Source organism: Pelodiscus sinensis, chromosome 30 (assembly GCF_052426305.1).
Source record: "Pelodiscus sinensis isolate ZL-2025 chromosome 30, ASM5242630v1, whole genome shotgun sequence".
NCBI lineage: Eukaryota > Metazoa > Chordata > Testudines > Trionychidae > Pelodiscus > Pelodiscus sinensis.
Window position 1 is genome coordinate 3,022,667 of NC_143081.1, and position 68,923 is coordinate 3,091,589.

General features: G+C 56.5%; 3 protein-coding genes and 1 long non-coding RNA gene across 5 annotated transcripts; all 4 read left to right on the forward strand.

Annotated features, from left to right (window-relative positions):
* Positions 1-7,167: 7,167 nt before the first annotated feature.
* LOC112547190 (uncharacterized) lies at positions 7,168-21,904 on the forward strand. Its single transcript, XM_089774174.1, has 8 exons — positions 7,168-7,305; positions 7,557-7,692; positions 8,853-9,125; positions 9,428-9,579; positions 18,776-18,910; positions 19,663-19,808; positions 20,545-20,939; positions 21,140-21,904. Exons 1-8 carry the CDS (start codon positions 7,208-7,210, stop codon positions 21,287-21,289), a joined length of 1,485 nt encoding a protein of 494 aa, XP_089630300.1. The 5' UTR covers positions 7,168-7,207; the 3' UTR covers positions 21,290-21,904.
* Positions 21,905-23,159: 1,255 nt separating this feature from the next.
* On the forward strand, positions 23,160-29,635 carry LOC142821352 (uncharacterized). The gene is made up of 8 exons (XM_089774175.1): positions 23,160-23,191; positions 24,717-24,817; positions 25,818-25,946; positions 26,146-26,191; positions 26,800-26,931; positions 27,682-27,817; positions 28,472-28,717; positions 28,917-29,635. The coding sequence occupies exons 1-8, from the start codon at positions 23,160-23,162 to the stop codon at positions 29,550-29,552; spliced, it is 1,458 nt and encodes a 485-aa protein (XP_089630301.1). The 3' UTR covers positions 29,553-29,635.
* A 4,095-nt stretch (positions 29,636-33,730) lies between these two features.
* Positions 33,731-40,244, forward strand: LOC149521002 (uncharacterized). 2 transcript variants are annotated; one of them, XR_016348100.1, is made up of 3 exons: positions 33,731-33,914; positions 36,270-36,413; positions 37,109-38,474. It is a non-coding gene; the product is annotated as an uncharacterized LOC149521002 (long non-coding RNA). The 2 variants fall into 2 exon arrangements; XR_016348099.1 differs by lacking the exon at positions 37,109-38,474 and adding an exon at positions 40,067-40,244 and having other exon boundaries at positions 33,733-33,914.
* Positions 40,245-44,311: 4,067 nt separating this feature from the next.
* On the forward strand, positions 44,312-47,460 carry LOC149521003 (mast cell protease 3-like). The gene is made up of 4 exons (XM_089774176.1): positions 44,312-44,412; positions 45,156-45,291; positions 46,285-46,530; positions 46,697-47,460. The coding sequence occupies exons 1-4, from the start codon at positions 44,312-44,314 to the stop codon at positions 46,844-46,846; spliced, it is 633 nt and encodes a 210-aa protein (XP_089630302.1). The 3' UTR covers positions 46,847-47,460.
* The last annotated feature ends 21,463 nt before the right edge of the window (positions 47,461-68,923 follow it).

Here is a 68,923-nt window from a genome sequence, read left to right on the forward strand (position 1 = left end):
ACAGCCTGCAGAAGAGCTGGGGGTTGTTTTTAGCATCTTGCAGGTTGCAGGGCTGAGCTGTGTTAGCCACATTCCCTGCCGGGCCTGGCGTGCAAACATCAAGTCCCCACCCCCCGTCGTGCAGGTGTGACCAGAGGCTTCCCCATGGGCTGTCTCTGCTCCTGGCCCCCTCGGGGGGGAGCGGGGAAGGAGCGGTGCTGGGTGGGTGTCGACATGCCTCTGTAGTTTGCAGGCCTGGCCCCTGCCATGGCCTCCCCCACATGGTCACAACCGGCTTGAGCCCTGGCAGAGCTGGAAGAGGCTCCAGATAAAGTGTATCTGGTGCCGTTTGACAGTCACACTGGGAATCGGGGGGGGGGTGTCCCCCACTCTGAGCCATCCCGGCACAGGGCAGAAAGCCAAATGCACCCGTCCCCGCCCAGCCGGGCACAGGGACCCGGCGTGGGAGGTGAGCACAGGGGATGATCTCCAGACACCTCAGCATCTAGCCAGGAAATGGGGTTGGTGCGTCCGGCCCTAGCGGGAGGGAAACTCACACCCAGCTGAGCAGCCTGGTCTCAAGTGATGAGTTTGTCAGTTCTTAGCCAGCGGCCGGGACCTGCCAGGGACCCACCTCCTCTTCCACCCCCAGCTGGCCAGGGAGCGCGGAGAGATTCCCCTCCGGGAATGGGCCGGCCTCGAGCCGAGAGATTTCTTGGGTGGTAATTCCAGGTAGAGACGCTGTAGAGACGTTCTCCCTGAACCAGCTCCTGCACTCGCCTCTCACAAGGAGCATGTGGCTTAAGGAGATCTCAGCTTCCAATGGAGCCCTCCCACCCCCATCCGGCAAGGCTGAACCCCAGGGCAGCGGGGCCTTGGGTGCGGTGAGCTTGTCGGGGCTGAGACCGGAGAGGCTCAAGAAGCACAGGGAGTATCTTACCATTTGGCACAAATTATTCCTAGCGCTGGAAGGGCAGCAGGAGCGGTTCCTAGTGGTTAAAGCAGGATGGTGGCTGGGAGCCAGAATTCCTGGGCTCTCTCCTCAGTTCTGGGAAGGGAGTGGGGACTAATGGTTAGAGCAGGGAGCCTGGGAGCCAGGACTCCTGGCCTTTCCCCCCAGCCCTGGGAAGGGAGTGAGGTCCAATTATAAGAAAAAACACCCCCCAAAAAGTTACTTGAGTAAAAGTCCTGAGACTTTGAAATCAATGTAAGTAAGTAAAAGTCCAAGGATCCTTCTGGAAAAGTACAAAAGTATCCCAGTGTGCAGGAGACGTACACAGTGTTTCTCAACCAGTGGTACGAGTCCCCTCAAGGGTACTCAAAATACATCAGAGAGTAGGTACATAAACACAATGGAAATTTGGAGAAAACTGGATTTTTGTTTTAGGTTTTACAGCTCTTCAGTGTTTTGGTGCTTTTTACACCCCAACATTTCATCACATTTGTGTGTCCGAAAACTGTAGGCAGTGGGGGGGGGGGACTTATGTATTATTATTTTTTGAAAAAAGGGGTACTTTATAAAAAAAAAGTTGAGAAACTGTACTTAAATATCCCAAAGGAGAAAGTAGCATCCTATGGATATCTAGGATTAACTACCCAAAGTATTATAGGGCACCTGAATTATCCTTTGGGTCGAGGGCCACTGATCTACAGAAAAATGGGTCACGGGCCACATAAGTGAGGGTCAACCTCCACAAAACCCTCCCACAAAACTCTCACTGATGTGACCAGCACCAAGTTGGGGAGGAGGGATAAAGGAGACGGGAGACCAAGCTTCCGGGCAGATTTACTCGTTTGGGGTCCCAGGGCTAGCAGATTTTGTGAGCCCCCCGCAGGCTCTGGGGTGAGGCCAAAATGAGGGGTCCAGTGTGCAGGAGATGGTTTCCAGGAAGGGGGATTGGGATGGGGGTCTGGTGGGAGGTAGGTGGGAAGGGGCAGGAACAGACTGGGGCTGGGAGAGTTGGGCAGGAGAGAGGGCACGGGGGGAATATAGTGGGATGGGGTCTGGCCATGAGGAAGGAGGGGGTCACTTAGTTAGCTCCTCACACCCTGCCACTCCCTGCTGCTCCCATTGGCCAAAATATGGCCAATGGGAGCAGCAGGCAAACCCTCCTATGAGCTCTGCTTTACCCAATCAGAGTGCGGGCTTGCCCCACTATTAGTGGGGTGCAGAAAGTCACGAGTCACTCAGAGCGTCCGGAGATGGGAGTAAAGTAAAGTCCAAGATCCTCTAAAAAAAGCTTCTTGAGTCAAAGTGGAAGTATCACCCTCACAAGTGACTGGAGTCACGTGCAAATGCCAAACAGATGTCCCTGAGTCATGTACCCAGGTATTTCTACTTCGTTACTTCCACCTCTGGTGTGGTCTAGTGGTTAGAGAGGGGGCGACATGGAGGAGACCTGCAGGCCGGGACTCTCAGACATCTACGCTGCAGCTTTTGCACAAAAACTCTCCGAGTGTCCACCCTACAAACGTGATTTTGCGCCAGAGGAACAGTCGATTTGCAAAAAAGCCCTCTCTTCTGACAGAGTTAGTTCTCTGTCTAAGAGCTCTTGCACAGAAAGATCCGTGTGGATGGACAACAGAGGTTACTTGCACAAGAGCATCCATGCAGTATGGACACTCTCTTGTGCAAATGCACACAGCAGTGTGGATGCGTTCTTGTGCAAGAAGCCTGCATTGGAGATGTAGCCCTGGGTCTACATTTGTCTCCTTGCTGTGTCATTTCCCCTCTGCACAGTGACAGCTCCCAGGTGTGTAGGTTGTCACAGAAATAGCCACATCCCCTGCATGTGGTCACAGACTCCCTAGGGGGTTCTCAGAAAACCTCCCCCTGCGGTCGCTGGGATGGGGGCTGATGCCTGTTCTGCCCAGCAGCTGCCAGCCGAGATCTGGCCCCACCCTGAGAGAGATCAAAAAGCCCCGTACCCACCCTCCACCGAGATCAGACACTGCCCCTCCCAGTCCCCCCGCAGAGACACTGGCAGGGAGCTGAGCGGGGATAGGGACAGCTGAGTACAACCTCTGGTGCCGTGAGTCAGCACCTGGATCAGCCCTGGACCCTCCTAGACAGGGCCCCACCGGGGTCTTCTCCATCCCATGGTGCATCATCCAGCCGGCTGTGCAGGGACCAAGCTACTGGGCTGACGTGTGGCCTGTTTTTTTCCCCAGCCTGTGTGGTCAGCTGTGGTTGGAAACTGCATTTCGATGAGTCTGCAGGTGACATTGAGGTTTCCTGCCCCCTTGAATCCCTCCCCCGAAACTTAGTCTATAAACCCTATAGGTCTGTGGCAGAGGCACCGTCCCTGCACTGACTGCAGACATGCAGGTTCACTTTTTGTTTCTGCTCCCCATGGCCTTTCTCCTGCCCTTTGGGACTTGGGCTGGTGAGTACAGTTGGTTTTGGGGGAACCCTGGGACTTTGGGGAGCGTGGGGTTTTTCAAGGATTGAGTTCTGTGGGTGCTACCTTAGGGCTTGTGACATGTTGATCTCTTTTGTTCATTACTTATGATAAATTTTAGTCCAAATGTGCCTTGTGAAGGATCATCTGAAAACTCATAATTTCCTGACCATTATTGTTCTGATAAATATCGGTGGCAGGTAAAGTGATGAGATTATACTGCAGGGTTTTTTCTCAGACATGGTTCAAGTGTGTGGAGCCACCACAAACGGGTTCCCCAGAGGCAAAAGACTAGCCCATGCCTCAGCCAGGTGTCAATGAAATAAAATGGCCCTTCACCTGGTTAAATTGGCCATTCTGAGGCAGGAAGTAGGACCTGGGTGAAAAATGTCCCTCATGATGAACTAAGAGCTTGGGGTTCCCTCCTGCCTTTTGTCTCCTAAACCCCAGCAGGAGGTGACTCGCAAAGAACAGAAACAGTTACAAAAGGGGGAGCAGAGCCGTCAGACAATCATCCCCCGTCTTTCTACCCCCTGGCTTTCACAACTCCAGATGCACAAAGGCAAGGGAGGGATCTCGAGAGAAGGCAAATTCAGCTCAAAAGTTTGCAGGGAGGTGGTGGGAAAGATCTCCCCAGGCAGAGATGAAAACGTGTCGCTGTCCTGTTCAGCGGTGATGTCTGTGACAGAGGATGTGGGGGTTTTGTCTCACCAAATGCCGATAACCTCGGTGTCAGCCGCTGTGCAGGGAAGGAAGAACCGGAGAAAAGAAAAAAATGATCCCCTCGGTCAGTGACAGTGGCTCCAAGCTACACCCAGATGGGAAGACCCCGAGTCCCATTTCCCACCCCTGGAAGCAGCTCGGGTTCGACCTTGGCCACCAACGCCATTGCAGCAAGTCTGCGCGGTGACTGACCCACTGCTGGTGCATCTGGAACCAGTTCCTGCATCAGAGAAATCAGAGCTTTTGGTTCCCCCTCCAGTTCCATGGAGGGCCCGTGTGGGGCAGAGCAGAGCGGGGAGCAGCATCCAGGGACAGGGAGCCCCCAGGATGGAGGGTGGGGGGGTCATGGGAGTTAGGCTGGGGCTGCGGAGGCTCTAGGGCCCCTGTTTCTATTCGAGACCCATTCCCCCACCCTTCCAGTTCTGGATCCACCCATCACTTGGACTCTGCTCATTGCTCCAGTAGGGGTCACTGGCCTGACCCTGAGGCAGCAAGGGGGTTGGCTGGTTCCTCCCACATAGACATGTTTGGACCAGGGATGCTCCCAGCTCTGGGTGGAGATGACACCTCCCCCACTGGCCAGTGACCCCTCGACAGGGGATGGGGCTGAGCCCCACTGAAGGCTGATAAATTATATGGGGGCAGCAGAAGTGTCTCCCCTAGACATCTGTGTGTGTGTGGAGGGGTCACATATGCCTGATCTGAAGTGGGAGGCTGGTAATGGGGAGATCACAAGCACTCACCACAAGTTTACAGAGGGGCCAGGGTGTGGTTTCTCACTCAGTGCTGATGCTGAGCCAGGCTGTGCACAGCCCATGGAAATAGGGTGGTGAAGAGCAAAACCAGGAGCAGGGACAGTCTCACAGAGATGCCCTTGGGCAGGGGTGGGCAAAGGTTTTGGCCTGAGGGTCGCATCTGGGCCTGGACATGGTATGGCGGCACGAATGGGGATGTTACCGCCATGGGGGAGAAAGTGTCTCTGGGGCACAGTTGGGGAGGGGCTGTAAGAGGGAGGTTACTCAGGTGAGGGTAGGAAGGTTCAGGGGGTGTGGTGGGGTGATACTGGCCCTCCCTGCCCTGTGCCACCCAGTGCCCCCGACTGGCAGTGTTAGTCACACCGCTGTGTAGAAGGGACAGATGGGGAGGGGCTGGGGGCCAGCCCCAGGTGGGAGATCCGGGGTGCTACAGAAGGGTCTGATATGGTCCGTGGGCCGAACTTTTCTCCCTCTGCCCTAGAGGGAAAAGGCCCCCGGGTCTCCTGCTGCCAGCAAGCGGGTCTGGCCTCTGGAGTGAGCAGAGGGGCAGGAATTGTCCCTCCTGGACCTCCCCACCAAAATCTTGGGTCTGAGGGATGTCGCTGGAGAACGGCCCTGGAGTGTTTCTGAGACTGGTGGTTGGGGAGGGGCCATGTTAGCCACATACTCAGAGAGGGCCAAGGTGTGAGCAGGCGTGTTAGCCACATCCTCAGGCAGATGGACGGGCAGGGGCCCCGTTGGCCATGGCGCCAGGCCAGGGACCGGAGCAGAGAGGAAACCTCCTGCTAGGTGGGCGCGGCCGTGACCTGAGAATTGCCCAGTGGGTGTCTCCCTCCCAGCCCCTGTGGCCCGTCTCCAGTGGGTGTTCCCGGGCAAGAGTGTACATGGGGCCCTGTGATTGGCTGGCCCTGCCCCTGTTCTGCCCCACCTGGTCCATAAAAGTCTTAGGCCGGAGGGAGCAGCTCCGTGCCTGGCCTGGGATGGCTCTGATGATGCAGCACTTGGTGCTGGGGCTGCTCCCCTGGGCCTTCCTCCTGCCCCCTGGGGGCTGGGCTGGTGAGTGGGGGAAGGGCGCTGGGGGTGTGTGGAGAGGGGCCCATGCAGGGTGGGGGCTGTGGGGTGAGGGTCTTCCCCTGACCCGCCTGGGGCCGAGGGGTTATTGGGACCCCTGCAGCCTCCCCTCAGTATCTCTGGGGCTCTTTGCCTGTGTGGGTGGGTAGATCAGCCCCCAGTGGGCTTCTGTGGGACCCACTGTCAAGCTGTGCACCTTGCAATGGGCCCAGGCAGGGTGGATGGAGAGACGAAAGGAGCAGCTGGTGGAGCGGGGCAAGAGCAGGGAGCTCAGGGGAAGGGCTCGGACCTAAGAAACTTGGGATCCTTTCCCAGCTCAGCCCAGGATCCCGGAGGGAAATTAAACTTGTCTGTGGGGCTCTTATTTCCTTGAATTGCTGACAGAAATCAGGTACCTAACCCCTTAGGAACATGCCCCCGGGGCCTCCAATTCCCCTTTTAAGAATGAAAACGATTCGGCGTCTCTTTGAATTGGACACTGCTCGGGGAAGGGGTTGAGGGTCCACGCGGTGACGAGCACAATGCGATCCCGGACCTGGGTCTAGCTCCCGCAGTGAAGCCAATCACTGCCATTCCTTAAAGGGGAGATTTTCCAACACTCCCGCCCGCCCGCCTGGCACCTGCTCCCAAGCAGATCCCAGAGGGTTGGTCGTTTTCCCGAGGAAAATAGTTTTTCAGCCCCAAAACTATTGTTTTTCAGCCACCAAACCCTGAAAATTATCCCTTAATTATTTCCCAGCGGAGGAGGGGAAGAAGCAGGTGCAGAGGACAGAAATGCAGGCATCTTTGAGAAAAGAAAGGGCACCCTGGGGTCGGATTCATTCAGTCAAAGCCACTTCCCCTGGCACCGGTATTTCGGTGAGTCGGGCGAGGAGCAGCCCGGCCTGGTCCCTGCCGGCGGGTGGAGAAGCAGCCATAGAAGCCACCTCTGTGCCCTGCCGGGGACGGGCTGGACCAGCCTGGGATGACGTTGGCCCACAGAGCAGTGAACACGATGACAATTGCTGCCCCACAACTGCTGTGTTGGGCACCGATTCCCCACCCAGCCACTTCAGAACTCTAGATGGACCCTCCAGCTTCTTAGGGGGCCCAGTGTGGGGCAGAGCAGGGGGCAGGGATCAGGCATCAAGGGGGTGGGATGAGACTGTGCGAGTCCCCCTTTGAAATGGGGAGCTCAGTCCCTGTCCAAGGAGGTGCTGGGATCCTTCGAATGGAGCTGATGTCCCCCCAGGTGAGATCATCGGGGGACGGGAAGCCCAGCCGCACTCCAGGCCCTACATGGCCTATCTGTATATACGAGGGGCAAATGAGAAAATCTGCGGCGGGTTCCTGGTGGCGGAGGATTTTGTGCTGACGGCCGCTCACTGCCAGGGAGAGTAAGTGCCTCTGGGCTGGGATGTGCGCGTGGGTGGTTATAGAGAAGCCAGGAGCTCCGGTGCCGGTGAGGGGCTCAGGGAAGGGTCGGGGGTGGCCAGGCTGTGGGAGCAGAGCCCAGGGGTCTGACCTGCTCAAGGGGCGTTGGTGAGTTTCAAGGACCTGACATCACTGGGCAGGGTACTGGCTGGCACCACCTGCAGGCAAAACACGCTGACCCAAATACTCCACGTGTTACCGTCGACTTTTACAGAGAGGTCACTGTGTACCTGGGAGCCCACAACGTCCACCAGCCAGAGGACACAAGACAAGAAATCACTGTGCAGCTCCAGACACCCCATGAAAATTACAACAAGGCTAACCTACACAATGACATCATGTTGCTCCAGGTACCACTCCCATCCCCCACCCCCAGTGACCTCACACTGCTGCAGGTACCTCCCCCATCCCCTCCCCCACCCCCAGTGACCTCACACTGCTGCAGGTACCACCCCATCCCATCCCCCACCCCCAGTAACCTCACACTGCTGCAGGTACCGCCCCCATCCCATCCCCCGCCCCCAGTGACCTCACACTGCTGCAGGTACCGCCCCCATCCCATCCCCCACCCCCAGTGACCTCACACTGCTGCAGGTACCACCCCATCCCATCCCTCACCCCCAGTGACCTCACACTGCTGCAGGTACCGCCCCCATCCCATCCCCCACCCCCAGTGATCTCACACTGCTGCAGGTACCACCCCCATCCCATCCCCCACCCCCAGTGACCTCACACTGCTGCAGGTACCGCCCCCATCCCATCCCCCACCCCCAGTGATCTCACACTGCTGCAGGTACCACCCCCATCCCATCCCCCACCCCCAGTGACCTCACACTGCTGCAGGTACCACCCCCATCCCATCCCCCACCCCCAGTGATCTCACACTGCTGCAGGTACCACCCCCATCCCATCCCCCACCCCCAGTGACCTCACGCTGCTGCAGGTACCACCCCCATCCCATCCCTCACCCCCAGTGACCTCACACTGCTGCAGGTACCGCCCCCATCCCATCCCCCGCCCCCAGTGACCTCACACTGCTGCAGGTACCACCCCCATCCCATCCCCCGCCCCCAGTGACCTCACACTGCTGCAGGTACTGTCCCATCCCATCCCCCACCTCCAGTGACCTCACACTGCTGCAGGTACCACCCCCATCTCATCCCCCACCCCCAGTGACCTCACACTGCTGCAGGTACCGCCCCCATGGCATCCCCCACCCCCAGTGACCTCACACTGCTGCAGGTACCGCCCCCATGGCATCCCCCACCTCCAGTGACCTCACACTGCTGCAGGTACCACCCCCATCCCATCCCCCACCCCCAGTGACCTCACACTGCTGCAGGTACCGCCCCATCCCATCCCCCACCCCCAGTGACCTCACACTGCTGCAGGTACCGCCCCATCCCATTATCCCACCCCCAGTGACCTCACATTGCTGCAACCATTGATCTTATTGCATGCCCGTGGCCCGTCTGACTCTGACATTCCAATCTTCCTTGTGCTCTCTCAGCTGAAGTCCAATGCGGAGCTGAACAGCTGGGTTGAGATAGTGAAGCTGCCGAATGTGAAAGAGAAAGTGCAGCCTTACACCGTGTGCAGCATCGCTGGCTGGGGCTTCACCAGCACAGAGAGTTCCTTCTACCCAGACACGCTCCAGGAGGTGGAGGTGCAGGTGATGCCGGATGCCGCATGTCCGAGGAAACCTGTTTGGCTCTATGGTCACTACAACCCCAAGACCATGATGTGTGTGGGGAACCCCTCCTACTGCAGGGACTCTGCCCAGGTAAGTCCCCTGCCTGCTTCTGGGTGTCTTCATGAATCTGTGTGATGAGTGAGGTGTTGGTAGGTGGCAGGTCGAGTGGTGACCAGGCCGTGCCCGGTGCTGGAGAGGTGAAGGGGAACACGTCTACTCTTCTTTTGGGGAGCTGCAGGAACCAGCTTGACCGGGAACGGGGTGAGTTGCTGAGCCTGGGACTCGAGGTGTAAGCAGAGCCAGGGAAGACATCAGGGGTGTCACGGGGCCGGGTATCAGCGGGGACTGACTCCTGGGGCTATTTTCCATCTGTGGCTTGTTCTGTTTCACAGGGCGACTCCGGGGGGCCCCTGGTGTGTGATGACACAGCCCAGGGCATCGTCTCCTGGGGGCCTTGCAAAGCTCCCGGCGTCTACACGAAAATCTCCGCCTTCCTCCCCTGGATAAACGACACAATGAGGAGGCTGCGGGACAGACCCCGGCTGTGAATTCCTGCCTAGGCTGGAGCTGCGCCGCTTGTTTGCTTTGGAAGTGCCCGGATGTGGGGCAGCATTCCAGGGGGCTGAGTCCACTCCCCTAAGCTGACCGATCTCCCCCCGTCATTGGTCCACTCAGGCAGCCCTCAGCCTATGAGCATCCAGGCAGGAGCTGAGGGGGTTTAGGAGCCCAGTTCCTGTTGGGAAATCCCAATTCTTTGCTTGCCTTTTCACAGGAACACAGCCGGTCCATGGCCCCTGGGGGACTGCTCACCAGCCTGGCCCTGGAGTAGACCCGCCGGATCAGGGCTCTCCCCCATCTCAGCCGGTTGATGAGATTTCTGGCTGATCCTCGCCATCCCCGGCCCTGCTGGGCCACATTAAACCTGCCACCACTGTGCTCACTGGGCCTTCTAGAGCAATTCCTGCGTCCGAACCGCTCCTGCCTAGCTGCTCCCAGCCTGCTGCATTTCATTTCCTGCTTTGTAAGCAGCCTGAATAAAAATGAAGTTACAATCTAGGACTGAGCGATTTACCCAATCTGCAAAATCCAGACCAGCTGCTCCCCGGCTGGGGGAGACGCCTTTTCACATCCCCATCAAGCCATCTATTTCCCGCTATCCCCATCGATCTACTCTGTGCCCAGTGAGCTACATCTCCAGATGAGTGGTTCTCATGGGGTGGTCCCTGGACTACCAGTGGCCTGCGGCTCGAGCTAATCCCCCTGCCCCCTGTGCTATGATGGACTTCCCCTGCTGCTCCCATTGGCTGGCATTGCAACCAATGGGAGCAGCAAGAGTCCATACTGGGATTCACGAGGTTACAGCGCCAGGTAGCGCCAGCCAAGTTCAGACTCTGCACCCCAAACCCCCCTCACTACTCCCACCCTGCCAAATCCCATGTCCCCAGCTTGCTCCTGCTCCAGGGCTGGCAAAAGATCACAAGAGCCTCAGCTGGATCTCTGTCTGCCTTGCCCTGCTCAGCACTGAGTGAAGCCACCCTAAAATACACTCAATCACAAGGAATGGGGAATACCATGACTGCTTCCTGTCTGCGATCATTTGGAGAAATAACAGGCTGGGTTGTGGGAACCTGGGGGAGGCAGGTGGGGAGAGCACAAAGTTTCCTCCCATCACCAGAGGCACTGGCACCTAGAGGGACCCATCAGCTGTTCAGAACATCTGGTGGTTCTCTCTGGGAAGGGCGGGGGGCAAAGATGCTCCCCATCCCCAGACCAATCAACGTCTGTGAGGAGGGAATTATAGACAGGTCCTGACTCCGCCCCTTCCCCCTGAGGCCCCACCTCTTCCAGAGCAGCCCAGGGCAACTTCAAAAATGTCTAAACATTTCTAAAGTGGCTTCCAATCAAAAATGATTGCCCACCTCTGCCCTGACCCATGAGTGTCAAGGCAGAGAACCTAGGGGAGTTAGGAGCTGGGTTGCACCCTAGCTTCCGTTGGGAAATTCCAATCCTTTGGCTGCCTCATTGCTAGGGAAACTGCTGGATCATGTCCCAGAGGCTACTGGACACGAGCCCATCAGACCCGGCGGCGTGCGGCTGTCTCCCAAGTCAGTCGACTAAGTGACGTTTATGGCAGATCCTCACCATTCCTGCCCTGTTGGGCCACTTTAAACCCACCTCCTGCTCTGTGCTCGCTGGGCCGTTCTCACGGTTAGTTCCTGGAGGGGGCGGGCAGCACCCGATCCACACAGCCCTGTGTCCAGTGCCAGCCAGGCCATCTGACAGTGACCTGAACAACAGCCATGGTGAGCAATTGCAGATCCATCCCCGGGGCTGATCCTACATAGAATCATAGAGGTGGCAGAGACGTCAGGAGTCATCAAAGTCCCGCCCCTTGTCCACAGCAGGACCAACCCAACTCAATCGACTCAGCCAGGGATTGGTCAAGCTGGGACTTGAAAACCTCAAGGGATTTCATCACTTCCCTAGGGAACCCAGTCCAGCGCTTCCCCATCTGCCTGGTGAAATAGTTTTTCCTGATATCCAACCTAGATCTCCCAGTATAACCTGAGCCCATTGCTCTTTCTTCTGCCATCCGCCCCCACTGAGAACAGCCTCTCTCCAGCCTCTGTGGAACCCCCCCTTCTGGAAGTTGCATGTGACTGAGGAGGGTGTGAAGGCTATGACTAATATAGGCTTAAAAGAGAACTAGATCAATTCATGGAGGTTAAGTTCATTGATGGCTATTAGCCAGGATGGGTAAGGAATGGGGTCCCTGGACTCTGTTTATCTGAGGCTGCAGATGGATGACAGGGGAGAGATATCTGGATGACTTCTGGTTCTGTTTCCTCCCTCTGTGGCATCTGGCATTTGCCCCTGTCAGCAGAGAGGATACTGGTTTGGATGGACCTTTCGTCTGACCTCGTCTGGCCGCTCTCATGTTGGGTCCAAAGTCCAGTGCACCAGCTTTGACTCATTAACTCCCAGCTCCATGTCACCTGGTTTTAACAAGCGTGATTTCAGCCTGGTCCTTAGATTATATCAAAGTCTTTTTTTAGATCAGACTAATCTAATGTCTGTGTCGGGTTCCTTGATTCTTTCACATGATAAGAAAGCCGAGGAGCTTCCAACTAAATTCCTTTACGCTAAACCAAAACTGAAACTCACTCCTGTTAAGTGGCTGTAAGATATTTAGGAACAAACCAGCTTTTTTCATTCCCTTGGCTGTATGCCCAGCAGAGGTAAAGATCCAAAAACTCCCTCCCTTCTATTATTCATACCGTTAAACTTAAGGAGCTACACAAAGCAAAACTGAAGCTCACGGCTGTTCTGCTGAGATCCCAGAAACCATCCACGAAGGGGAATTCTCTGTCTGTGTTCTAACGTGGGGAACAAGGAGCAGGAGTTTATTGAATCTTTATTGGGCTAATCCTGCCCCACAGAAGAAGGGATTTTCCTTTACTGAACTTTGTGTGTGGTGAGACACAGCAGCCTGGGGAGCACCCCCCAGAGGGTGACCTGGGGTGAGTACTGGGGAGCACGGGGAGCAGTGGGGTGAGGCTGGGAATGGGGCTGGATTGTGGAGCAGGGGCTCCGCGAGGAGGTCTGCCCCCTCGGAGGCCACAACGGACCTGCAGAGACCCAGTGCAGTCCTGGCCAAAAGAACTCCAAAGCTGCCCTCTGGAGCTTGGCTAGGACCTCCGGGGCCGGGCGCAGGGTGTTGAGCCGGTGCCAGAGCATGGACAGGACCAGCTGATTTAGCACCAGCGCTCTCCCGCGAAGGGAGAGACACCGGAGCAGTCCCGTCCATCTCCGCAGCCGCTCACCCACCCTGGCCTCCAAACCTTGCCAGTTTTCCCCCAGGGTGCATACACCGCCCACTCCAAACACACCCAGTCCTGGACGCAGCCAGGCCAGCGGGAGGGGAACTCCAGGATGGGTGCACTAATCTGCTGCCAATCAAACATCAGTTCTGATCCTCCCCTGCCCCAGTCGCCAACCCCGCTGCATTTCGCTCAGCTCCCCTGCCCTTCTGCCTGCCCCATTGCTAGCCAGTAATAGTCAAGTTGCAAAAGATTTGCGTATTGACGTATCCACCCAGAGCTTTCCCCTCCAGAGCAGTATCTAGACCTGCCCAGGACAGGAGGGGACGGATCTTGTGGTCTGGGTTCAGTGATGTCATGCACAGTGAGGATCTGGGGGTGCGGGTGGCACCTGAACTCCAGGAGGCGGGAGGTTTCCCTGGGGCTGGGATGGGAACAATGGTTACGCAGAGGAGAAAAGCAACTTGTGCCATGACTTGTCCTGACTCCTGAGGCCGCTACATCTGGAAAACTGGGGAGGGGTTTGAAGCAATTCTAGCTGTAATCAGATCTAAGCTTCCAATTCGCATCCACCCATCCGGGCATGCATCCGTCCATCCCTGTACCTCTATCTATCCTATCCCACAAAGGATGCTTCTCAGAGTTCATGCAGGCTGTGACTGAAAACCAGGGCCAGTTCATGGACATCTAAGTGGGGTGATCAGGGAAGGTGTGTGACACAGGTGTGTTCTGTAACTCGCACGTGTTTCAGAAGCTGCACCCAGGGACTTTCCTCCTGACTGCACCAGCAAGGTGGGGGCCATGGACATGCCCAATGCCGGGTGGAGGAAGCAGCCCATCCCCTACAGCCATGGCTCGTGAAGCCCTAACCGGCCACTTCAACCCCTCTCAAGCGGTATTGAATGCCAGGCTGAACCGGCCCCAAATAGTTGTTGAGGGCACCTTTGGCTGCCTGACAGTGCGGTTCAGAGGCTTCCTCACTTGCCTGGACTTCAGGGAGCACAACCTCCCATGTGTGATGGCTACGTGCTGGGTCCTGCACAACATGTGTGAATGGAAGGGGGAGGCCTTCCTGCTTGGGTAGAGTCTGAGCACAAAGGCAGGGCCTATGAGCAGCTGCACACAACGGCCATCGGGCAGGCCCATCAGGGGGCCAGGCGCATCCAGGAGGCCCTGAGGGAGAGCTTCTCCCCGGGGGACCAGTGACACTCTCCAATGTCCTCTCGGGGCTTCTGCTTCACCCCTCACTGCCGTCCCTCCCCTTACGCCTCCCTTGCCCCTGCCCCCCTTTTCTGAAGAAAAAAGAAAAGGCACTTTTGTTCTGAAAACATTTTTGCTACGGGGTTAAAGAAACTGGGGTGAGGCTGGGGAAAGAACGCGAGAGAGGGGAGTAGAGAGGGTGGAAGAACGAGGGTGTTGAGAACCATGCAGGAAGGAGCTGGAAGGGAGAGGAAGGGGGAGGAGAGGCTCTGGGTTGGGGCTGGGAGGGATGCCGGGCTCTATGGATCCCACCACCATGCGTGCGGGGGCCTCGGCGGGACGGGGAGGGGGTGGAGGGAGAAGCAGGAGAGGGAGAGGTAACGGGAGGAGGAACAACAACTGGTGCAGTGCTCAGAGTACCCCCAGGTGCTGTCGCTGGGACTCGGCCACAGAGGTGAAGGCCATTGATGGCTATTAGCCAGGCTGGGTAAGAAATAGGGTCCCTAGACTGTTTGTCAGAGTGTGGAGATGGATGACAGGAGAGGGATCACGTGATGATTTCCTGCTCTGTTCACTCCCTCTGGGGCAACTGGCGTTCGTGTGTCAGAAGCCCCCTGAGAGGGACCCGTCTGACCTTTCAGCCTGTCTCCTTGGACACCCCAAAGTCACAACCCACCCAGTGACTCCTGCCTCCACCACGGCCCCAGGTCCCCTGGTCCCCTGGCTCCGTGTTCCATCTCTTCAACTTAGTCCCAAATGGACTTTTGCTAAGTTTAGCTTCTGGCTGTTGGGTCTCGTCCTGCCTTAGCCCATGAGGGTGAAGAGACACCTGCCCTCAGAAAGTCCCTCCCCCTGGAGGTCCCTACAGGCCAGTGCTGAGCCCCGGTTTTGCCCACAGTCATCTCGGGAGTTGTCCAACATACATCATGCCTAACATGCTAGTAACAACTCGGTCAATTCCGGTACTGGACAGTGAATTTGAAAGCATCTGTCTGAACACCCCCCCCTGGATTCTTTCGCATTTTCCCACAAAATCCCTTTCTTGGATGGCAACATTGGGTAGAAGGTCCCAAGTTTCATTTATATTAAAATTTACTATTTGGTCCACAAATTAGGTCGAACGTTCAAAGCACCAGTTTTGCCTCATTAACTGCCAGCTCCATGTCATCTGGTTTTAACCAGCATGATTTCAGCCTGGGCCTTAGACTATATCAAAGTCTTTTTTTAGATCAGACTAATCTACTCTCTATGTCTGGTTTCCTTGCATCTTTCCCATAATAAGAAAATCGAGCAGTTTACAACTAATTTCCTTTATACTAAAGGAAAACTGAAACTCACTGCTGTTAAGGGGCTGTAAGATATTTAGAAAAAACAGCGTTTATCATCGGCTGGTCTGTATGCCCAGCAGTGGTAAAGATCCAAAAACTCCCCCCCCCCCCCGCTCTTTTCTTATGCATACCGTTAAACGTAAGTAATTACACAAAGCAAAACTGAAACTCACTGCTGTTCTCATGGGCTCCCAGAAACCCTTCCCGAAGGGGAATTCACGTTAGAACAGAGACAGAGGGGAACAAGGAGCAGGAGTTTATTGAATCTTTCTTGGGCTGATCCTACCATGCTGAAGCAGGGATTTTCCTTTACTGAGCTTTGTGTGTGGTGAGACACGGCAGCCTGGGGAGCACCCCCCTGAGCGTGAGCTGGGGTGAGTACTGGGGGGCATGGGGAGCAGTGGGGTGAGGCTGGGCATGGAAGCACCTACTCATGGGAAGAGCGTGGACACAAGGGGTGGGAGGATGAGAGGCTGGAAATGCAGGGAGGGAGTTTTGGGGGGCACCAGGATGGGTGGAGAGACAGTGGCACTAGGGGGAGGCCGAGGTGGATTGCAATGCAGTGGGACCCTGGGCCAGAGCAAGTACCCCCCCATTGCTTCTTCCTGGAGTCCCCAGAAATTCTACCAGGGGGTGGGGTCAAGGCACAGGGAGGGCCCCTCTCTGCTGGGTGCCTCTGGGACTCAGACGGGGCTCTGAGTGTGTGCTCCACACTCCCACCCTGCTCCTAAGCAGGAGCCTGGGTGGCTGGAGTGGGTTTGGGCACAGGGGAGCCCCAATTGCCAGGTGCTGCTGGGTATAGTTGCTGGACAATCCACCCTCGGGAGAGGGGGGAGGTGGCGAGGGGCTTTGCTTGGCTCAGAGGGGGAGGAAGCAGAGAGCAGGTTGGGGGGTGGCAGAGAAGAGGGGGTAGAGTTGCAGGAAAACTACATGTGTTAGTAGATGGGGCAGACGGGCGGGGGAGGGTGATGCTAGCCCAGGCAGCAGGCCGGGAGGAGGGGCGGGGATAGTGTCTTGGGCAGGGAGGGACACAGAGTTTCGGGGGGGTCCATAGCTCAGTCTGTCTTGGGGCATTTCCAGATTCCCAGCCCACGGTCCAGACAGTTACCATGGAGAATGTATTTGGCAGCCACCTCTCTGCCCTGGGAGCCTGGGCTAGGAGCTGGAACCTGATGAGGAATCCAGGTGAGTGATGCCCCCTTCTCATGTCCGGTATCTGCACCACCAGCTGGGCGGCTTCTGTTCCCCACACTCTGGGGGAATGTCTGTCCTGGGCTTTGTGGCCCGGCACTAGGAACCCAAAACCAGTTCTCCGTCCCCTTCTTGCTGCTCTGAGACACGACCTGGTTAGGAAGGGGGGAACGGAGCCAAGCCTGCGCCCGCGTTCTCCACCAATAGGATGCTGGTGCTGGAGATGCGCCTGGCACCAGGTGTGCTGGGCCCCAGGCAGGTCCCTCATGCTCAGGTGAGGTTGCCCCATCCCGGAGGGACTTGCCCATGGGGCTCTTTCCTCCAAGGAGATATTGTCTCCCCCCTCCCCACTCCACCAGCCAGCCTGTAGCCAGCCATGCAGCGGGAGAGCTAGGAGTGGACATTTCAGCGGGTGGCTAATGATGAGATGACAGAGGGGAGGGGGCAGAGAGGATCCTTCTACCTGACCCGCCCTAGCCCACCTTTATTGCTCAGCAGGCACCAGAAGATGAAGCCACGCAGGCTGAGGGGAGCCCCCCAGGGCTGGGGGGAGCCCTACAGGGACTTGGTCTCCACCCACCCCTCCAGAGTAACCAGTGTTCAACCAAAACACGTGGCTCGTACATGTTAGAGCAGCCGGGGAAGCCGCTCCCATATTCTGGGAACCATGGCCAATGGGAGCTGCAGGGGTGCAGCTAGTGGGGAACTGAGGTGCAGCCTACCGGCCCCCAAATCTGAGTCCTACCCTCGGCCCTAACCTCCTGCCCCAGCTCTGATCCCCCTCCTGCCTTCTGAACTCCTGCGTTTCAGTCCTGGTTCCTCTCCTAAACTCCTGATCCTCAGCTTCATCCTAGTCAGAGCCTTCCCTCCCACAAACACCAGGCCCCCCACCATGTGTCCCCTTCCCACCCTCTGAACCCCTCGATCCCAGCCCATAGCACCTTGTTACACCCCAAAATCCACATTCCCGGTTGGCACTCCCAGCCAGAGCCTTCCACTCCTGCCTGGGTGCTGGGCAGGTCTGGGTCAATGGACTGTTAGTGACCCCACCACCCAGCTGACCACACCTCTCTGCCCTGCTGGCACCTCGGTGGATTGTGGTTTTAGAGGAGCTTTCTGGGGAGATTCAGCCAGGCCCTTTTTAAACATTTCCCGGCCGTGCTGCTGATCCGTTCTCCTGACTCTCTGAACACGCCCAGCGAGAAGGCAGCATCCCGATGGATACGCAGCTCCCTGTGTGGTGGAGAGCTGGGGAAGAAGGACAGCAGAAGAGCCCAGCAGAGAAGGACCCAGTGGCACCAAAGATCTTCAGAAAAGCTACCTCTGCTCCCATTTGGGTGGGGCTGGGTGCTAGGAGGTGGGCCTTTGCCCTCCCAGGTTCTCCTGTGTCGAAAACCTGCCCCCCACCTGTCGTCAGCCTGATGCTGAGGTTTCTGAGGGTCCCTGCTAGCTCTGATTGGCCCACAACTGGAGAGCTTGCTGCTGGCTCTATCAATCCCCCAGGGCTCAGACACAAAGCCTGCTGATTTCCCTAGGTACTGATGCTGATCCTGGACCTGATGCAGAGACTCGCCAGCGTTTGGGCTGGTGAGTATGCACGGAAAGCGGGGAACTCTCTGGGCTGGCTACAAATCCCGGCTCCTCCCCAGAGTCAGAGGCTTCTGCCGGGATGATGGCTGTTTCCCAGGACTCCGCTACAGGATGGTGTGGAAGTGGGGGTGAGGGAACTTGCAATGCAGGATCCCTGTTTCAGGAGACTGGCAGTGGGCAGCCCCCCTGAGCATGGGGACACAGCTTGCTTTTCCTGTTCCCCTGACTACCAGGGAGAAAGGGGAAAGGGGCAGATTTCCAGAGCCAGGGGAGGGGCAGAGAAGCCCTCGCTGAGCGGGAGATAAAGTCCTCCTGGCCCAATGTGGCATGAGGGGGACACACAAGGCCACAAAATCAGGACAATGTTTAGATCTCGCTGGGGGCTTTTGACATCACTTCCCCCCCTGCAAGCTCAAAGCTGTACATTCAGTCCTAAGCCCCATGGGGGACCTGGTGTGGGGCAGAGAGGAGCAGGGGGTGGGGATCCAGGCCCAGGAATCCCCCTGGGGGAACATCATGATGAGGGGGTGGTGAGATGAGGCGGTGGAGCTCCTGTACAGATGGGACCCTGTATATGAACCTGGTCTCCCCCTGAATGTGGGATCACTAGGAGGTGTGAAGCGCGGCCCCACTCCCGACCCTACATGGCCTGTCTGGAACGACCACGTGGAGCCAGTTACACGCGCTGCGGCGGGTTCCTGGTGTCGGAGAACTTTGTGCTGACGGCGGCTCACTGCCAGGATGAGTAAGTGCCTCCGGGCTGGGATATGGGGCAGGTGGGATCAGCGGGAGAGACGTTGCTGGGAGTTTTAGTGCTTGTGTGAGGGTCGGGGAAGGGCGTGGCCAGGCTGGGGGAGCAGAGCCCAGGTGTCTGACTTACTCTGGGGTTGTTGGTGAGTCTCTAGGGGCTTCTGCAACCCACGGCCCAGCCCCAGCACATGGTTAATCAATGGGGCTGCAGGCAGGGAGCCAAGCTGCGGTCTGGCCCCTTACCCAGCGTGGGGCAGAGAGGGTCACAGCCCCAGGGCAGCTCTACAGGGCACTGGGCTGGGGGCTGGGTATGGACCCGTGTGTGTGTCTCTCCCAGCTGGATCCAGAGACGCAGGGGTACTGAGACCCAGGGGCCATGGGGCAGCGGGGAGGGAAGCTCAGGGCAGCAGCACAAGGGGCTGGTGCTGAGAGAAGTTGGGATCCCAACCGCACTGGGCAGGGGCTTTGTGCTTCTGCTGCCCCCCAAAGAGAAAAATTCCTCATGCCTCCTCCCCCCTCCTGAGCCAGCCAGAGCCAGGCCCTGCCCAGGCCACAGCTCACACAGCCCCCAAGAGGCATAAATCTTCCTCCATGTCAGAGGTTGAGTCTGAGATCTCGGCCTGAGGTCCCCAGGCTGCCCTGTGCCCCCCACGTCGCTGTGCAAGAGCGGGAACCTCGTGTGCTCATCCCCCTCGGCACGTCCCATCCTGCCCCCAACGGCCCATGCATCGCTCTTGGCCTTCACAGCGAGATCACCGTCATCCTTGGAGCCCACAACTTCAGTCGAAAGGAAGCGAGCCAACAACGCATCCGCGTGCGCCGACAGATCCCCCACCCGCAGTACAACAGGAAGACCTTAAAAAATGACATCATGTTGCTGCAGGTACCACCCCGTCCCATCCCCCATCCCCAGTGACCTCACACTGCTGCAGCTACCACCCCATCCCATCCCCCACCCCCAGTGACCTCACACTGCTGCAGGTACCACCCCCATCCCATCCCCCACCTCCAGTGACCTCACACTGCTGCAGGTACCACCCCATCCCATCCCCCACCCCCAGTGACCTCACACTGCTGCAGGTACCGCCCCCATCCCATCCCCCACCCCCCGTGACCTCACACTGCTGCAGGTACCGCCCCCATCCCATCCCCCACCCCCAGTGACCTCACACTGCTGCAGGTACCACCCCATCCCATCCCCCACCCCCAGTGACCTCACACTGCTGCAGGTACCACCCCCATCCCATCCCCCGTCCCCAGTGACCTCACACTGCTGCAGGTACCACCCCATCCCATCCCATCCCCCACCCCCAGTGACCTCACACTGCTGCAGGTACCGCCCCCATCCCATCCCCCACCCCAGTGACCTCACACTGCTGCAGGTACCACCCCCATCCCATCCCCCACCCCCAGTGACCTCACACTGCTGCAGGTACCACACCATCCCATCCCCCACCCCCAGTGACCTCACACTGCTGCAGGTACCACCCCATCCCATCCCCCACCCCCAGTGACCTCACACTGCTGCAGGTACCCCCCCCATCCCATCCCTCCACCCCAGTGACCTCACACTGCTGTAGGTACCGCCCCCATCCCATCCCCCACCCCAGTGACCTCACACTGCTGCAGGTACCACCCCGATACCATCCATCTTCCATAGTGTGTTCTTTATCCCATCTAGAAGCAAATGTCTTTGGGAGGTTTTGCTGGGGGTGATGTTCATCCCTTTTCCCTTCAGTGCAACCCTGAGATTGATGTTCACCCTTCCTGTGCGACAGCTGGAGAAGCCTGCAGAGCTCAATGGATTTGTGAAAACCATCCCCCTGCCTGAGACTGGTGAAAGGGTGGAGCCCGGGACAGCGTGCAGTGTGGCCGGCTGGGGCCTCACTTTTGCTGCTGCCAACGTGCTGCAGGAGGTGGACATGGAGGTTGTGGAGGATGGCAAGTGCTTGAAGTACGATTACTATGACCGGGCGACCATGCTGTGTGCGGAGCACCCACAGAAATGCGGAGATATTGTACCGGTAAGTCTGCTCCTGGCTTGAAGGTCTTGTTGCATCTCCGCTCTGAGGCAGTGTGTCAGTGATCGGGCTGAGACAAGCAGGCTGGGCTTGTGAGGGGGCCAAGGAGGGGCTGGGGGGAATCGTGGTGTCCCGGATCCTGTCTGCAGCGGGGAAACGACTCACTGAGCCGTTTTCCATCCATGTCCTGGTTTGTTCTGCAGGGCGACTCCGGCGGCCCCCTGGTGTGCGATGGAAAAGCCCAGGGCATCGTCTCCCGGCTATCCATCGCTGGGAAAATCCCTGGCATGTACACCAGAGTCTCCGCTTTTATCAGTTGGATCCAGGATGAAATGAGTCAGCTTCAGGCCTGAGTCCCCCCAGGGGTCACTGCACAGCCCGGCTTTGCCTCACTCCTGTGCCTTGGAGAGGGCCAGGTGTCAGGCTTCATCGGCAATGGAGCTCAATGCCCCACATCCCAGCCTGAGTTTCCTCCCCCTTGCAAGCTGCAGTCCCCTCCCCCAGCCACTCTTCTGTTCTGGTCATGCCCAGCGCATCAGGAGACTAAAGATCCAGGTTCAGGGCCGGGTTCTGCCCCTTGGCTAGGGAGCAGTTGGACCATGTTCGTGAGGAGCCAAACCCTGGTGTGGACCCGGCAGGTTGCTGCTCTCCCCGGTGTGAGCCGGGCGAGTTACGGATTGTGTGAGATCCTTCCCGTAATGTCCACCTGCACATCCCTACTGGAACCGCCCCCGGCCCTGCCCTCTCTGGGCCTTCCCTCCATGCTGGCCCCTGGAGCATCCACCGCTCACTCCAAACACACCCGGTCCAGGACGCAGCCAGTCCAGCTGGAGAGAACTCTGGGACATCTGTTCTGATCTGCTGCCGCTCAAACATCAGCCCTGATCCTCTACTGCCCCAGTCCCCTGCCCGGCTGCATTTCGCTCAGCTCCCTTGCTCTGCTACTTACTCCACAGCCAGCCAGTAATAAAGGCAAGTTGCAAAAGATCCAACTTTGCCCACCAGAGCAGCGGCTGGACCTGCCCATGCCAGGAGCGGACAGGGAGGCTGGGCTGGTGGTTAATGCTCTTGGGTGGGTGCTAAGACTCCTGGGTTCAGTGATGTTATCCACAGTGAGGATCTGTGGGTGTAGGTGGGACCTGAACCCCTCGAAGTGGGAGGTTTCCCCATTGGCTGGAAGGGGCACGGAAGTTACTCAGAGGAGAAAAGGAAATTGTGCCGTGACTTGTCCTTAGTCCTGAGGCCTCTGCGTCTGGAAAAATGGGGAGGGGTTTGAAGAAGTTCTAGCTGCAGCCAGATCTAATCTTCCAATTCCCACCCACCCGTCCGTCCATGCATCCTTCCATGCCTAAGCCTCTATCTACCCTATCTCACAAGGAATGCTTCTTGGTGGTCTTGCAGGCCGTGACTGACCACCAGGGCCAGTTCATGAACATCTCAGTAGGGTGGTTGGGGAAGGTGTGTGTCACAGGTGTGATCTGTAACTCATGCATGTTCCAGAAGCTGCACCTGGGGACTTTCTTCCCTGATGGCACCAGCAGGTTGCAGTTCGTGAACATGCCCATCTGCCGGGTGGAGGAAGCGGCCCATCCCCTACAGCCGTGGCTCATGAAGCCCTACACCGGCCACCTCATCCCCTCTTGAGCAGTGTTCAATGCCAGGCTGAGCCGGACACACATAGTTGTTGAACGCACCTTTGGACGCTTAAAGGCGCAGTTCAGATGCCTCCTCACCTGCCTGGACTTCAGGGAGCACAACCTCCCGTGTGTGATGGCTACGTGCTGGGTATTGCACAACATGTGTGAAGGCCTTCCTGCCAGGGTAGAGGCTGAGCACAAAGGCAGGGCCTATGAGCAGGTGCTAGGTGCATCCAGGTGGCCCTGAGGGAGAGCTTCTCCCCGGGGTACCAGTGATTCTCTCCCCGTCCTCTGGGGGCTTCAGCTTCACCCCTCACTGCCGACCCAGCCCTTATGCCTCCCCTCCCACCGCCCTCTTTTCTTGATGAAAAAAGAAAGGGCACTTTTCTTCTGAAAACCTTCTGCATTTTTACTGTGGGGTCAACAAAACTGAGGCGAGGCTGGGAGAAGGGAGGAGAGAGGGTGGAAGAAGGAGGGTGCTGAGAACCTTGAGGGAGGGAGGAAGGAGCTGGAAGGGAGAGGAAGGGGGAGGAGAGGCTCAGGGTTGGGTCTGGGAGGGGCGCTGGACTCTGTGGATCCCACCACCATGGCTGTGGAAGCCTCGGCAGGATGCGGAGGGTGAGGAGGGAGAAGCGGGAGGGGGAGAGGGAGTGGGAGGAGGAGCGACAGCTGGAGAGGGAGCAGATTTTGGAGGGGGAGGAGGCAGCACGCTCTGCACAAGGGAGGGGAGATCAGTGCACAGGGAGGGGCCCTGCATAAGCAGCTCCCCCCAGCTCTCCCACCGCAGCCGGAGCTCCTCCTGGCCCCAGCCCTGCAGGGTTTGGTGCAGCACTCAGAGTACCCCCAGGTGCTGTCGCTGGGACTTGGCCATGGGACGCGGGGGCCCTAGGAAATGTGGGGTGCGGCAGGCCATCCCAGCTGGTCCAGTCCCGCTCCCTCCGACAGCTGGTCCATCTGTACAGAATACAGAGAGACGGTCAGTCGTCCCAGGGGACACGGTGCCCGAAGCCCAGCCCCATTCAGCGTCCAAGCTCATGGGACACACCTCCTTGTGCATAGCACTGTCCATTAACCTGGTATTTGTATTCAGATGCCAGCTTCATTTTCAGTTTCGATGAGCCTAGACCACATCCCTTTCTCGGAAAAGGGGTGTCGTTTAGACAGACTGTCGCTGTGTCTCCTATTCCCACCTGGTACAAAGTCCTGTCTCTCCGGCTAGTCCCTCTCAAACATCACAGCTGTGGAATAAGCGGCTGGGGCTGTTCTGCTGGGCTCACGGAAACCCTCCCCTAAGGGGAACTCACGTTAGAACAGAGACAGCTGGGAACAAGGAGCAGGAGTTTATTAAAACTTTACTGGGCTGTTCCTGCCCCACGGAAGAAGGGATTTTCCTTTACTGAACTTTGTGTGTGGTGAGACACGGCAGCCTGGGGAGCACCCCCCTGAGCGTGACCTGGGGTGAGTACTGGGGGGCACGGGGAGCAGTGGGGTGAGGCTGGGAATGGGGGAACCTACTCATGGGAAGAGCATGGACACAAGGGGTGGGGAGATAAGAGGCTGGAAATGCAGGGAGGGAGTTTTGGGGGGCACCAGGATGGGAGGACAGAGAGTGGCACTAGGAGGAGGCAGAAGTGGTTTGCAGTGCAGTGGGACCCTGGGCTGGAGCAAGTGGGGTCCCCTCCACTTCCTTTCTGCCTGGAGTCCCCAGAAATTCTGCCAGGGAGTGGGGTCAGGGCACAGGGGCCGGCCCCTCTCTGCTGGGTGCCTCTGGTTCTCAGAGGAGATCTGGATGAGCCCTCCACACACCCTGGTCCCAACCATGAGCAGGGGTGGCTGGAGTGGTTTGGGGAACAGGGGAGCCCCAATTGCCAAGTGCTGCTGGGGATTAGTGCCGGTGGCCAAATGGAAAATCCACCATTGTGGGAGGGGGACGTGGCAAGGGGCTTTGCTTTGCTCAGAGAGGGAGGAAACAGAGAGCAGGCTGGGGGGGCAGAGAGGAGGGGGCAGTGTTGCAAGACGGCCACATGGGTTACTGGATGGAGCAGACTGGTGGGGGAAGGGCGATGCTACCCCAGGGAGCAGGCAGATGAGACACAAAGTTTTGGGGGGCTCCATAGCTCAGTCTGTCTTGGGGCATTTCCAGATTCCCCGCCCAGAGCCAGGCTGTTACCACAGTGATAGCAGTGGGCCTCATCGCTGCCTTGGGAGTCGGGGCCCTGGGCTGGTACCTGATGAGGAAGTCAGGTGAGTGATGCCCCCTTCTTGTGTCTGGTATCTGCACTGCCTATGGCTCCACCAGCTGGGCGGCTCCTGTTCCCCACCCTCTGGGGGAATGTCTGCCCTGGGCTTTGTGGCCCGGCACTAGGAACCCCAAACCAGTTCCCCATCCCCTGCTCACTGCTCTGAGACACGACTGGCTTAGGAAGGGGGGAACTGAACCAAGGCAGCGCCCGCGTTCTCCACTAATAGGATGCTGGCGCTGAAGATGCTCCTGGCACCAAGTGTGCAGGCTCCAGGCAGGTCCCTCATGCTCAGGTGAGGATGCCCCATCCCAGAGGGACTTTCCCATGGGGCTCTTTCCTCCAAGGAGATATTGTCTTCTGGCCCCCCACTCCCTCCAGCCAGGCAGTAGCCAGCCATGCAGCGGCGGAGCTAGGAGAGGAAATTTGGGCAGGTGGTTAATGCTGCGGTGTCAGAGGGGAGGGGGCAGACAGGATCCCCCTACCTGACCTTTTCTAGTCCACCCTTATTGCTCAGCAGGCACCAGAAATGAAGCCACGTAAGCTGAGGGGAGCACCCATGGGCTGGGGGGAGCCCTAATGGGGCTTGATCTCCACCCTTCCCTCGAGAGTGAACAGTTCTCCGGTGTTCGACCAAAACATGTGGCCAGCCTCACCCCAGTCAGAGCCATCCCTCCCACAAACACGAGGCCCCCCCACCCCACCCCCACTTCCTACCCTCTGAACCCCTCAATCCCAGCCCAGAGCACCTTGCTACACCCCAATTCCTCCTTCCCAGTTTGCACCCCCAGCCACAGCCCTTAACCCCTGCGCGGGTGCTGGGCCGATCTGGATTAATGGAGTGATACTAACCCCACCACCCAGCCACCCACACCTCTCTCCTGCTGGCACCTCGGTGGGTTGTGGTTTTAGGGGCGTGTTGAGAGGAGATTCGGTCAGGCCCTTAATAAACATTTCCCGGCCGTGCTGCTGATTGGTTCTCCTGACTCTCCGGACATGCCCAGTGAAGAGGCGGCGTCCCAGTAGAGACGCACCCCCCTGTCCGGAGGAGAGTCGGGGAGGAGGGACAGCAGAGACACAGCCGCAGAGCCCAGCAGAGAAGGACCCAGCGGCACCAAAGATCTTCAGAAAAGGTACCTCTGCTCCCATTTGGGTGGGGAAGCGTGGTGAGGGGGGCCTTTGCCCAACCAGGCTCTCCTGTGTCTAAATCCTGGCCCTCACCTGTCAGCAGCCTGATGCTGAGGTTTCTGAGGGTCCCTACAAGGTCTGATTGGCCCATCACCAGAGATTTTGCTCCTGGCTCTATAAATCCCTTTGTGCTGATTTCCCTAGATACTGATGCTGGTCCTGGTCGTGATGCTGCTAAGCGCCGGGGCCGGTGAGTACGCAGGGACGGGGTCCCATGGGGATCTTAGAGGGGAGCTCTCCGGGCTGACTGCACATCCCGGCACTTGCCCATTGTGAGAGGCTTCTGCCGGGATGATGGCTGGTTCCCCGGACCCAGCTAGGGGATGGTGCGGAGTTGCGGGTGAGGGAACCTGCAATGGAGGAGCCCTGTTTCTGGAGAGGGAGGGCAGCCCCCGCGCATATGAGGACACACCTTGCTTTTCCTGTTCCCATGACCACCAGGGAGAAAGGGGAAAGCGGCAGATTTCCAGAGCCAGGGGAGAGGCACAGAAGCTGTCGCTGAGCTGGAGATAAAGTCCTCCTGGCCTAGTATGGCATGAGGTGAACACCCAAGGCCACGAATTCAGGACAATGTTTAGCTCTCACTTCTGCCCCCTGCAAGATCACAGCTGTATATCCAATTCTCAGCCCAATAGGGGGCCCTGTGTGGGGCAGAGTGAAGCAGGGGGCAGGGATCCAGGCCCAGGGATCCTGAAGGGAGAGCATCATGCTAGGGGGCATGAGGTGAGGCTGTGCAGCTCCCATAGGGATGGGACCTTGTGTATGAACCTGGTCTCCCCCTGAATATGGGATTACTAGGAGGTGTAAAGCCCGGCCCCACTCCCGGCCCTACATGGCCTATCTGGAAATAAAACGTGGAGAATACCGTTACTGCAGCGGGTTCCTGGTGGCGGAGAACTTTGTGCTGACGGCTGCTCACTGCCAGGAAGGGTAAGTGCCTCTGGGCTGGGCCCTGGGGGTGGGTGGGATGAGCGTGAGAGGGGGAGCCAGGAGCTCTAGTGCTGGTGTATGGGGCAGGGGGTGGCCAGGCTGGGGGAGCAGAGCCCAAGGATCTCACATGCTCACGGGGTTTCAGCGAGTCTCTAGGGGCCAGTGCAACTCACGGCCCAGCCCCAGCGCTGGGTAAATCAATAGGGCTGTGGGCAGTGAACTCAGCTGGGGTCTGGCCCCTTGCTCAGCATGGGGCAGGGAGGGTACACACCCCCAGGGCAGCTCTGCAGCACGCTGGGCTGGGGCCTGGGCATGGACCCATCGGTGTGGATCTGGCAGGGAGATACACAGAGTGCAGGGGGACTGAGACCCAGTGGCTATGGGGACAACGGGGAGAGAAGCTCAGGGCAGCAGCACAAGGGGCTGATGCTGAGAGAAGTTGGGATCCCACCCCACTGGGCAGGGGCTTTGTGCTTCTGCTGCCCCCCGAAGAGAAACACTCCTGGCACCCCTCCCCCCTCCTGAGCCAGCCAGACCCAGGCTGTGCCCAGACAGGAGCTCATATGGCTCTCAAGTGGCATGGATCTTCCTCCATGTCAGAGCTTGAGTCTGAGATCTCGGTCTGAGAACCCCCAGGATGCCCTGTAACCCCCACGTCGCTGTGCAAGAATAGGGACCTCATGTGCTCATCCCCCAACGCACGTCCAATCCTGCCCCCAACGGCCCATGCATAGCTCTTGATTTTTACAGCAAGATCACGGTCGTCCTTGGAGCTCACAATGTCACAAAACAGGAAAAGAGCCAACAACGTATCTGCGTGCGTCGGAAGATTCCCCACCCGCAGTACAACAGGGATACCTTAAACAATGATATCATGCTGCTGGAGGTACCACCCCATCCCATCCCCCCACCCCCAGTGACCTCACACTGCTGCAGGTACCACCCCCATCCCATCCCCCACCCCCAGTGACCTCACACTGCTGCAGGTACCACCCCCATCCCATCCCCCACTCCCAGTGACCTCACACTGCTGCAGGTACCACCCCATCCCATCCCCCACTCCCAGTGACCTCACACTGCTGCAGGTACCACCCCCATCCCATCCCCCACCCCCAGTGACCTCACACTGCTGCAGGTACCACCCCATCCCATCCCCCCACCCCCAGTGACCTCACACTGCTGCAGGTACCGCCCCCATCCCATCCCCCACCCCCAGTGACCTCACACTGCTGCAGGTACCGCCCCCATCCCATCCCCCACCCCCAGTGACCTCACACTGCTGCAGGTACCGCCCCCATCCCATCCCCCACCCCCAGTGACCTCACACTGCTGCAGGTACCACCCCATCCCATCCCCCACTCCCAGTGACCTCACACTGCTGCAGGTATCACCCCCATCCCATCCCCCCGACCCGCATGTTCTTTATCCCTTCAACATGCTTGAGAAGAAATGTCTTTTGTAGGTTTTGCTGGGGGTGATGTTCATCCCTTTTCCCTTTAGTGGAACCCTGAGATTCATGTTCACCCTTCTCGTGTGACAGCTGGAGAAGCCTGCCGAACTGAATGACCATGTAAAAACCATCCCCCTGCCTGAGCCCGGTGAAAGGGTGGAGCCCGGGACAGCGTGCAGTGTCGCTGGCTGGGGTCGCACTATTGCTGCGGCCAACGTGCTGCAGGAGGTGGATGTGGAGGTGCTGGAGGATGACAATTGTTTGAAGTATGATTACTACGACCCAGCGACCATGCTGAGTGCGAGGCACCCACAGAACTGCGGAGATACTGCAAAGGTAAGTCTGCCCCTGGCTTGAAGTGTTTAGTGCATCACCACTCCGAGGGAGTGTGTCAGTGATTGGGCTAAGACAAGTGGGCTGGGCTTGTGAGGGGCCAAGGAGGGACTGGGTGGCATCGGGGTGTCACTGAGCCAGTCAGAAGTGGAGAAACAACTCCCTGAGCCGTTTTCCATCTGTGGTCTGGTTTGCTCTGCAGGGCGACTCCGGCGGCCCCCTGATGTGCGATGGAAAAGCCCAGGGCATCGTCTCCCGGGTATCAATAGATGGGATTACCCCTGGCACGTACATGAGAGTCTCCGCCTTCATCGGTTGGATCCGGAATCAAATGGGTTGGCCGCAGCCTGAGCGTTCCCAGGGGTCACTGCACAGCCCGGCTCTGCCTCGCTCCTGTGCCTTGGATACTCCCAGACATCAGGCCTGCTTGTTAGAGGGGCTGAATGCCCCACAGCCCAGCTTGAGTTTCCCCGCTCTTGCAAGCTGCAGTCCCCTCCCACAGCTATTCTTCTATTCTTGTCACACCGAACCCATTAGCACTGAGGCAGGAGACTTAAGATCCAGGTACAGGGCAGCCCCTTGGCTAGGGAATGGCTGGGTTGTTGCTCTTCCCAGTGTGAGGGCCGGCTTATGGGAGATCCTTCCCGTAACATCCACCTGCATATCCCTGCTGGAGACACCCCTGGCCCTGCCCTCTGTGGGCCTTCCCCACCCGCTGGCCCCCTGGAGCATCCACCACCCCTACCAAACACACCCGGTCCCAGAGGCAGCCAACCCGGCAGGAGGGGAACTCCGGGATGAGTGTGCTGATCTGCTGCCCATCAAACATCAGTTCTGATCTTCTGCTGCCCAGCTCCCCTGCCCTACTGCATATCACTCAGTTCCCCAGCCCTGTTCTCTGCTCCATAGTTAGCTCGTAATAAAGTCAAGTTGCAAAAGATTCGGGTCCTGACACATTCACACAAGACATCTGGGTTCAGTGATGTCATGCACAGTGAGGATCTGGGGGTGGGAGTGGGACCTGAATCCCTTGAGGTGGGAGGTTTCACCGGGGCTGGGACGGGCACAAAGGTCACTCAGAGGAGAGAAGCAACTGGTGCCGTTGCTTGTCCTGACTCGTGAGGCCACTACGGCTGGAAAATTGGGGACGGGTTTGAAGCAGTTCTAGCTGCAACCAGGTCTAATCTTCCAATTCCCACCTACCCATCCGTCCATGCATCCATCCCTGTACCTCTATCTACCCTGTCTCACAACGGATGCTTCTTGGTGGTCTTGCAGGCTGTGACTGACCACCGGGTCCAGTTCACGAACATCTAAGTAGGGTGGTCGGGGAAGGCGTGTGACACAGGTGTGATCCGTTACTCTTGCGTGTTCCAGAAGCTGCACCCAGGGACTTTCTTCCCTGACTGCACCAGCAGGGTGGGGGCCGTGGACGTACCCTTCTGCCTGGTGGAGGAAGCAACCTACAACCTCCTACAACCGTGGCTCATGAAGCCCTACACCAGCCACCTCAACCCCCCTCGAGCGGTATTCAATGCCAGGCTGAGATGGGCCCACACAGCTGTTGAGGGCACCTTTGGCCGCTTGGAGGTGCGGTTCAGATGCCTCCTCACTTGCTTGAATCTCAGGCAGCACAACGTCCCGTGTGTGATGGCTACATCCTGGGTCCTGCACATGTGTGAAGGGAAGGGGCAGGCCTTCCTGCTTCGATGGGGGATGGAGGCTGACCACATAGGAAGGGCCTATGAGCAGCTGCAGACAACTGTCATCCAGCAGGCATGTCAGGGGGCCAGGCACATCCAGGGGGCCCTGAGGGAGCGCTTCTCCCCGGGGACCAGTGACACACTCCCCTGCACCTCTGCTTGACCCCTTACTGCTGCCACTCCCCTTTCACATCCTTTCCACTGCTCCCTTTGCTGATGAAAAGAAAGGGCACGTTTTGTTCTGAAAACACTCTACAGTTTTACTGTGGGGTCAAAGAAACTGCGACAAGTCTAGGGAAGGAGTCCAGGAGAGGGGAGGAGAAAGGATGGAAGAGTGACAGTGTTGAGAACCTTGCAGTGGGGAGGAAGGAGCTAGAAGGGAGAGGAAGGGGGAGAAGAGGCTCAGGGCTGGGGCTTGGAGGGTTGCCGGGGTCTGTGGATCCCACTACTATGGGTGCGGGGGCCTCGGCGGGATGGGGAGGCTGTGGAGGGAGAAGCAGGAGGGGGAGAGGGAAAAGGAGGTAGAATACTCTGCACAAGGTAGGGTACATTATTGCACAGAGAGTTGGCCCTACCTAAGCAAGTCCCACCAGCTTTCCCACCGTGGCCACAGCTCCTCCTAGACCCAGCCCTGCACAGTTTGGTGCAGCGCTCAGAGTAGCCCCAGGTGCTGTCTCTGAGGGTATGTCTAGACGACAGAAGTGTTGTCGACAGAAGTTTTGTTGACCTCATTCTACGAGGAATAACGCCTTTTGTCGACAGAGTTCTGTCGATAGAAGGCATTATTGCATCTACACTGTCCTTTGCGTCCACACTCTTATGTAGACTGAGATGTCATCTAGACGCCTTTTGTCAACAGTATGGGTATGTCTAGACTACAGGGTTTTGTTGACAGAAGCTTTGTCAACAGATACTGTCAACAAAGCTTCTGTTGACAAAGAGCGTCTAGACGACATCCAGTTCTGTCAACAAAGCAAGCCGCTTTGTCAACATAACAGTGTGGACGCAAAGGACAGTGTAGATGCAATAATGCCTTCTATCAACAGAACTCTGTCGATAAAAGGCGTTATTCCTCGTAGAATGAGGTTTACATACGTCGACAAAACTGCTGAGTTCTGTCGACGTTATGTCGACATAACTCAAAGGCAGTGTGGACGCAGGTCTAGTTTTGTCGACAAAAGTCCACTTTTGTCAACAAAACCCTGTAGTCTAGACACACCCTGGGACTTGGCCATAGGACAGGGGAGCCTGCGGAAACGTGGGGTGCGGGAGACCATCCCAGGTGGTGCAGCCTGGCCCCCCCTCACAACTAGTCCATCTGTAGAGAACTTAGAGAGATGGTCAGTGGACACGGTGCCTGAAGCCCAGCTCCCCTCTGTGAGCCGGAAGTGACTGTTCTCAGCTCTGCTGCAGGAGATGTGCTTGCAGCCAGGCCATGTGCGCTTCAGCCCGATCCCTGCCTCCTTCGTCTGTAGATGAACAAAACTGAAAGCCCCAGGCTGGGGTGTAGAAGAGGAATGAGTAGCCGACTCTTATCTCAGCCTTGGCTGTGTGCCCAGATTGGACAACATTAGAAAAACATCTTCCCCCCCTTTTTCTGTTGACACACTTAAGGCATTTCCGTAGAAATGTGACACACCGATGCATCAACTTACTCACTTGGAGCAAAACTCCAGCCCCAGTGGATTTCCTAGGGGAGCGTGTGGCTGCCTTTGAGAAGAAGCAAAAAACATCCATTGTGATACCACAAGCCCTTTGCAACCCCACAGAAAATCCGAGACCGACGACAACAATGATCAGAAAATGATGGGTCTTGCAACAGCTCCTGGATGTTTTTTTCCTCCAGTGGGCAGGTCGTCCGTCCTCCACCCTGTATGTCATGTGGGGACCCCATGATGCCTTGAGATCAGGACAGAACATTCCTCTGTTGGTGAGTACACTACCGATGTTAAACACGGCCAGTGCCAGCTCCCTGCCCACCCTGCTGTCCAGCCACGAGTCCTCTGCCCGTCTGTGTGCTGCCCCTTCCCACCCTCCACCAAGTCCTATGTCTCCCTCTAGTCCTTACTAAAGGTCCTAGATGGGGGCTGTTTTGCTGGGCTCACTGAAACCCTCCCTTAATTATAGAATCATAGAACTGGAAGGGACCTCAAGAGGTCATCGAGTCCATCCCCCCGCCCTCAAGGCAGGACCAAGCTCCGTCTACACCATCCCTGACAGATGTCTATCTAACCTGTTCTTAAATATCTCCAGAGAGGGAGATTCCACCACCTCCCTTGGCAATTTATTCCAATATTTGACCACCCTGACAGTTAGGAATTTTTTCCTAATGTCCAATCTAAACCTCCCCTGCTGCACTTTAAGCCCATTACTCCTTGTCCTGTCCTCAGAAACCAAGAGGAACACATTTTCTCCTTCCTCCTTGTGACACCCTTTTAGATATTTGAAAACCGCTCTCATGTCCCCCCTTAATCTTCTTTTTTCCAAACTAAACAAGCCCAGTTCATGAAGCCTGGCTTCATAGGTCATGTTCTCTAGACCTTTAATTATTCTTGTCGCTCTTCTCTGGACCCTTTCCAATTTCTCCACATCTTTCTTGAAATGTGGTGCCCAGAACTGGACACAGTACTCCAGCTGAGGCCTAACTAGTGCAGAGTAGAGCGGCAGAATGACTTCACGAGTTTTGCTTACCACACACCTGTTGATACAACCTAGAATCATATTTGCTTTTTTTGCAACAGCATCACACTGTTGACTCATATTCAACGTGTGGTCCACTATGACCCCTAGATCCCTTTCCGCCATGCTCCTTCCTAGACAGTCGCTTCCCATCTTGTATGTATGGAACTGATTGTTCCTTCCTAAGTGGGGGTATGTCTATACTACCCCGCTAGTTCGAACTAGCGGGGTAATGTAGGCATACCGCACTTGCAAATGAAGCCCGGGAAATTCAAACCCGGGCTTCATTTGCAAGTGCGGTATGCCTACATTACCCTCCTAGTTCGAACTAGGAGGGTAGTGTAGACATACCCTGGAGCACTTTGCATTTCTATTTATTAAACTTCATCCTGTTTACCTCTGACCATTTCTCTAACTTGTTAAGGTCATTTTGAATTATGTCCCTATCCTCCAAAGAAGTTGCAACCCCACCCAGTTTGGTATCATCTGCAAACTTAATGATCTGTTACAGCATCATAAGATCAAGATGCAGTAACAGAGGCAGCTGGGAAGCAGCAAGAGGCGTGACTCAGACTTCAGTGCACTGGGGGTGAGTAGGGAGGGTTCTGGTGACACGGAGAGCAGGGCGACTAAAAGCGAGCATCCTGACCCTTTGGTGAACTTTGCTCAGCTCATGCGCATTCGCGTTTCCTCTCTAGTGTTTCCTGTAAATGACTCAGAGTTCATCGGGGAGAGCCCCTCTAGGGCAATGGATGCTGGGATCGACCCTGTACCGGTGTCTCTCGGGCTCCTCTCTCCCTGCTCCGTCTCCTGAGTGGGTAAGTGAGATACCTGGGTCCCCTTCCCCAGATACCTGGGTCCCCTTCCCCAGCCCAGTCTCACGCCTCCAGGGTTGGGTGTTGCTGGCCGCCGTGGGTTGCTACTGCCCCGGATTCCTGGGTCCCCTTCCCCATCGCTCACTCCCTCCTGCAGGGCTGCACCGTCTCTCTTCTTTCCAGTTCATCTCAGCGGAGGCGCCTCCTGGGCTGCCCAAGCGGCTGAGTGTGTTGAGGGTGAATGATTTATTGCTCATGGCTTGTGACAGTGACAGCGGCAGGCTGGTTTCCCCCAATGGGTTCACCCCAAGAGACAGGGCATTATGGAACGAGATCAGAGCTTGGTACCGCTTCTGGAACTCCTGGGTGGAGACTGAGTGCCGGGTCCTGGTGCGGGAGATAATACGAGCGCCCCACGTGCTGGTGAGTCCTGGGTCCCCCGCGCTCAGTGTGGCTCAGGAAGGGGGTGGTCAGGCAGCTCCAAGGAGGCAGGAGGGAGCTGGGGCAGTGGACACCATAGGGAAGGGAGCACGTTATGCCCATACAAAGCACATGAGATCTTTTATAGGGGAGAAGGCAGGACGCCGCATTGACTGGGAATACAACTGTTGCAGATGCTTTTCAATCACCCGCACATACACACCCCGTGCACACAGTCCTGCCAGTCGATGTTCTAGTTACCAGTCCAGAGCCTGCATCAACCTAGTGGCCCCTCCAGATCAATCACAGAGGGGGAGCCGGGCTCTGTCGGTCACGAGCTGAGGCTCCTGGATTTGGTGGCAAGACGAACCCAAAGTCCCATGGCAAAGCCCCCTTTTCTCATCGTCCTTTTTCTCTGTTGAAGTCGATGGATTTGTGACTGGTTACTCCTCAGTTGGTGTTAGCTTTTGATGTTAACCTTCCACAATACCTCCGAGAGGGTCATCCTGGCCTTGATTGAGTTCATCAATTGTCTTTAACGGTTCCAACTCCACCTTAAGGTCATCAACCTGCCCTTCCATAATCATGGATGTGCCTTGATGGTTCTCTGGCATCTCGTTACATGTCTTCACCTCTCTTCTCTTGACCATCTGGTTTTAATAACGTCCGTCACATCTTATCTTTTTCTGATGCATACATTGGTCATTCACACAACCAGTCTTTTACAGCGACCTTCAACGGTATGCAAACAGCAGTGCTTTATATTGAGCAGTAGAAAAGCATTGTCAATTAAACCTTACTACCTCTTGTAATCAAAACTGTTCACACTGTGGCCCAGGCCTTCGACATCCCTCTAATCTTATTAACATAGACACAATACAAGATCCCGCGTCTCACTTACGAAACCTTAAAGCAAAGAAATGTATATTTAACTAAAGGGCACGATGGTCTTTCCCTGCCTTAGCATTGGATGGGTTTCTTCCAGTGGCCCAGAAGGTCACAAACAAGGGTATCTGGCAGGATGAAATTAAGTCATACCTTACAACATTATTAAGCCTGAAATATAACATCCTACTCCTGCAATCACAGGGGGAGAGAAGGATGGCTGGGAACCACTTAATGATTAGTGTGAGGGAGAAGGGTTGGGATCCAAGACCTCTGGGTTCTATTTCAGCACGAGGAGGGAAGTGGGGTCTAATAGTTAGAGCAGGCTGGCTGGGAGGCAGAACTCCTCCCCTGCAGAACTTCCTATTTCGTCCACAAATTAGGTCCAACCTCCAGCACACCAGTTTTGACTCTCACACTCCCAGCTCCATGTCACCTAGTTTTAACAAGCATGATTTCAGCATGGTCCTTAGGTTATATCAAAGTATTTTTTTAGATCAGACTAATCTAATGTCTAGGTCTGACTTCCATGAACCTTTGACATGATAAGAAAGTTACAACTAACTTCCTTTATGCTAAATCAAAACTGAGACTCGCTGGTGTTAAGTGACTGTACGATAGTTAGAAAAAACAGCTTGTTTCATTCCCTTGGCTGTATGCCCAGCATGGGTAAAGATCCAAAAACTCCATCCCTGCTCTTCTATTATTCATACAGTTAAACTTAAGAAGTTACACAAAGCATGAACTTTGTCAGCTGTTTCTTCCTGAAAAAGTCCCATTTCGGAAAAAAACGGCAGCCTCCATTATGCAAATGAAGCACGGGCTATATCAATCCTCGGTTCATTTGTGATATCGACAGGCCTAGTCTCCATCCCTTTCTCGGAAAAGGGGTGTCGTTTAGACGGACCGTCACTGTCTCCCGTTCCCACCCGGAACAAAGACCTGTCTCTCCAGCTAGTCCTTCCCAAACATCACAGCTGTGGAATAAGCAGCTGTGGCTGTTCTGCTGGACTTGCTGAAACCCTCCCCTAAAGGGAACTCACGTTCTAACAGAGACAGCTGGGAACAAGGAGCAGGAGTTTATTGAAATTTTATTGGGCTGATCCTGCCCCACCGAAGCAGGGGTTTTCCTTGACTGAACTTTGTGTGTGGTGAGACACGGCAGCCTGGGGAGCACCCCCCTGAGCGTGACCTGGGGTGAGTACAGTGGGAGAGCCAGGGGAGCAGTGGGGTGAGGCTGGGAATGGGGCACCTACTCATGGGAAGAGCTGGACACAAGAGGTGGAGGGTTAAGAGGCTGGAAATGCAGGGAGGGAGTTCTGGGGGGCACCAGGACAGAGTGGTATGGGGGGGCGGAGGTGGATTGCAGTGGGGTCAGCCTGGGCCAGAGCAAGTGGGGTCCCCTTCCCTTCCCTTCTGCCTGGAGTCCCCAGAAATTCTGCGAGGGTGTGGGGTCACGGTACAGGGGCTGGCCTCTCTCTTCTGGGTGCCTCTGGGACTTAGAAGGAGCTCTTAGTGAGCACCACACACCCCTCCCTCTGCTCCCAAGCATGAACCTGAGTGGCTTGGAGTGGTCTGGGGAACAGGGGAGCCCTGATTTCATGGTGCTGCTGGGGATAGATGCCAGTGGACAATCCACCATTGTGGGAAGGGAAGGAGGCGAGGGGCTTTGCTTGGCTCCGAGGGGGAGGAAGCAGAGAGCAGGTTGGGGGGTGGCAGAGAGGAGGGGTAGAGTTGCGGGACAGCCACATGGGTTACTGGATGGAGCAGACCGGTGGGGGAGAGGGATGTTAGTCTGGGGAGCAGATGGGGGGGAGAGGTGAAGAATAGTCCCTTGTGCAGGGAAGGACACAAAGATTGGGGGGTCCAGAGCTCAATTGGGGCATTTCCAGATTCCCAGCCCACAGCCCAGGCTGTTACCACTGTGATAGCAGTTGACTGCCTCACTGCTGCCTTGGCAGTCGGGGATCTGAGCTGGTAATTGATGAGGAAGGCAGGTGAGTGATGCCTCAGCCAATAAGGGTGAAGAGCAACCTGCTCTCAGAAACTCCCTCCCCCTGGAGGTCCCTACAGGCCAGTGCTGAGTCTGTTTTTACCTACAGTCATCTCGGGAGTTGACCTTGTCCAACATACCTAACACCTAACATGCTGGTAACAACTCTGTCAATTCAGGTGACAGTGAAATTGACAGCAGCTGTTTGAACACTCGCCCTGGATTTCTTCATTAGCGTATTCTCACAAAATCCCTTTCTTGGCCAGCAACACTGGGGAGAAGGAGCCAACTTTGATGTGTAGCAAAACTTACAATTTTGTCCACTAATTATGTTGAAAGTCCAGCGCACCAGGTTTCGTTCATTAACTCCCAGCGCTGTGTCACCTGGTTTTAACAAGTGTGATTTCAGCTGGGTCCTTAGGTTATATCAAAATCTTTTTTTAGATCAGACTAATCTAATGTCTGTGTCGGGTTCCTTGCACCTTTCATATGATAAGAAAGACGAGGAGCTTACAACTAACTCTCTTTATACTAAACCAAAACTGAAACTCACTGCTGTTAAGTGGCTGTCAGATACTTAGAAAAAACAGATTTTTTCATGGCATTGGCTGTGTGCCCAGCATGGGGAAAGAGGCAAAAACTCCCTCCCTGCTCTTTTATTGTCCATACAGTTAAACTTAAATAGTTCCACAAATAGTAACTTTGTCGGCACTAATAGACGAGCTTGCTTCTGTGGAGAAAATCATTAAACCTGTGGGCATGCTTACTTACGTGACTGGCCATTCATAAAAAGACAGAAAAAAAACCCTGGTTCCTTTCAAATCAGTTTTACTTTCACAAGCCATATAGAATCACAGAATCCTTGAATCCCAGGGCTAGAAGAGACCACAGGAGTCATCGAGTCCAGCCCCCTACCCAAGGCAGGACCAACCCCAACTCAATCAACCCAATCGGGGCTTGGTCAAGCCGGGACTGAAACACCTCTAGGGATGGAGATTCCACCCCCTCCCTAGGGAACCCAGCCCAGCGCTTCCCCACCCGCCTCGGCAAATCAGTTTCCCTAATATCCAATGTAGATCTCTCCCACTGAGACCTGAGCCCATTGCTCCTTTTTCTGCCACCTGCCCCACTGTGAACAGCCTCTCTCCAGCCTCTGGAACCCCCCTGCAGGGAGTTGCAGGCTGCTCTCAAATCCCCCCTCGCTCTTCTCTTCTGTTGACTGAACCAATCCAAATCCCTCAGCGTCTCCTCGTAGGTCGTGTGCTCCAACCCCCCAATCATTTTGGTTGCCCCCCCAGTCAGTCCCCAGCCTGTACCAATGTTTGGGATTCTTCCGTCCCAAGAGCAGGACTCTGCACTTCCTGCTGAACCTCCTCCGATTTCATTTGGCCCAATCCCTCAATTTGTCCAGACCACTCTGGACCCGATTCTGCCACCCAGCGTATCAACCTCTCTCTCTAGCGTCATCCACCAACTTACTGAGGTTGCAACCCATCCCTTCATCTGGGCCATTCATGAAGATGTTGAACAAAACCGGCCCCAGAACCGATCCTCAGGGCTCTTGCAACACCTAAATATGATACAAAATCAGAGACCCGGTGACGGAGCCAGCCCATGTGTGTTACCACCCGCATTCATGAAGACAAAATAGTCACAGGGCCACCTTGGATAATTGTGGGATGTGACCCGTGTGTCTGGCACCGTGTTGTCCTGGATGCAGAGAGCGATGTAACTGATTGAAAACTGCCAGTAAAAGTCGGTATTGCAATAGGCCTGGGCTCTCTGCAACTGACATGCAATTCACGGGTGAAGGGTGTCCGGGCTCTCATTGATAAACCTCCACCCTGCATGTCCCTGGGTAGCACTTCCCTAGGCCTCGACATCAGGAGAGAACTTTCCCCTGCCAGCTAGTAAACCCCACATGGTAGAAACAGCCAGCGCCAGCTCCTGGTGCACCCTCCTCCCTCGGCCTGAGCCCCATGCCCATATCTTCATGTATCAAAACTACAGCCCTTTTTCCAGGATGTGAGTTTTCTTTAGGGGAGGGTTTCTGTGCGCCCAGCAGAACAGCCCCAGCTGCTCATTCCACAGCTGTGATCTTTGGGAGGGACTAGCCAGAGACAAAGGACATCGTACCAGGTGGGAACGGGAGACACAGAGACGGTCCATCTAAACGACGCCCATTTTCTGAGAAAGGGATGTAGATTAGGCGCATGGATATTGCAAATGAAACCAAGATTTACATATCCCGTGCTTCATGTGCATAATGGCGGCTGCCATTTTTCTCTGAAGCAGGACTTTTTTGGGAAAAAAACAGCACTTTAGAGGGGATCTGTTCAACATTTTGCCCTTTTTTGCAAGATCCTTGATGCCTCACAAAACGAGGTTTACAGGATCTTTCGAAAAAGGGCTTGCTGTTCGAAAGATCCCATCTAAACTGCCGATTCTTCCCGTAAAAGCCCCGTTTCGGAAAAGAGCAGCCGCAGCCATTATGCAAATGAAGCACAGGGTATATCAACTCCCGGTTCATTTGCGATATCGACAGGCCTAGTCTCCATCCCTTTCTCGGAAAAGGGGTGTCGTTTAGACTGACCGACGCTGAGTCACCCGCTCACACCCGGTACGAAGTCCCGTGTCTCTGGCTAGTCCCCGCCAAAGGTCACAGCTGTGGAACGGGCCGCTGGGGTTTTTCTGTGGGGCTTGCCAAAACCCTCCCCTAAATGGAACTCATGTTATAGCAGAGACAGCTGGGAACAAGGAGCAGGAGTTTATTGAATCTTTATTGGGCTGATCCTGCCCTGCCAATGCAGGGATTTTCCTGCACTGAACTTTGCTCAGCTTGTGACTTCCTCCCCAGGTGGCACTTGTCAGAGCCCTGGAGAGCTCAGTGCAGCCAGGGACACAGATCCAGCTGTGCCACCTCAGCAGCCAGGTGTCGGATTCTACACCCGCCACATCGAGGTGACCTGGGAGCAGAGGGAACAGGTGCCCCGGGAGAGCAGCGGAGAAGTGCCCAACGTGGCCCCACCTTCCAGATCCAGGTGTGCATTGCACAGGGATAGGATGGGGCCGGCCCCTCAGGACACGTGTGTGTGGTGAGACACAGCACCCTGGGGAGCACTCCCCTGAGGGTGACCTGGCGGATGTGCAGGGGGAGCAGTGGGGTGAGGCCGGGAACGGGGCACCTACTCATGGGAAGAGCATGGACACAAGGGGTGGGGGGATGAGAGGCTGGAAATGCAGGGACGGAGTTTTGGGAGCACCGGGACTGTTGGACAGAGAGTGGCACTGGGGGGGGGGGGGGAAGAGGTGGATTGTAGTGCAGTGGGACCCTGGGCCAGAGCAAGTGGGGTCCCCTCCCCCTCCTTCCTGCTTGGAGTCCCCAGTACTCCTGCCAGGGAGTGGGGTCAAAGCACAGGGGTACCTCTGGTCCGCAGACAGAGCTATGGGTGAGCCCCACACCCCCACACTGCTCCCAAGCAGGAGGATGGGTGGTTGGAGTGGTTTGGGGCACAGGGGACCCCCAATTGCCAGGTGCTGGCCCAGCTAGGTGTCGCTGGCCCAGTGGACAATCCACCGTTGGGGGAGGGGGATGCAGTGAGGGGCTTTGCTTGGCTCAGAGGGGGAGGAGGCAGAGAGCAGCTTGGGGAGTGGCAGAGAGGAGGGGTAGAGTTGTGGGACAGACACATGGGTCACTGGATGGAGCAGACTGGTGGGGGGAGGGGAATGCTAGCCCAGGGAGCAGTTGACGGGTGCGGAGAGGTCGTCTCTTGGACAAGGAGGGACACAGAGTTTGGAGAAGGGTCCATAGCTCAGTCTGTCTCTGGGCATTTACAGATTCCCAGCCCACGGGCCAGGCTGGTACCATGGCAAACGCATATAGCAGCCCCCTCTCTTCCCTGGGATTTGGGACTAGGATCTCGCATATGATGAGGAATCTAGGTAAGTGATGTCCCCTTCTCATGTCTGGTATCTGCACTGCCTATGGTTCCAATAGCCGGCCGGCTCCTGTTCCCTGCCCTCTGGGGGAATGCCTGCCCTGGGCTTTTCGTCCGGGTGCCAGGATCCCAAACCAGTTCCTCATCCCCAGCTCACTGCCCTGAGACACAGCCTGGTTAGGAAGGGGGGAACGGAGCCAAGGCAGCGCCCGCGTTCTCCACCAATAGGATGCTGGCGCTGAAGATGCGCCTGGCGCCAGGTGTGCAGGCTCCAGACAGGTCCCTCATGCTCCGGTGAGGATGCCCCATTCTAGAGGGACTTTCCCATGGGGCTCTTTCCTCCAAGGAGATATTGTCTCCCAGACACCCCACTCCCCCAGCCAGGCAGCAGCCAGACATGCAGCGGCAGAGCTAGGAGTGCAAATTTGGATGGGTGGTTAATGAAGAGGTGTAGAGGGTAGTGGGGAGAGAAGATCCTGTACCCTGGCTCCCTCTAGCCCACCCTGATTGCTCAGCAGGCACCAGAAGATGAAGCCACGCAGGCTGAAGGGAGCACCCATGGGCTGGGGGGAGCCCTGCAGGGACTCTATACCCACCCACCCCTCCATGGTGACCAGGTCTCCGGTGTTTGACCAAAACATGTGGCTCGTGCATGTTAGAGCAGCCCGGGGTGCCACTCCTGTTTGCTGGGAGCCACGGCCGATGGGAGCTTCAGGGGTGGGGCTAGTAGGGGACTGAGGTACATGCTGCCTGGTGCCCACACCCGGATCACATCCTTGGCCCAAACCTTCTTCCCCAGCTCTGGTTCCCCTCCTGCCTTCTGAACCCCTGGGTCGCAGTCCTGATGCCTGCCCTACACCCTGTCAAAGTCAGACAGGGCTCACAGATTTGTCAGACCGCTCTGTTTATTAGCAAAGCCGCTCTGCTAAATACACCCAGAAAACGTGAGTGCCATGCAAGGTTCAAACCCTTTGATTTATACAGTCAAAAGAAAGCCAAATTAACAGGATTAAAAGAGGGGCAAAACTTCACATGATTAGTGTGAGGCTAGTCAAGTATCTTCATTTCCACATCAAGCACACAGCAATCTCCTGTCCATGTCTCCTTGGTTATCTCACTTGCTTTCTTCCTAACACCTAATGTTCCTTTTCCTATTAACTCAGGCCCACCCGGCTAGCACTCTGATCTGCAAACCTACAAACAACATTAACGTACTTTTCTTCTTCCTGTTCAGAGACAAACAGTATTCCTTCAACGTATTCAATTATTACAGCATAATTCATCTTTCTCTTAGGCTACGTCTACCCTCACACGATTTTCCGAAAATGCTTTTAACGGAAAAGTTTTCTGTTAAAAGCATTTTTGGAAAAGCGCATCTAGATTGGCAGGACGCTTTTCCGCAAAAGCACTTTTTGTGGAAAAGTATCCGTGGCCAATCTAGTTGCGCTTTTTCGCAAAAAAGCCCCGATGGCCATTTTCGCCATCAGGGCTTTTTTGCGGAAAACAAATCTGAGCTGTCTACACTGGCCCTTTTGCGCAAAAGTCTTTCGGAAACAGACTTTTGCCCAAACAGGAGCAGCATAGTATTTCCGGAAAAGCATTGACGATCTTACATGAGATCGTCAGTGCTTTTGCGGAAATTCAAGCAGCCAGTGTAGACAGCTGGCAAATTTTTCTGGAAAGCAGCTGATTTTCCGGAAAAACTTGCCAGTCTAGACACAGCCTTACAGTATAATTCTTTCTACTTTCACAACCCCAAATTCCTAATACTGAGCCTTGCCCTAGTCAAAGCATCCCCTTTGACAAACACCAGTTCCTCCACGCCTGGTTCCTTTCCAACCCTCTGAGCCCTTGAATCCCACTTCAGAGCACCTTGCTACACCCCAAAATCCTCCTTCCCACTTTGCACCCCCCAGCCAGACCCCTCAACTTCTGCCCGGGTGCTGGGCAGGTCTGGCTCAATGGACTGTTAGTGACCCCACCACCCAGCCAACCACACCTCTACCCTGCTGGCAGCTCGGTGGGTTGTGGTTTTAGGGGCGCTTTGGGGGGAGATTTGGCCCCGTCCTTTTTAAACATTTCCTGGCCGTGCTGCTGATCGGTTGTCCTGACTCTCTGGACATGACCAGCGAGGAGGCAGCATCCTGATGGATACGCACCCCACTGTCTGGAGGAGAGCCGGGGAGGAGGGACAGCAGAGACAGAGCAGCAGAGCCCAGCAGAGAAAGACCCAGGGAAACCAGAAATCTTCAGAACAGCTACCTCTGCTCCCATTGGGTGGGGCTGGGTGCTGGGCGGGGGGCTTTGCCCAACCAGGCTCTCCTGTGTCTAAACTCTGCCCCTGGTGTCATCACCCTGATGCTGAGGTTTCTGAGGGTCCCTGCTAGCTCTGATTGGCCCACAACTGGAGAGCTTGCTGCTGGCTCTATAAACCCCCAGGACTCAGACTCAAGGCCTGCTGATTTCCCTAGATACTGATGCTGAAAGCCACCGGAGCGGGTGAGAACGCAGGGACGGGGTCCCTGGGGAACAGAGCCAGGTGCTCTCTGGGCTGGCTGCACATCCCGGCTCCTCCGCAGAGTCAGAGGCTTCTGCTGGAATAATGGCTGGTTCCTGGGACCCAGCTAGGGGATGGTGTGGAGGTGGGGGTGGGGGAACGTGCAATGGAGGGGCCCCGTTTCGGGAGAGTGGGGGTGGGTATCCCCCTTGTGCATGGGGACACAGCTTGCTACTCCTGTTCCCATGACTACCAGGGAGAAAGGGGAAAGTGCACAGATACCAAGAGTCACAGGAGAGGCACAGAAGCCCTCACTGAGCGGGAGATAAAGTCCCCCTGGCCCAATGTGGCATCAGGTGGACACCCAAAGCCACGAATTCAGGACAATGTTTAGCTCACACCAGGGTCTTTTGACATCATTTCCCCCCCTGTATAATCACAGCTGTAGATCCAATCCTCAGCCCCATGGGGGAGCCCAGTGTGGGGAAGAGAGGAGCACGGGCCAAGATCCAGGCCCAGGGATCCCCCAGGGAGAACATCATGATAAAGGGGGAGCGAGATGAGGCAGTGAAGCTCTGGCAGGGATGGGGCCTTTTGTATGAACCTGATCTCCCCCTGAATAGGGATCAATAGCAGGTGTGAAGCCCAGCCCCACTCCCGACCCTACATGGCCTGTCTGGAACGACCATGTGGAGCCAGTTACACTCACTGCGGCGGGTTCCTGGTGTCGGAGAACTTTGTGCTGACGGCTGCTCACTGCCAGAGAGAGTAAGTGCCTCTGGGCTGGGATGTGGGGGTGGAGGGGTAAGCGGGCAGTGGACAGCCAGGAGCTCTGGTGCCGGCATGGGGGGCAGGGAAGGGTCAGGCTGGGGGAGCAGAGCATATGGGTCTGATTTGCTCAGGGGGCATCGGCGAATCTCTAGGGGCTTCTGAAACACACGGCCCAGGCCCAGAGCTAGGATAATCAATGGGGCTGTGTCCAGGGAGCCTAGGTGGGGTTTGGCCCCTTGCCCAGTATGAGGCAGGGAGGAGTCTCACCCACAGATCAGCTCTGCAGGGTGGTGGGCTGGGGGGCTGAGCATGTACCTGTGTGTGGATCCATCAGGGAGTGAGACAGAGACGCAGGGGGACAGACCCAGGGGTCATGGGGGCAGCGGGGAGGGAAGCTCAGGGCAGCAGCACAAGGGACTGGTGCTGAGACAAGTTGGGATCCCACCCCACTGGGCAGGGGCTTTGTGCTTCTGCTGCCCCCCGAAGAGAAACACTCCTGGTGCCCCCCCCTCCTGAGCCAGCCAGACCCAGGCCCAGCCCAGACCACAGCTCGCACGGCCCCCAAGAGCCACGGATCTTCCTCCATGTCAGAGGCTGAGTCTGAGATCACGGCCTGAGACCCCCAGGCTGCCCTGTGCCCCCCACGTCGCTGTCCAATGGTGGGAACCTCGTGTGCTCATCCCCCAACGCACGTCCCATCTTGCCCCCAACGACCCATGCGTAGCTCTTGGCCTTCACAGCGAGATCACCGTCATCCTTGGAGCCCACAACATCACGAAACAGGAACCGAGTCAACAACGCATCCGCGTGCGCCGGCAGATCCCCCACCCGCAGTACAACAGCAAGACAGTAAAAAATGACATCATGCTGCTGCAGGTACAGCACCATCCCATCCCCCGACCCAGTGACCTCACACTGCTACAGGTACCGCCCCCCTCCCATCCCCCACCCCCAGTGACCTCACACTGCTGCAGGAACCACCCCCATCCCATCGCCCACCCCCAGTGACCTCACACTGCTGCAGGTACCGCCCCATCCCATCGCCCACCCCCAGTGACCTCACACTGCTGCAGGTACCGCCCCATCCCATCCCCCACCCCAGTGACCTCACACTGCTGCAGGTACCACCCCCATCCCATCCCCCACCCGCAGTGACCTCACACTGCTGCAGGTACCGCCCCATCCCATCCCCCACCCCCAGTGACCTCACACTGCTGCAGGTACCACCCCCATCCTATCCCCCACCCCCAGTGACCTCACACTGCTGCAGGTACCACCCCCATCCTATCCCCCACCCCCAGTGACCTCACACTGCTGCAGGTACCACCCCATCCCATCCCCCACCCCCAGTGACCTCACACTGCTGCAGGTACCACCCCCATCCCATCCCCCACCCCCAGTGACCTCACACTGCTGCAGGTACCGCCCCATCCCATCCCCCATCCCCAGTGACCTCACACTGCTGCAGGTACCGCCCCATCCCATCCCCCACCCCCAGTGACCTCACACTGCTGCAGGTACCGCCCCCATCCCATCCCCCACCCCAGTGACCTCACACTGCTGCAGGTACCACCCCATCCCATCCCCCACCCCCACCCCCAGTGACCTCACACTGCTGCAGGTACCGCCCTCATCCCATCCCCCACCCCCAATGACCTAACACTGCTGCAGGTACCACCCCATCCCATCCCCCACCCCCAGTGACCTCACACTGCTGCAGGTATCACCCCTGTACCTTCCCCCTTCCATAGTGTGTTCTTTATGCAATCTGGGATCAATTGTCTTTGGGGGGTTTTGCTGGGGGTGATGTTCATCCCTTTTCCCGTTAGTGTAACCCTGATATTCATGTTCATCCTTCCTCTGTGACAGCTGGAGAAGCCTGCGAAGCTGAATGGAGACGTGAAAATCATCCCCCTGCCTCGGATGGGTGAATGCGTGAAGCCCGGGATGGTGGGAAGTGTGGCCGGCTGGGGCTGCACTATTGCTGCTGCCAACGTGCTGCAGGAGGTGGACGTGGAGGTGGTGGAGGATGACAAGTGCTTGGTCTATGATTACTACGACCGGGCGACCATGCTGTGTGCGGAGCACCCACAGAAATGGGAAGATATTGTACCGGTAAATCTGCTCCTGGCTTGAAGCTCTCAGTGGATTGCCTCTCCAAGGGAGTGTGTGGGTGATCGGGCTGAGACAAGCGGGCTGGGTTTGTGCTGGGCCAAGAAGGGGCTGGGTGCATTGGGGTGTCACTGACCATTTTCCATCCATGTTCTGGTTTGTTCTGCAGGGCGACTCCGGCGGCCCCCTCGTGTGTGTTGGAAAAGCCCAGGGCATCGCTTCCCGTGGGTCACGCCCTGGGAAAATCCCTGGCACGTACACTAGAGTCTCTGCTTTCATCGGTTGGATCCACAAGGAAATGGGTCTGCTGCAGGCCTGAGCCCCCCCAGGGGTCACTGCACAGCCCGGCTCTGCCTCGCTCCTGTGCCCTGGAGAGGGCCAGGTGTCAGGCCTGCTCGGCAGAGGGGCTGAATGCCCCACAGCCCAGCCTCAGTTTCCTCCCCCTTGCAAGCTGCAGTCCCCTCCCCCCACCACTCTTCTGCTCTGGTTGTGACCAACCCATCAGGACACTTAAGATCCAGGTTCAGGTCCGGGTTCTGCCCCTAGGCCAAGGAGCGGCTGGAGCATGTTCGTGAGGAGCCAAACCCTGGGGTGGACCCGATGGGTTGCTGCTTTCCCAAGTGTGAGCCGGGCGAGTGACCGATTGTGTGAGATCCTCCCCGTAATGGCCACCTGCACGTCCCTGCTGGAACTGCCCCCGGCCCTGCCCTCTCTGGGCCTTCCCTCCATGCTGGGCCCTGGAGCATCCACCGCTCACTCCAAACACACCCTGATACAACCAGTCCAGCGCGAGAGAACTCTGGGACATCTGTGCTGACCTGCTGCCAATCAAACATCAGCCCTGATCCTCTCCTGCCCCAGTCCCCTGCTTCTCTGCATTTCGCTCGGCTCCCCCTGCTCTGTTGCCAGCCCCACAGCCAGCCAGTAATAAAGTCAAGTTGCAAAATATTCAGGTATTGATGCATCAGCTTCGCCCACCAGAGCAGCGGCTGGACCTGCCCAGGCCAAGAGGGGACGGAGTTTACAGAGAGGCCAGGGTGGTGGTTAATGCTCTTGGCTGGGAGCCAAGATGCCTGGGTTTAGTGATGTCATGTACAGTGAGGATCTGGGGGTGTGGGTGGGACCTGCACCCCTCGAGAGGGGAGGTTTCCCATTGGGCTGGGACAGGCACAAAGGTCACTCAGGGGAGAAAAGCAACTTGTGCCGTTACTTGTCCTGACTCCTGAGGCCACTGCTTTTGGAAAATTGCAAATTCTAGTTGCAATCAGATCTAATTTTCCAATTCCCACCCACCCGTCCATCCATCCCCATATCTCTATCTACCCTGTCTCACAAAGGATGCTTCTCACTGGTCTTACGGGCCGTGACTGACCACCGGGGCCAGTTCATGGACATCTCAGTGGGGTGGTCGGGGAAGGCGTGTGACTCAGGTGTGATCCGTAACTTGCGCGTGTTCCAGAAGCTGCTCCTTTCTTACCTGACCGCAGGAGCAGGGTGGGGTCTGTAAACATACTCATCTGCCTGGTGGAGGAAACAGCCCGTCTCCTAGAGACATGGCTCATGAAGCCCTACAGTGGCCACCTCAACCCCTCTCGAGTGGTGTTCAATGCCAGGCTGAGATGGGCCACTTGAAGGTGAAGTTCAGATCCCGCCTTACCTGCCTGGACCTCAGGGAGCACAACATCCCGTGTGTGTGATGGCTTTGTGCTTTGTCCTGCACAACACGTGTGAAGGGAAGGGGAGGCCTTCCGGCCTGGATTAGGAATGGAGGCTGATCCACAACTGCCATCCAACAGGCCGATCAGGGAGCCGTGGGCATCCAGGATGCCGTAACGGAGAGCTTCCCTCTGGGTGATCAGTGACACTCTCCCGTAGGCATCCACTCTGGCGGCTTCTGCTTCACCCCTCACTGCCGAACCTGCCCTTATGCCTCTCTTCCCCCACTCCCCTTTTCTGATGAAAAAAGAAAGCGCACTAAAATACTCTACATTTTTACTGTGCAGGTCAAAGAAAGCGGGGCGAGGTGGGGAAAGAACCCGGGAGAGGGGAGGAGGGAGGGTGGAAGAAGGAGGGCGCTGAGAACCTTGCAGGGGGGACGAAGGAGCTGAAAGGGAGAGGAAGGGGGAGGAGAGGCTCAGGGTTGGGGCTGGGAGTGGTGCCGGGCTCTGTGGATCCCACCGCCATGCGTGCGGGGGCCTCGGGGGGATGGGGAGGGTGGGGAGGGGGAAGTGGGAAGGGTCAAGTGCATTGATGCCTCTTAGCCAGTGAGGGTAAGGAATGGGGTCCCCAGCCTCTGTTTGTCAGATGGTGGAGATGGATGACAGGAGAGAGATCCCTGGATGATTCCCGGTTCGGTTCACTCCCTCTGGGGCAACTGGCGTTCGTGTGTCAGAATCCCCCTGAGAGGGACCCGTCTGACCTTTCAGCCTCTCTCTGGACACCCCAAAGTCACAACCCCCCAGTGACTCCTGCCTCCACCACGGCCCCCGGTCACCTGGTCCCCTGGCTCCATGTTCCATCTCTTCAACTTAGTCCCAGATGGGCTATTGCTGATTTTAGCTTCTGGCTCTTGGGTCTCGTCCTGCCTTAGCCCATGAGGGTGAAGAGCCACCTGCCCTCAGAAACTCCCTCCCCCTGGAGGTCCCTACAGGCCGGTGCTGAGTCTGGTTTTACCTACACTCATCTTGGGAGTTGACCTTGTCCAACGTACCTAACGCCTAACATGCTGGTAACAACTCGGTCAATTCCGGTACTGGACAGTGAACTTGACAGCAGCTGTTTGAGCACTCGCCCTGGATTTCTTCATTAGCGTTTTCTCACAAAATCCCTTTCTTGGCCAGCAACAGTGGGTAGAAGGAGCCAACCTTTATGTCTAGCAAAACTTACTATTTTGTCAACTAATTAGGTGGAAATTCCAGCGCACCAGGTTTCATTCATTAACTCCCAGCTCCGTGTCACCTGGTTTTAACAAGGGTGATTTCAGCTGGGTCCTTAGGTTATATCAAAGTCTTTTTTTAGATTAGACTAATCTAATGTCTGTGTCGGGTTCCTTGCACCTTTCACATGATAAGAAAGACGAGGAGATTGCAACTAACTCTCTTTATACTAAACCAAAACTGAAACTCACTGCTGTTAAGTGGCTGTCAGATATTTAGAAAAACCAGTTTTTTTCAATGCCTTGGCTGTATGCCCAGCATGGGGAAAGATGCAAATACTCCCTCCCTGCTCTTTTATTGTTCATACAGTTAAACTTAAATAGTTCCACAATTAGTAACTTTGTCGGCACTAATAGATGAGCTTGCTTACATGGAGAAAATCATTAAACCTGTGGGCATGCTTACTTAAGTGACTGGCCATTCATAAAAAGATGGAAAAAAAAAACCTGGTTCCTTTCAAATCAGATTTGCTTTCACAAGCCACATAGAATCTTAGAATCCTTGAATCCCGGGGCCGGAAGAGACCTCAGGAGTCATCGAGTCCAGCCCCTGCCCAAGGCAGGACCAACCCAACTCAACCATCCCAGCCAGGGCTTGGTCAAGCCAGGACTGAAACACCCCTAGGGATGGAGATTCCAGCCCCGCCCTAAGGAATCCAGCCCAGCGCTTCCCCACCCACCTAGGGAAATCGTTTTTCCTAATCTCCAATCAAGACCTCTCCCACTGCGAGTTGAGCCCATTGCTCCTTGTTCTGCCCCCACTGAGAACAGCCTCTCGCCAGCCTCTTTGGACCCCCCTGCAGGAAGTTGAAGGCTGCTCTCAAGTCCCCCCTTCGCTCGTCTCTTCTGCAGACTAAACAAACCCAAATCCCTCAGCCTCTCCTCGTAGGTCGTGTGCTCCAGCCGCATAATAATTTTGGTTGCCTTCTCAGTCGGTCCCCAGCCTGTACCAATGTTTGGGATTCTTCCATCCCAATAGCAGGACTCTGCACTTCTTGCTGAACCTCCTCCGATTTCATTTGGCTCAATCCCTCAATTTGTCCAGGCCACTCTGGACCCGATCCCTGCCCCCAGCGTATCAACCTCTCTCTCTAGTGTCATCCACCAACTTGCTGAAGGTGCAGCCCCTCCCCTCATCTGGGCCATTCAGGAAGATGTTGAACAAAACCGGCCCCAGAAATGATCGGGGCTCTTGCAACACCTAAAAATGATAAAAATCGGAGACATTTTTACTCTGTGACGGAGCCGGCCCATGAGTGTTACCACCCACAGTCATGAAGACAAAATAGTCACGGGGCCAGCTTGGGTAATTGTGGGATGTGACCCGTGTGTCTGGCACCCTGGTGTCCTGGATGCAGAGAGCGATGTAACTGATTGAAAACTGCCAGTAAAAGTCGGTGTTGCAATAGGCCTGGGCTCTCTGCAATTGACATGCAATTCACAGGGTGTTTTCCTTCAAGGCGCAGGGTGTCCGGGCTTTCATTGATCAACCTCCACCCTGCATGTCCCTGGGTAGCGCTTCCCTAGGCCTCGACATCAGGAGAGAACTTCCCCCTGCCAGCTAGTAAACCCCAGATGGTAGAAACAGCCAGCGCCAGCTCCCGGTGCAGCCCCTCCCCCGGACTGAGCCCCATGCCCATATCTTCACCCCTTTTTCCAGGACGTGAGTTCCCTTCAGAGGAGGGTTTCTGGGAGCCCAGCAGAACAGCCCCAGCTGCTCATTCCACAGCTGTGACGTTTGGTAGGGACAAGCCAGAGACACAGAACTTTGTACCAATTGGGAACAGGAGACACAGGGGCGGTCCATCTAAACGACACCCATTTTCTGAGAAAGGGATGTAGATTAGGAGCATGGATATTACAAATGAAACCAAGATTTACATATCCCGTGCTTCATGTGTATAATGGCGGCTGCCATTTTTTTCTGAAGCAGGACTTTTTTGGGAAAAAACAGCACTTTAGAGGGGATCTGTTCAACATTTCGCCCTTTTTTGCAAGATCCCTGATGCCTCACAAAATGAGGTTTACAGGACCTTGCGAAAAAGGGCTTGCTGTTCGAAAGATCCCATCTAAACTGCCGATTCTTCCCGAAAAAGCCCCGTTTCGGAAAAGAGCAGCCGCCGCCATTATGCAAATGAAGCATAGGGTATATCAACTCCCGGTTCATTTGTGATATCGACAGGCCTAGTCTCCATCCCTTTCTCGGAAAAGGGGTGCCGTTTAGACCGACCGACGCTGAGTCACCCACTCCCACCCGGTACGAAGTCCCACGTCTCCAGCTAGTCCCCGCCAAAGGTCACAGCTGTGGAACGGGCAACTGGGGTTGTTCTGTGGGGCTTGCCAAAACCCTCCCCTAAAGGGAGCTTATGTTATAGCAGAGACAGCTGGGAACAAGGAGCAGGAGTTTATTGAGTCTTTATTGGGCTGATCCTGCCCTGCCAACGCAGGGATTTTCCTGCACTGAACTTTGCTCAGCTTGTGACTAACTCCCAATTTGGCACCTGTCAGAGCCCTGGAGAGCTCAGTGCAGCCAGGGACACAGATCCAGCTGTGCCACCTCAGCAGCCAGGTGTCGGATTCTACACCCGCCACATCGAGGTGACCTGGGAGCAGAGGGAACAGGTGCCCCGGGAGAGCAGCGGAGAAGTGCCCAACGTGGCCCCACCTTCCAGATCCAGGTGTGCATTGTGCAGGGATAAGATGGGGCCGGCCCCTCAGGACACGTGTGTGGTGAGACACAGCAGCCTGGGGAGCACTCCCCTGAGGGTGACCTGGAGGATGTGCAGGGGGAGCAGTGGGGTGAGGCTGGGAATGGGGCACCTACTCATGGGAAGAGCGTGGACACAAGGGGTGGGGGGATGAGAGGCTGGAAATGCAGGGAGGGAGTTTTGGGAGCACCGGGACTGTTGGACAGAGAGTGGCACTGGGGGGGGGGCAGAGGTGGATTGCAGTGCAGTGGGACCCTGGGCCAGAGCAAGTGGGGTCCCCTCCCCCTCCTTCCTGCTTGGAGTCCCCAGTACTCCTGCCAGGGAGTGGGGTCAAAGCACAGGGGTATCTCTGGTCCTCAGACGGAGCTCTGGGTGAGCCCCACACCCCCACCCTGCTCCCAAGCAGAAGGATGGGTGGTTGGAGTGGGTTGGGGCAAAGAGGATCCCCAATTGCCAGGTGCTGCTGGGGATAGGTGTCGCTGGCCCAGTGGACAATCCACCGTTGGGGGAGGGGGATGCAGTGAGGGGCTTTGCTTGGCTCAGAGGGGGAGGAGGCAGAGAGCAGCTTGGGGAGTGGCAGAGAGGAGGGGTAGAGTTGTGGGACAGACACATGGGTCACTGGATGGAGCAGACTGGTGGGGGGAGGGGAATGCTAGCCCAGGGAGCAGTTGACGGGTGCGGAGAGGTCGTCTCTTGGACAAGGAGGGACACAGAGTTTGGAGAAGGGTCCATAGCTCAGTCTGTCTCTGGGCATTTACAGATTCCCAGCCCACGGGCCAGGCTGGTACCATGGCAAACGCATATAGCAGCCCCCTCTCTTCCCTGGGATTTGGGACTAGGATCTCGCATATGATGAGGAATCTAGGTAAGTGATGTCCCCTTCTCATGTCTGGTATCTGCACTGCCTATGGTTCCAATAGCCGGCCGGCTCCTGTTCCCCGCCCTCTGAGGGAATGCCTGCCCTGGGCTTTTCGTCCGGGTGCCAGGATCCCAAACCAGTTCCTCATCCCCAGCTCACTGCCCTGAGACACAGCCTGGTTAGGAAGAGGGGAACGGAGCCAAGGCAGCGCCCGCGTTCTCCACCAATAGGATGCTGGCGCTGAAGATGCGCCTGGCGCCAGGTGTGCAGGCTCCAGACAGGTCCCTCATGCTCCGGTGAGGATGCCCCATTCTAGAGGGACTTTCCCATGGGGCTCTTTCCTCCAAGGAGATATTGTCTCCCAGACACCCCGCTCCCCCAGCCAGGCAGCAGCCAGACATGCAGCGGCAGAGCTAGGAGTGGAAATTTGGATGGGTGGTTAATGAAGAGGTGTAGAGGGTAGTGGGGAGAGAAGATCCTGTACCCTGGCTCCCTCTAGCCCACCCTGATTGCTCAGCAGGCACCAGAAGATGAAGCCACGCAGGCTGAAGGGAGCACCCATGGGCTGGGGGGAGCCCTGCAGGGACTCTATACCCACCCACCCCTCCATGGTGACCAGGTCTCCGGTGTTTGACCAAAACATGTGGCTCGTGCATGTTAGAGCAGCCCGGGGAGCCGCTCCTGTTTGCTGGGAGCCACGGCCGATGGGAGCTTCAGGGGTGGGGCTAGTAGGGGACTGAGGTACATGCTGCCTGGTGCCCACACCCAGATCACATCCTTGGCCCAAACCTTCTTCCCCAGCTCTGGTTCCCCTCCTGCCTTCTGAATCCCTGGGTCGCAGTCCTGATGCCTGCCCTACACCCCCTGTCAAAGTCAGACAGGACTCACAGATTTGTCAGACCGCTCTGTTTATTAGCAAAGCTGCTCTGCTAAATGCTCCCAGAAAACGTGAGTGCCATGCAAGGTTCAAACCCTTTGATTTATACAGTCAAAAGAAAGCCAAATTAACAGGATTAAAAGAGGGGCAAAACTTCACATGATTAGTGTGAGGCTAGTCAAGTATCTTCATTTCCACATCAAGCACACAGCAATCTCCTGTCCATGTCTCCTTGGTTATCTCACTTGCTTTCTTCCTAACACCTAATGTTCCTTTTCCTATTAACTCAGGCCCACCCGGCTAGCACTCTGATCTGCAAACCTACAAACAACATTAACGTACTTTTCTTCTTCCTGTTCAGAGACAAACAGTATTCCTTCAACGTATTCAATTATTACAGCATAATTCATCTTTCTCTTAGGCTACGTCTACACTCGCACGATTTTCCGAAAATGCTTTTAACGGAAAAGTTTTCTGTTAAAAGCATTTTTGGAAAAGCGCATCTAGATTGGCAGGACGCTTTTCCGCAAAAGCACTTTTTGTGGAAAAGTATCCGTGGCCAATCTAGTTGCGCTTTTTCGCAAAAAAGCCCCGATGGCCATTTTCGCCATCAGGGCTTTTTTGCGGAAAACAAATCTGAGCTGTCTACACTGGCCCTTTTGCGCAAAAGTCTTTCGGAAACAGACTTTTGCCCAAACAGGAGCAGCATAGTATTTCCGGAAAAGCATTGACGATCTTACATGAGATCGTCAGTGCTTTTGCGGAAATTCAAGCAGCCAGTGTAGACAGCTGGCAAATTTTTCTGGAAAGCAGCTGATTTTCCGGAAAAACTTGCCAGTCTAGACACAGCCTTACAGTATAATTCTTTCTACTTTCACAACCCCAAATTCCTAATACTGAGCCTTGCCCTAGTCAAAGCATCCCCTTTGACAAACACCAGTTCCTCCACGCCTGGTTCCTTTCCAACCCTCTGAGCCCTTGAATCCCACTTCAGAGCACCTTGCTACACCCCAAAATCCTCCTTCCCACTTTGCACCCCCCAGCCAGACCCCTCAACTTCTGCCCGGGTGCTGGGCAGGTCTGGCTCAATGGACTGTTAGTGACCCCACCACCCAGCCAACCACACCTCTACCCTGCTGGCAGCTCAGTGGGTTGTGGTTTTAGGGGCGCTTTGGGGGGAGATTTGGCCCCGTCCTTTTTAAACATTTCCTGGCCGTGCTGCTGATCGGTTGTCCTGACTCTCTGGACATGACCAGCGAGGAGGCAGCATCCTGATGGATACGCACCCCACTGTCTGGAGGAGAGCCGGGGAGGAGGGACAGCAGGGCACAGCAGCAGAGCCCAGCAGAGAAAGACCCAGGGAAACCAGAAATCTTCAGAACAGCTACCTCTGCTCCCATTGGGTGGGGCTGGGTGCTGAGCGGGGGGCTTTGCCCAACCAGGCTCTCCTGTGTCTAAACTCTGCCCCTGGTGTCATCACCCTGATGCTGAGGTTTCTGAGGGTCCCTGCTAGCTCTGATTGGCCCACAACTGGAGAGCTTGCTGCTGGCTCTATAAACCCCCAGGACTCAGACTCAAGGCCTGACGATTTCCCTAGATACTGATGCTGAAAGCCACCGGAGCGGGTGAGAACGCAGGGACGGGGTCCCTGGGGAACAGAGCCAGGTGCTCTCTGGGCTGGCTGCACATCCCGGCTCCTCCGCAGAGTCAGAGGCTTCTGCTGGAATAATGGCTGGTTCCTGGGACCCAGCTAGGGGATGGTTTGGTGGTTAGGGTGGGGGAACGTGCAATGGAGGGGCCCCGTTTCGGGAGAGTGGGGGTGGGTAGCCCCCTTGTGCATGGGGACACAGCTTGCTACTCCTGTTCCCATGACTACCAGGGAGAAAGGGGAAAGTGCACAGATACCAAGAGTCACAGGAGAGGCACAGAAGCCCTCACTGAGCGGGAGATAAAGTCCCCCTGGCCCAATGTGGCATCAGGTGGACACCCAAAGCCACGAATTCAGGACAATGTTTAGCTCACACCAGGGTCTTTTGACATCATTTCCCCCCCTGTATAATCACAGCTGTAGATCCAATCCTCAGCCCCATGGGGGAGCCCAGTGTGGGGAAGAGAGGAGCACGGGCCAAGATCCAGGCCCAGGGATCCCCCAGGGAGAACATCATGATAAAGGGGGAGCGAGATGAGGCAGTGAAGCTCTGGCAGGGATGGGGCCTTTTGTATGAACCTGATCTCCCCCTGAATAGGGATCAATAGCAGGTGTGAAGCCCAGCCCCACTCCCGACCCTACATGGCCTGTCTGGAACGACCATGTGGAGCCAGTTACACTCACTGCGGCGGGTTCCTGGTGTCGGAGAACTTTGTGCTGACGGCTGCTCACTGCCAGAGAGAGTAAGTGCCTCTGGGCTGGGATGTGGGGGTGGAGGGGTAAGCGGGCAGTGGACAGCCAGGAGCTCTGGTGCCGGCATGGGGGGCAGGGAAGGGTCAGGCTGGGGGAGCAGAGCATATGGGTCTGATTTGCTCAGGGGGCATCGGCGAATCTCTAGGGGCTTCTGAAACACACGGCCCAGGCCCAGAGCTAGGATAATCAATGGGGCTGTGTCCAGGGAGCCTAGGTGGGGTTTGGCCCCTTGCCCAGTATGAGGCAGGGAGGAGTCTCACCCACAGATCAGCTCTGCAGGGTGGTGGGCTGGGGGGCTGAGCATGTACCTGTGTGTGGATCCATCAGGGAGTGAGACAGAGACGCAGGGGGACAGACCCAGGGGTCATGGGGGCAGCGGGGAGGGAAGCTCAGGGCAGCAGCACAAGGGACTGGTGCTGAGACAAGTTGGGATCCCACCCCACTGGGCAGGGGCTTTGTGCTTCTGCTGCCCCCCGAAGAGAAACACTCCTGGTGCCCCCCCCTCCTGAGCCAGCCAGACCCAGGCCCAGCCCAGACCACAGCTCACACAGCCCCCAAGAGCCACGGATCTTCCTCCATGTCAGAGGCTGAGTCTGAGACCACGGCCTGAGACCCCCAGGCTGCCCTGTGCCCCCCACGTCGCTGTCCAATGGTGGGAACCTCGTGTGCTCATCCCCCAACGCACGTCCCATCTTGCCCCCAACGACCCATGCGTAGCTCTTGGCCTTCACAGCGAGATCACCGTCATCCTTGGAGCCCACAACATCACGAAACAGGAACCGAGTCAACAACGCATCCGCGTGCGCCGGCAGATCCCCCACCCGCAGTACAACAGCAAGACCCTAGAAAATGACATCATGCTGCTGCAGGTACAGCACCATCCCATCCCCCGACCCAGTGACCTCACACTGCTACAGGTACCACCCCATCCCATCCCCCACCCCCAGTGACCTCACACTGCTGCAGGTACCACCACATCCCATCCCCCACCCCCAGTGACCTCACACTGCTGCAGGTACGCCCCCATCCCATCCCCCACCCCAGTGACCTCACACTGCTGCAGGTACCACCCCATCCCATCCCCCACCCCCAGTGACCTCACACTGCTACAGGTACCACCCCATCCCATCCCCCACCCCCAGTGACCTCACACTGCTGCAGGTACCACCACATCCCATCCCCCACCCCCAGTGACCTCACACTGCTGTAGGTACCACCCCATCCCATCCCCCACCCCCAGTGACCTCACACTGCTGCAGGTACCACCCCATCCCATCCCCCACCCCCAGTGACCTCACATTGCTGCAGGTACGCCCCCATCCCATCCCCCACCCCAGTGACCTCACACTGCTGCAGGTACCACCCCATCCCATCCCCCACCCCCAGTGACCTCACACTGCTGCAGGTACCGCCCCCAGCCCCTCCCCCAGCCCCAGTGACCTCACAGTGCTGCAGGTACCGCCCCCATCCCATCCCCCACCCCTAGTGACCTCACACTGCTGCAGGTACCACCCCCATCCCATCCCCCACCCCTAGTGACATCACACTGCTGCAGGCACCGCCCCATCCCATCCCCCACCCCCAGTGACCTCACACTGCTGCAGGTACCACCCCATCCCATCCCCCACCCCCAGTGACCTCACACTGCTGCAGGTACCACCCCATCCCATCCCCCACCCCCAGTGACCTCACACTGCTGCAGGCACCGCCCCATCCCATCCCCCACCCCCAGTGACCTCACACTGCTGCAGGTACCACCCCATCCCATCCCCCACCCCCAGTGACCTCACACTGCTGCAGGTACCACCCCCATCCCATCCCCCACCCCTAGTGACATCACACTGCTGCAGGCACCGCCCCATCCCACCCTCCTGTCCTCCAAATTCATCCTTCCTATGTCACAGTTGGAGAAGCCTGTGAAGCTGAACAGATTTGTGAAAACCATCCCCCTGCCTGACATGGGTGAATTGGTGAAGCCCGGGACGGTGGGCAGTGTGGCTGGCTGGGGCCACGCTATTGCTGCTGCCAACGTGCTGCAGGAGGTGGATGTGGAGGTTGTGGAGGATGGCAAGTGCTTGAAGTACGATTACTATAACCGGGCGACCATGCTGTGTGCGGAGCACCCACAGAAGTGGGAAGATATTGTAGCAGTAAGTCTTCTCCTGGCTTGAAGCTCTTAGTGCATTGCCGCTTTGCAGGAGTGTATCAGTGATTGGGCTGAGACAAGCGGGCTGAGCTTGTGAGGGGCCAAGGAGGGGCTGGGTGGCATTGGGGTGTCACTGAGCTGTTTTTCATCCCTGGCCTGGTTTGTTCTGCAGGGCGACTCCGGCGGCCCCTTGGTGTGTGATGGAAAAGCCCAGGGAATGGTCTCCCGGTTATCTAGTGCTGGGAAAATCCCTGGCATGTACACCAGAGTCTCCGCTTTCATTGGTTGGATCCAGGATGAAATGAGTCAGCTTCAGGCCTGAGTCCCCCCAGGGGTCACTGCACAGCCTGGCTCTGCCTCACTCCTGCCTTGGAGAAGCCCAAATGTCAGAACTACTCAGCAGAAGGGCTGAATGCCCCACTGCCTAGACTGAATTTCCTCCCGCTTGCAAGCTGTAGACCCCTTCCCCAACCATTCTTCTGGTCTGGTTGCACCCAACGCATCAGGAAGCTTAAGATCCAGGTTTAGGACCGGGTTCTGCCCCTTGGCTAGGGAGCTGCTGGACCATGTTAATGAGGAGCCAAACCCTGTGGTGGACCTGGTGGGTTGCCAGGTATGAGCCAGGCGAGTGACATCTTGTGTGAGATCCTTCCCATAATGTCCACCTGCACGTCCCTGCTGGAACCGCCCCCGGCCCTGCCCTCTCTGGGCCTTCCCCATGCACTGGTCCCCTGGAGCATCCACCGCTCACTCCAATCACACCGGTCCTGGACACAGCCAATCCAGCAGGAGAGAACTCTGGGACATCTGTGCCGATCTGCTGCTGATCAAACATCAGCCCTGATCCTCCACTGCTCCGCTGCATTTTGCTCAGGTCCCCTGCTCTTTTGCTGGCCCCACAGCCAGCCAGTAATAAAGTCAAGTTGCAAAACATTCAGGTATTGATGCATCCGGCTTTGCCCACCAGAGCAACGGCTGGACCTGCCCAAGCCAGGAGGGGATGGACCTTACGGGGAGGCTGGGCTGGTGGTTAATGCTCTTGGCTGGGAGCTAAGATGCCTGGGTTCAGTGATGTCATGCACAGTGAGGATGTGGGGGTGCGGTGGGACCTGCACCCCTCGAGGTGGGAGGTTTCCCTGTGGGCTGGGACAGGCACAAAGGTCACTCAGGAGAGAAAAGCAACTTGTGCTGTTACTTGTCCTGACTCCTGAGGCCGCTGCTTCTGGGAAATTGGGGACGGATTTGAAGCAATTCTAGTTGCAATCAGATCTCATCTTTCAATTCCCACCCACCCGTCCATCCGTGCATCCATCCCTGTACCACTATCCACCCTATTTCACAAGGGATGCGTCTCAGAGGTCTTACAGGCCGTGACTGACCACCACGGCCAGTGCATGAACATCTAAGTGTTGTGGTCGGGGAAGGCGTGTGACTCAGGTGTGATCGGTAACTCGCGCATGTTCCAGAAGCTGCTCCTTTCTTACCTGACCGCACCACCAGGGTGGGGGCCATAGACATTCCCGTCTACCTGGTGGAGGAAGCAGCCCGTCTCCTACAGCCGTGGCTCATGAAGCCCCACACCAGCCACCTCAACCGTTGTGGAGCCGTGTTCAATGCCAGGCTGAGATGGGCCACTTGAAGGCACGGTTCAGATCCCGCCTCAACTGCCTGGACCTCAGGGAGCACAACCTCCCGTGTGTGTGATGGCTTTGTGCTTTGTCCTGCACAACATGTGTGAAGGGAAGGGGAGGCCTTTTGGCCTGGATTAGGAATGGAGGCTGATCCACAATTGCCATCCAACAGGCCGATCAGGGAGCCGTGGGCATCCAGGATGCCGTAACAGAGAGCTTCTCCCTGGGTGATCAGTGACACTCCTGTAGGCATCCACTCTGGGGGCTTCTGCTTCACTTCTCACTGCCGAACCTCTCCTTATGCCTCTCTTCCCCTACCCCCCTTTTCTGATGAAAAAAGAAAGTGCACTAAAATACTCTACATTTTTACTGTGGGGGTCAAGGAAACTGGGGCGACGCTGGAGAAAGAACATGGGAGAGGGGAGGGGAGAGGGTGGAAGAAGGAGGGGGGTGAGAAAGGAGCTGGAAGGGAGAGGAATGAGGAGGAGGAGAGACTCAGGGTTGGGTCTGGGAGTGTCGCTGGGCTCTGTGGATCCCACCAGCATGACTCCAGGGGTCTCAGCGGGATGGGAAGGGTGGGGAGGAAGGAGGAGGAGGGGCAGAGGGAATGGGAGGAGGAGCGACAGCTGGAGAGGGAGCAGAGGCTGGAGGGGGAGGGGACAGCACGCTCTGCACAAGGGAGGGGAGATCATTGCACAGGGAGGGGCCCTGCAGAAGCAGCTCCCCCCAGCTCTCCCACCGCAGCCGGAGCTCCTCCTGGACCCAGCCCTGCAGGGTTTGGTGCAGCGCTCAGAGTACCCCCAGGTGCTGTCACTGGCACTCGGCCACGGAGGTTAAGTCCATTGAAGTCTCTCAGCCAGGCTGGGTAAGGAATGGGGTCCCCGGCATCTTTGTCAGAGGGTGGAGATGGATGGCAGGAGAGAGGTCACTGGATGATTCCCTGCTCTGTTCACTCCCTCTGGGGCAACTGGCGTTCGTGTGTCAGAAGCCCCCTGAGAGGGACCCGTCTGACCTTCCAGCCTGTCTCCCTGGACACCCCAAAGTCACAACCCCCCAGTGACTCCTGCCTCCACCACGGCCCCAGGTCACCTAGTCCCCTGGCTCCATGTTCCATCTCTTCAACTTAGTCCCAGATGGGCTATTGCTGATTTTAGCTTCTGGCTCTTGGGTCTCGTCCTGCCTTAGCCCATGAGGGTGAAGAGCCACCAGCTCTCAGAAACTCCCTCCCCCTGGAGGTCCCTACAGGTCGGTGCTGAGTCTGGTTTTACCTACAGTCGTCTCGGGAGTTGACCTTGTCCAATGTACCTAACGCCTAACATGCTGGTAACAACTCGGTCAGTTCCGGTATTGGACAGTGAACTTGACAGCAGCTGTTTGAACACTCGCCCTGGATTTCTTCTTTAGCGTTTTCTCACAAAATCCTTTTCTTGGCCAGTAACCCTGGGTAGAAGGAGCCAACTTTTATGTCTAGCAAAACTTACAATTTTGTCCACTAATTAGGTTGAAAGTCCAGCGCACCAGGTTTCGTTCATTAACTCCCAGAGCCGTGTCACCTGGTTTTAACAAGTGTGATTTCAGCTGGGTCCTTAGGTTATATCAAAGGTTTTTTTTAGATCAGACTAATCTAATGTCTGTGTCAGGTTCCTTGCACCTTTGAAATGATAAGAAAGCCGAGGAGCTTACAACTAACTCTCTTTATACTAAACCAAAACTGAAACTCACTCCTGTTAAGTGGCTGTAAGAGATTTAGAAAAACCAGGTTTTTTTCATTGTCTTGGCTGTGTGCCCAGCCTGGGGAAAGATGCAGAAACTCCCTCCCTGCTCTTTTATTGTTCATACATTAAACTTAAATAGTTCCACAAATACTAACATTGTTGGCACTAATAGATGAGCTTGCTAATGTGGAGAAAATCATTAAACCTGAGGGCATGCTTACTTACGTGACTGGCCATTCATAAAAAGACAGAAAAAAAAACCCTGGTTAAGCCAGGACTTAAACACCCCTAGGTGTGGGGAAGCACTGGGATGGGTTCCCTAGGGAAAAGGTGGAATCTCCATCCCGAGAGGTGCTTAAGTCCCAGCTGGACCAAGCCCCATCTGGGATGATTGAGTTGGGGTTGGTCCTGCCTTGGGCAGGGGGCTGGACGTGGTGACCCCTGAGGTCTTTTCCGGCCCCGGGATTCAAGGATTCTATGATTCTATGTGGCTTGTGAAAGCAAATCTGATTTGAAAAGAACCAGTGGGTTTTTTTCCGCCTCTTTTGTCCACCGTTCAGGGAGTTGCAGGCTGCTCTCAAATCCCCCCTCGCTCTTCTCTTCTGCAGACTGAACAAGCCCAAATCCCTCAGCCTCTCCTCGTAGGTCGTGTGCTCCAGCCCCCAAATCATTTTGGTTGACTTCTCAGTCAGTCCCCAGCCTGTACCAATGTTTGGGATTCTTCCGTCCCAAGGGCAGGACTCTGCACTTCTTGCTGAACCTCCTCCGATTTCATTTGGCCCAATCCCTCAATTTGTCCAGGCCACTCTGGACCCGATCCCTGCCCCCAGCGTATCAACCTCTCTCTCTAGTGTCATCCACCAACTTGCTGAAGGTGCAGCCCCTCCCCTCATCTGGGCCATTCATGAAGATGTTAAATGAAACCGGCCCCCCAACCAATTCTTGGGGCTCTTGCAACACCTAAATATGGTTCAGAACCAGAGACATTTTTATTCAATGACAGAATTTGCCCATGAGTGTTACCACCCACATTTATCAAGACAAAAATGTTACAGGGCCAACTTGGCTACCTGTGGGATGTGACCCATGAGTCTGGCACCGTGTTGTCCTGGATGCAGAGAGCGATGTAACTGATTGAAAACTGCCAGTAAATGTCGGCATTGCAATAGGCCTGGTATCTCTGCAATTGACATGCAATTCACGGGGTTTTTTCCTCCAATGTGCAGGGTGCCCAGGCTCTCGGGGTATGTCTAGACTACAGCGCTAATTCGAACTAACTTAATTCGAATTAATTAATTTGAAATAAGCTAGTTCGAAATAACACATCTAGATCCAAAAGCTAATTCAAATTAGCGTTTTGCTAATTCAAACTAGCGCATCCACACTGGTTGGATGCTGGGTCGCATTTAAGGGCAGCTGAAACTGGTTCCAGTGGGGCATCAGGTCAGTAGTTGCTGTCTGAGGCTATCTGAGGCTCGTGCTGAAAGGGACCCCCTGGACAGCTGGTTCTCAACTTTTCCGCTTTCTTGCCTACCTCGCCGAGGGACAGCAAAGCGTTTTCCTCTCCACCTGTCTATTTTGGTTGTTCTCATTGGGGACACCGCCGCAGGTGGCACCATAGAGCCAGAGCTCGCACTGGGCATTCTGGTGCAGTTTGTGGACTTATTGCTACAAGCCTGGCACCAATGGCTGGAGGCTGCCTGGCACCATCTGGGGCACGTTAGTCCCCTCCCCCTCCTCCTGGGGGCCATGGAGGATCCGCAGCAGTGCCTGGATGCCAGCGTTCCCTGTCGCATCTGGCGTCTGGACACCAGCAGCGACTGGTGGGACCGCAATGTCCTGGAGCGCTGGGTTGACCGACAGTGGACCCAGAACTTCAGGATGAAGAGGGACACCTTCCTGGAGCTCTGCGAGTGGCTCACCCCTGTTCTGTGGCAATGGGACACTCACATGAGGCCTGCCATCCCCCTCCAGAAGCGTGTGGCCATCACCCTCTGGAAGCTCTCCATGCTGGACAGCTACAGATCCGTCGCGAACCAGTTCGGTGTGGGGAAATCCACCGTCGGAGCAGTGCTCATGCAGGTCTGGCACTGGATTGGGGGGGCTACAAGGAGGGGATGGGCCTCCCCAGGGAAAAAGGGGGGGGAGGAGGCGAAAGTGCCCCCTACGGGAATGTTCGGTCTGTCCCGGCCATAATACATGCTGTCCACGGTGGCGATGATCGCAGCGGGGGATAGCTTCTGGGAGTAGGGTGCGGGGCTTTGTTGAGGAACGAACACTCCCAGTCTCCCAGACGTCCCAGAGTTTGGTGTGTCTCTCTGCAGGTGGTCAAGGCCATCAACAGGGTGCACCGCCGCTGTCCAGGAGGCCCAGTGGAGGGTAATCCAGATCCGGGAAGCCCTGCGGGAGAGCTTCCACGTGGAGGAGGATTGAACTCTCCCTGCATGCCCCACTGGGGCCTTCTTCCACCCTCCTCTCCTTCCCTTTTCACCTTCCTAACCCCCCTTCCTAATGTCAAATAAACACACCTGTTTTGAAAAAAAAATTCTTTTATTGTACTTAACTGAGGTGGGTGGAGGGAGGAGTGAGAGTGGGAGAGGGGAGGGGGTAACCTGGGCGGAGGGAGTTGGAAGGGGGAGGAAGAGAAGGAAAAGCTCAGGATTCGGGGTCTTGCTGGCTCTCCCGTCTCGCAGCACTGCAGGTACGGGGCTGTCGGGAGGGAGTGGGTGTGGAGGGTGGGGCAGGAGGGATAGGGGGTGCGGAGGAAGCAGGAGGGGGAGCAGGGGTGGAAGGAGGAGCAAGAGCTGGGACGGCCGCAGGGGCTGGAGCAGGAGGAGGCAGGAACCTGTCGACCAACGTCTGAAGGTGGCCTCTGAGGGCATGGCCCTGCTCCTGGGTGCAGAGCTGGTGCTCCTCCATGATCCACAGCTGCTGCTGCTGGTACTCCTCCTGGTTTCTGGCACGCCGTCTGGCCCGGGCGCGGGTGGCTGTTGCAGGCGGGGTGGTGCGCCCTGCAGTCCCAAGTGCTGCGGCTGTGGTGAAACAAGAGCAGCGGTCAATTCTCCCTGGGGACAAGGTGGGTGAAACCCAGCCCCCCTCTGCAAGGCCAGGCCCCCTGCATGACACCCAGATGCTACTCCATGGTGGGCCAGGCTCAGGCACACAGTCCCTCCACCCCCCCAATATACATAAGGGGAGCATGATGGCACTCACATGTGGAGCCTTCCCCGGCCTCAGACAACGATTCTGATGTGCTCTGTGGGGAGCCTTGGGGGTTCTGGATCCTGAGCAGGCTCCCTGCAGGCTCCTGACTCTCGGCATCCTCCTCCTCCTACTCCTCTGTGTCAGGGACGGGGCCCTCTGACACGGGGTTGATCACCACCCGTGGGGCATGGATGACGTGAGCCCCCAAGATGCGGTCCAGGATCTCAAAATGAGGGCAGTCCTCTGGGTCGGCCCCTGGCTGGCAGGCCCTGGAGTAGGACTATTGCAGGTCCCTGATTTTGCAGTGGACCTGCTCTCGGGTCCGCATGTAGCCTCTGGCGGCCAGGCTGGCAGCCATGTGGCTGTAGACGGCTGCATTCCTGTGGCTAGTGTGGAGATTGTGGACGTTGGAGGCCTCCCCCCAAACCTCGATGAGGTCCACGATCTCTGCACAAGACCAAACGGGCGCCCACCTCTTGCGGCCCTGGGCAGGCTCCTGGGAGCCACCAGCCTGGTCCCGGGAAGAGGCAGAGGGCTGGGTGGCAGCGGGTGGCTGGCTCATGCCGTGCCAGGTGCAGGGTCTGCTGGCTGGGTGCTGGCAGCCTTGCAACTGGCACAGGCACCCTGGCCAGAATCTGCCCCTTTAAGGGCTCCGGGGCCGGGAGGGGGGCACAAGAGTTTCCTTGGTGGTGCCCAGAGTGGCCACCAGGGCAAGCTGGGGAGGGCTAGCCTCCCACTAGTTCGAATTAAGTGGCTACTCAGCCCTTAATTCGAACTACGTAATTTGAACTAGGCATTACTCCTCGTGGAATGAGGTTTACCTAGTTTGAATTAAGTGCTCTGCTATTTTGAATTAAATTCCAACTAGTGGTTTTTCATGTATAGCCGTTATTAACGTTATTTCGAACTAAAGGCTGTTAGTTCAAATTCACGTTGTCGTGTAGACATACCCTCATTGATCATCCTCCACCCTGCATGTCCCTGGGTAGCTCTTCCCTAGGCCTCAACATCAGGAGAGAACTTTCCCCTGCCAGCTAGTAAACCCCAGATTGTAGAAACAGCCAGCACTAGCTCCCGGTGCACCCCCTCCCCCGGCCTGAGCCCCATGCCCGTATATTCCTGTGTCTAAACTATGCCCCTTTTTCCAGAACATGAGTTCCCTTTAGGGGAGGGTTTCTGGGAGCCCAGAAGAAAAGCCCCAACTGCTAATTCTACAGCTGTGACCTTTGGGAGGGACTAGCCGGAGACACAGGACTTGGTACCAAGTGGGAACGGGAGACACAGCTATGGTCCGTCTAAACGACACCCCTTTTCCGAGAAAGGAATGTGGACTAGGCACATCGATATTGCAAATCAAGCCTGGATTTAAATATCCCGTGCTTCATTTGCATAATGGTGCTGCCGCTTTCTTCTGATGCAGGGTTTTTTGGGAAAAAACGCAGTTTATAGGGGATCTTTCGAACATTAAGCCCTTATTCCCAAGGTCCCTTCTTCCTGAAAAATAAGGTTTACAGGATCTTGTGAAAAAGGGTTTAATGTTTGAAAGATCCCGTCAAACTGCCGTTTCTTCCCGAAAAAGCCCTGTTTCGGAAAAAAGCTGCCACCACCATAATGCAAATGAAGCATGGGATATATAAATCCAGGCTTCATTTGCGATGTCGACGAGCCTAGTCTCCATCCCTTTCTCGGAAAAGGGGTGTCATTTAGACAGACTATTGCTGAGTCAACTGTTTCCACCTGATACGAAGTCCCTTGTCTCTGGCTAGTCCCTCCCAAAGGTCACAGCTGTGGAATAAGCGGCTAGGGCTTTTCTTCTGAGCTTGCCAAAATCCTCCCCTAAAGGAAATGCACCTTAGAACAGAGACTGCTGGGAACAAGGAGCAGAAGTTTATTGGACTGATCCTGCCCTGCTGAAACAGGGATTTTCCTTCACTGAACTTTGCTCAGCTTGTTACTTCGTCCCCGGGTGGCACTTGTCAGAGCCCTGGAGAGCTCAGTGCAGCCAGGGACACAGGACCAGCTGCGCCACCTCATCAGCCAGGTAACGGGGTTCTACCCCCACCACATTGAGGTGACCTGGGAGCCAGGTGAGCAGGTGGCCCTGGGGGAGCAGCTGAGAACTGGGATCTGGCCCAATGGGGACCCCACCTTCCAGATCCAGGTGTCCATTGAGCTGGGGCAGGAGGGGGCCGGCCCCACAGAGCACGTGTGTGTGGTAAGACACAGCAGCCTGGGGAACACCCCCCGAGGGTGATGTGGGGTGAGTACTGGGGGGCGTGGGGTTAGTCTGGGAATGAAAGCACCTACTCATGGGAAGAGCGTGGACAGAAAGGGTGGGGTGATGAGAGGCTGGAAATGCAGGGAGGTAGGATGGGTGAACAGAGAGTGGCACTAGAGGGAGGCTGAGGTCGATTGCAGTACTGTGGGACCCTGGGACAGAGAAAGTGGGGTCCCCTTCCCTTCTCTTCTGCCTGGAGACCTCAGAACTCCTGCCAGAGAGTGGGGTGAGGGAACAGGGGCTGGCCCTTCTCTGCTGGGTGCCTCTGGTCCTCAGACGGAGCTCTGGGTGAGTCCCACACATCCCCACCCTGCTCCCAAGCAGAAGCCTGGGTGGCTGGAGTGAGTTGGGGCACAGGGGAGCCCCAATTACCTGGAGCTGCTGGGGAGAGGTGCCGCTGGCCCAGTGGACAATCCAGCATTGGGGGAGGGGGATGCAGCGAGGGGCTTTGCTTGGCTCAGAGGGGGAGGAAACAGAAAGCCGGTTGGGGGGTGGCAGAGAGGAGGGGTAGAGTTTTGGGACAGACACATGGGTCACTGGATGGAGCAGACCGTTGGGGGAGGGGAATGCTAGCCCAGGGAGCAGGTGGGCAGGGGAGGGGTGGCAGTGTCTTAGGGAGGGACACAGAGTTTGGGGGGGGGGAGGGTCCATAGCTCAGTCTGTCTTGGGGCATTTCCAGATTCCCAGCCCACGGGCCAGGCTGTGACCATGGTGATTGTAGGTGGCTGCCTCGCTGCCCTGAGAGACAGGGTCTTGGGCTGCTGTCTGGGATGGATGCCAGGTGAGTGCTGCCCCCTTCTCCTGTCTGGTATCTGCACTGCCTACGCTTCCACCAGCTGGCCAGATCCTGTTCCCCACCCTCTGGGGGAATGTCTGCCCTGGGCTTTGTGGCCGGAAGTCAGGAACCCCAAACCAGTTCCCCATCCCCTGCTCGCTGCTTTGAGAAACGACCTGGTTACAAGGAGGGAATTGAGCCAAGCCAGCGCCCGCGTTCTCCACCAATAGGATGCTGGTGCTGGAGATGCGCCTGGCGCCAGGTGTGCTGGGCTCCAGGCAGGTCCCTCATGCTCAGGTGAGGTTGCCCCATCCCAAAGGGACTTGCCCATGGGGCTATTTCCTCCAAGGAGATATTGTCTCTCAGCCCTCCGCTCCCTCAGCCAGGCAGTAGCCAGCCATTCAGTGGACGAGCTAGGAATGGACATTTGGGTAGCTGGTTAATGATGAGGTGGCAGGGGGCAGACAGGATCCTCCATCCTGCCCCTCTAGTCCACTCTTATTGCTGTGCAGACACCAGAACATGAAGCCATGCAGGCTGAGGGGAACACCCATGGGCTGGGGGGGAGCCCTACTGGGGGGACTGATCTCCACCCACCCCTGCAGAGTGACCAGGTCTCCAGTTTTGACCAAAATACGTGCATCGTACATGTCAGAGCAGCCGAGGGAACTGCTCCCGTTAGCTGCAGGGGTGGAGCTAGTGGGGGACTGAGATACATTCTGCAGGGTGCCCACACTCAGATCCCGCCCTTGGCCCTCACTTCCTGCCCTATCCCTGATGCCCTTCCTGTCTTCTCAGGGCCATCCTTAGTGATAGGCAGAATAGGCAGTTGCCTAGGGCACCAGTATTTCTGGGGCACCACTGTGC

What these genes read in the sequence shown, in the direction of transcription:
- LOC112547190 (XM_089774174.1), top strand. Translation starts at nt 7,208, where the DNA reads ATGGCCTATCTGTATATACGAGGGGCAAATGAGAAAATCTGCGGCGGG. An exon ending in GCGGCTCACTGCCAGGATGA is followed by an intron (nt 18,911 to 19,662) that starts GTAAGTGCCTCC and finishes TGGCCTTCACAG; the next exon opens with CGAGATCACCGTCATCCTTG. An exon ending in GTTGCTGCAGGTACCACCCC is followed by an intron (nt 19,809 to 20,544) that starts GTCCCATCCCCC and finishes ACACTGCTGCAG; the next exon opens with GTACCACCCCGATACCATCC.
- LOC142821352 (XM_089774175.1), top strand. Translation starts at nt 23,160, where the DNA reads ATGGCTGTGGAAGCCTCGGCAGGATGCGGAGG. An exon ending in GCCTCGGCAGGATGCGGAGG is followed by an intron (nt 23,192 to 24,716) that starts GTGAGGAGGGAG and finishes GGGCATTTCCAG; the next exon opens with ATTCCCCGCCCAGAGCCAGG. An exon ending in GCTGCTCACTGCCAGGAAGG is followed by an intron (nt 26,932 to 27,681) that starts GTAAGTGCCTCT and finishes TGATTTTTACAG; the next exon opens with CAAGATCACGGTCGTCCTTG.
- LOC149521003 (XM_089774176.1), top strand. Translation starts at nt 44,312, where the DNA reads ATGGCCTGTCTGGAACGACCATGTGGAGCCAGTTACACTCACTGCGGC. An exon ending in GCTGCTCACTGCCAGAGAGA is followed by an intron (nt 44,413 to 45,155) that starts GTAAGTGCCTCT and finishes TGGCCTTCACAG; the next exon opens with CGAGATCACCGTCATCCTTG. An exon ending in ATGACATCATGCTGCTGCAG is followed by an intron (nt 45,292 to 46,284) that starts GTACAGCACCAT and finishes CCTCTGTGACAG; the next exon opens with CTGGAGAAGCCTGCGAAGCT.